Here is a 72,089-nt window from a genome sequence, read left to right as displayed (position 1 = left end):
CTTTGTGTGATCATTATGGCATACTCACCAAGTCGCTATAATTATGGCATTTTTATCAGCCTCTTGCATGTTAGATAACTCCTGTACCCCGTCATGAAGCACTGTCACTGTGATTATTCTGCATGTAGTGCCTGTTGCACTTTATTGTTGTTCAAGAAAGACATTTTCTATAATCTTTTCTAAGCTTTTTCACATCCGTCTGTTAATGCATCTAAAATGCTCAATAAACGATATCTTGATTAAAAAAAAAAAAAAAGTCCGTCGGAAATCCATCAAAAGTCAATTGAAAGTCCGCTGGAAAGTCTGTCGGACCAGTCCGGTCGAAAAGTCCGACCGTGTGTACGCGGCCTTACACACACTAATGTCGCATACGCACGATCGGAATTTCTGACCACAAATGTTCGATGTGAGCTTGTTGTCGGAAGTTCTGACCATGTTTAGGCTCCTTCGGACATTTTGTGTTGGAATTTCTGACAACAGATGTTTGAAAGCTGGATCTCAAATTTTCCAACAACAAAATCCGTTATCGTAACTTCCGAGTGTGTGTAAACAATTCTGATGCACAAAATTCTACACATGTTCTGAATCAAGTACAAGACGAAAGCGCTCAGTCTGGTAAAACTAGCGTTCGGAATGGAGATAGCACATTCGTTACTCTTTTAATGCAGTGCATTCTCTTCTTCTTTAGAATGCTAGAATAATGAAGTTGTTTTGCTGCTGATATTCACACAGAGGGGGTTATTTACTAAAGGAAAATCTACTTTGCACTGCAAGTGCACTTGAAAGTGCACTGAAAGTGCACTTGGAAGTAAAGTCACTGTAGATCCGAGGGAGACATGCAAGGAAAATAAAAAACAACATTTTAGCTTGCACATGATTGGATGATTGGATGCAGTGCAAAGTGGATTTGCCTTTCGTAAATAACCCCCAGAGTTCTGACAAGCTGCATTCTTTATTATTTCTCATGATCTGCTGAATAATCTTTTTTTTTTTTTTCGCCAGATCTCCAGAATAATGTTTCTATTTTTTTTAATCAAGATCTCCTTATTTTTTTTTCAATGTTTTTTTCTAGTGATCTCCATAATATTTTTTGTCGTTTTGTGTGTCAAGTTACCACAACACCATTATTAACTTATATTTTTTTAACCTCAAGGAAATTGGGTGGTGTTGGTGTCCCTTGTTAATTTGACATTGTATTTTTGAAATGTACCTGCCTACTCACAAACTGTCCTTTTTGAACTAAAACACACAAAACACACATTTTCACACATTTGTGAAATTAAAATAGAAATTTATTAGGGGTCATAACAAAATAAAGAGGAAGGCAACGCTGGATAAACTGTTGAGACTGGCAAAGCCTTTGTACCCCAGGGCAGACATCAATTATTTGACAGGCAAAATTGGTAGTCTGAGAAGTCCATTTAATAGGGAGCACAATATGGTCCATGACTCCGAGAGATCGGGGCAGCAGCAGATGTATGTTCTGAGGGTGTGGTCTTACAACAGCCTGTCTTTTGCCAGACCAGACCGAACCCAGGCCATCACTCTCTTGTCTTCCTACCACGCTTCCTTCCAAGCTGTGGCTGTGGTGTTGGAGTTGTGGCAGGGTGTAGAGGAGGAGTATGGTCCAACTCACGTATGTGACTTTTTTTTGTGAGTTTGACCATCACCTCCTTATTTATGGCCTGATACATGACTTTCTCACAAATGAGGCATTTGCCCACCTCCACTTCCTGCAATTTGCTGTCTGCCATGCAGGCATAGGCCTCTTGAAGATTGGGGGTGGTTCTGAGGGCCGCAATCCTGCTGAATCAAAGAAAGCGCTGACTCCTCCACATTACTCCCCTTCCTGGGCCTTTTTGTTGGTGGAAGGAAGAGTGGAAGGAAGGGTTGCGAGTGATGGCCTGATTTCAATCTGGTCTGACAAAAACCGCAGTCTGTCGTAGTACCACAGCCTGGGGACATAAATGTCATCTGCTGCTGCTCCTGATCTCATGGAATCCTGGACCTTCTTGCGCTTTCTATTATATGTTCTCCTCAGGCCCCCAATTTTGCACTTCAAATAGGGGATGGTTGCTGTGGGAATCACCGGCTTCACCAATTCCAGCAATTGATCCAGGGCTGCCTACCTCTTTATTTTATTACTATAAAAGGGTGTTTTAACTGCCACAGACAGGGTAGCTCCCTGTATTTATCAATGAAGCTAGGGAGGTAGTTATGATCGTTGAATCGATCCATTTTCTCTGCAAGACACAACACAAGACAAACCTTAATGTCAGGCTAAACTTTCCTAATCTTGTCCCAATATAGGCCTCAATCTATAAGCAGTACAGGCCACTGATGCCCCAAGTTAAAATTGTACCTTTGTTAGCACGTTTGGCGCTTGCGCTACTCTGTCCTCTGCTCACAGATCATACATACGACGCATGCGTGTTAGGCTTTATATACCCTACATATGCATGAAATTCTGCCTGCCCCTGACCTTCTTTCTAGTATATTCCCCGCCCCTTCTCTTTTGGCGCAGTGGGAGAGCACATGGCGGAGACAGAGCAGGTGCATGCAGAGGAGAGCAGCAACGTTGAAAGCCCAGAGCCACAAACATCACGATCCAGGAGATTTAAAGCCTCAAATATGTCCTTTAGTGAGATGGTGGACATCTTGAAGAGGGCTGACTATGAAGGGAAATATGGACCGTACAGAAACCCAAACTTGAGAAAGGCCAAAATCATGAGAAAAGTTGTGAAAAGTCTGCAGAAGAATTTTGGAGTACGACGATCCAAGAAGCAATTGAGGAAACAATGGTCAGACCTCAAATTGAGGGAGCAGGATCAGTACAGAAGAATCAAGAGAGTGCTGCAAAAAAGTATTTTGTTGTGTGTTCCTGTTATTATTATTACTTTAGTGCTGCTCCATGTGCTTTTCTTTACTGTTGTACAGTTTAAAATGGCATTTAAAATGGCAAATTTCAGGTTTGTGGGCACAGTAATCGTTCGTAGTAAACATCGTTCATTCACCCACTAATACAATGTTTTTTGCAGGTGCAAGTTAACTACATTTTTTCAGGCCTATTTGTATTAAAAGAAGTTTGTTGTCTAGATGGGTTTGTAACTATAATGAAATGCAAACTTGATTCAGTGTAAGGAGAGGACACTCAGGAGCACTAGTGTGGGACGCAGGAGCACTAGCGTGGGACACCAGAGCACCCTTTTTAGGGTGTCCCACACAGGTGCTCCAGTGGATACTAGGGGTGTCTCCAAGTGGGAAACTTTACCAAGAAAAAGTAAGTATTCCAGCTTGAAGAAAAGGAAAGAAGCATGTCTTCAGCTTGGAACTCTGCCAAAACAGACAATTGTATGACACGTCAAGCAATGTTTCATATTCCTATTTCTTGCCTCAAATATCTGTGTGCTAAGTATACCTTTTTTTATTCACATAGGGGAGAAAAGACTCAGGACATCAGAGGACACCAGGGACCCTCAACCTCCTAAAGAAGGGGAAGTCACCACACCACAACCTGAGGATGTGGAGGGAGGAGAGGTTACATAGTTACATAGTAGGTGAGGTTGAAAAAAGACACAAGTCCATCAAGTCCAACCTATGTGTGTGATTATGTGTCAGTATTACATTATAGATCTCTATATGTTGCGGTCATTCAGGTGCTTATCTAATAGTTTCTTGAAGCTATCAATGCTCCCTGCTGAGACCACCGCCTGTGGAAGGGAATTCCACATCCTTGCTGCTCTTACAGTAAAGAACCCTCTATGTATTTTAAGGTTAAACCTCTTTTCTTCTAATTTTAATGAGTGGCCACAAGCCTTGTTAAACTCTCTTCTGCGAAAAAGTTTTATCCCTATTGTGGGGTCACCAGTACGGTATTTGTAAATTGAAATCATATCCCCTCTCAAGCATCTCTTCTCCAGAGAGAATAAGTTCAGTGCTCGCAACCTTTCCTCATAACTAAGATCCTCCAGACCTTTTATTAGCTTTGTTGCCCTTCTTTGTACTAGCTCCATTTCCAGTACATCCTTCCTGAGGACTGGTGCCCAGAACTGGACCGCATACTCTAGGTGCGGCCTGAGCAGAGTCTTGTAGAGTGGGAGAATTATCGTTTTATCTCTGGAGTTGATCCCCCTTTTAATGCATGCCAATATTCTGTTTGCTTTCTTAGCAGCAGCTTGGCATTGCATGCCATTGCTGAGCTTATCATCTACTAGGACCCCCAGGTCCTTTTCCATCCTAGATTCCCCCAGAGGTTCTCCACCCAGTGTATAGATTTAATTCATATTTTTGCCACCCAAATGCATTATTTTACATTTTTCTACATTGAACCTCATTTGCCATGTAGTCGCCCACCCCATTAATTTGTTCAGGTCTTTTTGCAAGGTTTCCACATCCTGCGGAGAAGTTATTGCCCTGCTTAGCTTAGTATCGTCTGCAAATACAGAGATTGAACTGTTTATCCCATCCTCCAAATTGTTTATGAACAAATTAAATAGGATTGGTCCCAGCACAGAACCCTGGGGAACCCCACTGCCCACCCCTGACCATTCTGAGTACTCCCCATTTATCACCACCCTCTGAACTCGCCCTTGTAGCCAGTTTTCAATCCATGTACTCACCCTATGGTCCATGCCAACTGACCTTATTTTGTACAGTAAGCGTTTATGGGGAACTGTGTCAAATGCTTTTGCAAAATCCAGATATACCACATCTACGGGCCTTCCTTTATCTAGATGGCAACTCCCCTCCTCATAGAAGGTTAATAGACTGGTTTGGCAAGAACGATTCTTCATGAATCAATGCTGATTACTGCTAATGATACCGTTCTTATTACTAACATCTTGTATATAGTCCCTTATCATCCCCTCCAAGAGTTTACATACTATTGATGCTAGGCTAACTGGTCTGTAATTCCCAGGGATGTATTTTGGGCCCTTTTTAAATATTGGTGCTACATTGGCTTTTCTCCAATCAGCTGGTACCATTCCAGTCAGTAGACTATCTGTAAAAATTAGGAACAACGGTCTGGCAATCACTTGACTGAGTTCCCTAAGTACCCTCAGATGCAAGCCATCTGGTCCCGGTGATTTATTAATGTTAAGTTTCTCAAGTTAATTTTAATTCTGTCCTCTGTTAACCATGGAGGTGCTTCCTCTGTTGTGTCATGAGGATAAACACTGCAGTTATGGTTACTGAAGCCCCCCGATTCACTCGTGAAGACTGAGGAGAAGAATAAATTCAATACCTTCGCCATCTCCCCATTGACTCGGTTAAATTGATGATAGGCAACTCCTATCCTCATATTGATTAGTGGTTCCAAATTAATAATAACTACTGCAGTAGGGAACAGACACAAAAGATACGCTCAGTATCTTTCCAAATTACTGTTCTGCTTTATTATGACGCAATTGAAGGTTTTTATGCACATGATTATGTAGGTATCACATTAATATTACAATTGTAGGTTTATCGTAACAAGGGGCGTTACATAGGCAGGCTTATTCTAATCAGGACTCGAAAGAATGTAAACATTTACTGAAAACATTATTAGTGCTGTTGCACAGTGAGGGCAGTGTGCAATACATACAAAATACAATACAATTATATACAGAACTTACACATTTCCATTACAGTCTCCCCTCTTTTGATCAATATTTTGATCACTAACCATACCTGCTATCACCTTTAACCTGGAACCTCCACACGCTTAGGTAGAGGTAGTCCTGGCCAAAGAGGCAAAAAAAAACTCCATTGTGGAGAAAATAATAGCTGAGCAACTTTTTCATTACAAAATGACTTTTCATTGTGAAAAACAAATGATTGATAAGACATATTTACAGAGTACTGGCTGTATACTCCTGTGGCCAGAATGGCCTTCTAGCTGAATTGTGGACATGCTGACTTATCAGCATATGTAAACACAGACAATTCTACATAAAATGGAAGACGTACAAAAGACAAATATGACTTCAACATGGCTGAACTACTTTTCATATATATATATCTATATCCCTTACAATTAAAGTAATTGAATCAAAAAGTACCCTAGACTGTGATCACAAGAGGGAAACAAATCAAACACAGATTTCTTTAATTTAGTCATTTTTGCAGTGTCTGGTGTGGATCCAGGTGACTTTTCCTTCAAGTTTTGCAAAAACTGTACATGAAATAGATGCTGTATTGAGTCTCCAAACATTTCCTTATATATAGATGTCTCTTAACAATCCACAAGTCACCTGGCTTTAGTTTTAGATCCTTCCAAACTTTTAGTATCTGGAATTGGGGAGAAAACACATAAATGAGTTTGTCAAAAAACCTTAAAAGATCAGCAACATTCTCTGTGAGATCCGAATGGAAGACTTCAGCTGCTGAGACAAAATATAAGCAAGTGAGTAACACACTCCCAAACTAAATCATATAGGGAGAGAGTCCAACATCCCCCTTAGGGGCTTCATAAAATATAAGAAAACATTCAGGCAAAAGTTTTCTAGTTTCTTACTCTACTTTGTCCACTACATTGTAGACAGTGGGGGGTGTAAAAATAAAACCTCAAAACTTCTAGTAAGGACTCTCCTATAAAAAAAATGATTTCCTCTGTTACTCTCTGTACTTTCTGGCACTCTGTACTTACAAACTACTTCTGATAACACTTTTTACTGTGGCCTTTGCAGTAGCATTTGCCACTGGACATCCAAAAAAACATGTCCATACAGACAAAATGCATACTTGTAAGATCCTGACTTGGGCATCTGGATATATCTTTTTTGTGATCTTTGGAAGGGATGTTCAGCTTTTGGTAACACCTTTGGTAACAGGTAAAACAAGAAGTGGTATGTTATAAAAACAACTGTGGAGAACCCTGGCTCTATCCCACGCTCATTTACTAAGGCAGCCATAACTGCTTGTGACTGATGACACGGTCCATGTGTCAAGCTGGAGGGAAAAGAGTGGCTGGCAGACATAAATGATCACCTTTTCCAAAGTCCTGTTTCATAAGAAGTTGCCCCCTGTGGACCACTTGTTCTTCTCGTTCTGGGGTCCTTAAAGTTGATTAATCCCAGCTATACTGGGCCAGAACTAGGGTGGAATCTGTGAGTTGCACAGACCCATCAAGTGTCCGGGGCTGTAAATGCAGCATCCTTAGTCACCTGGTCTGCTTCCATGTGTGAGTTTTAAAGTTAATATGGCTACCTCAGCAAGAACCTGGAAGGCTGAAAACAGCCGATCAAATTAACTTGGCATGCTTGGTTGGTTTACCTGCCGAAGTAAAAACAAACTTCTGGCCCTTTAAATGGAACCAAAAGCTCTCTATATCTTGACTATCTATATAAATATACATTCTTTTTATAGCTCACAGGCTTTGCTAAAACATGGAGCTCTGCTTCTTGAGCTGGGGAAAAAGGATCCAATGACTTTGAATACAGAGTATCCTTCTGGGTGATAAACTGCATACTCAAATCTACAAAAAATGTAATATCTGGGTCTTCAGGGAGTGTGTCCTGCACTGGGCTCACAGTAACTGATTCCTACACCATCAATTTAACACACGTGTCTTCCTTTGTCTCCAGCCTCCTCCAATAGAGGCAATAAGGTGGCTGGATTCAAATGTACACATTTTTCATTGTTATATTTGTACATAAACAAACTCATATTTTAAACCTTTCATTAGACAGACATTTAGTTAGCTGTATATTTGCTGCACAGAATGTCGGACCATTAAAAATTAAATGTTTGACCAAAACAATATCTAACTTTGTCTAATAGCACCTTTGCATAAAAGCTGCAGCTCTGATATATCGTGGTGAACCCTTCATTACTGGGTCCAGCTTGCATAAATATATTACAATGGCTTGTTTTCTATCACGCTATTTGTGTAAGAACTCCAGTTTCATGTTTCAAAAGACAACTTTTTCCTGGCAATATTATAACAAATGATAACAATACCCTGCGGTCATGGAGAGATGCCCATAAATCCAAAATATTCTTCTGCTTATCCCACTGTACTTACAAGGAAAAGGGGCACATCATTTCACAATCCACACATTCTGCTTTGGATTTCAAAAATAAAAATAAATAAAAACAAAAGGACCAAGAATCTGTATGATGGACCAGAAAGCATCAAAAACTATAAAACAACTGTCTGCAGGTGGCATCTATCCTAACAGGGTGTGTGGACTTGATGTGATGGGTCTGTTATACTTAAATTCTATTTATTATTACTCTCACATCATGGGCCGCACATCAAGTTATCATCAAAAACCTTACAATATCATTTTTGTAGAAGAACTTCTTATGTATCCCATCCATCTTGGCTTTGTTAAATATTATGGCAGCTTTATTCAAAATAAAAACCTCATCTTAATCTTTTTTTTCTCTCAATAAGGGCTTATTGCATAAATGTAAAATTACAAAATTGTTATCTTAATCTAAACTAATCCCATTTTTACAAATTTCCCCAATAACCTGGATTTCATTTCCAACCAAAGGTTGTCTAAACCAGTTTCAATATATCTATATAATTGTTAAACTCATATTAGAAATGAATACTCATTATTACTTAATTTTACTTAATTACCCTTTTTTAAATGCACTGTTTCCACTATCAAAGGATATTCAATTTGTGCAATACACAGTTAAATGCAACCTTCATTTTACCATGTTTAGAAAACAGATTCAAAATAATTGTGATCACATTGTTTACCATTAGATTCGTTAACCCGGCACATGTTTTGTCTAAAAAACTGGAATTGGCATGGTGTCCTTCCAGCTTATCACTGACCTCTCAGGGACATTCTTTCAGGAGAGCACAAAGGAGGGGGTCACATCTGCGTACATGACACACACAAGCAATAGAACTAAAGGTCCCAGCATTCGCACACACACCAATATCTCTCTAAAATCGTTTACTTTTTCCCATTTGTACACAACACATGCATATCATTCTCTCACTTTCTTTTAACTCTCATTAATATTTTCCTGCCTAAATTCTGCATTCCTTATTTTGTTCAGATATCTTTTATATCTAGCTTCTATGATCAGATGGACAGTCAGAGTACTCATCCCATCTTCTCTCTCTGACAACATATAAAGTATTCTGTTTTAATTCTCATTTCTCTGTTTCTGACTTTTAATAGTTGTAGTGCCTGACCCCAAATTCATCCCACAACTTAACATGAAAATGTCCCTTTTCTGTCTAGTGTTAATGTCACCCTTGATCCATCCTGCTCACATAGATAGCTGTTTCTTTAGCTATTTACTCTGCATTATTCTTGGTCCCTGTGGACCTTGGTAACCCAGTTACCCATTGTGGATCCATGTCCACTCTAACCATTAATCTAGGGGCTCAGTATAGGCGGAACCGCACCTTTGGTTCATATATAGCGCTCCTCTTGCGCTGGGCATTTTTGAGGGTCTCTTACCCTTCATTCCCTTACTTAATTCAATGCCCATAATGACTGGCCAGTCTTCTCTCTTCTCTACGTGTGCCTATACCCTCTTGCCTCTAAACTACTTTATCTAGCAGATTTACTACATATACCTGTGAACAGCACTATTCTTCCCTTTCTTATCTATAACACTCCAATGGACAATAGACAGGGACAACATAACATATAACCACCAATCAATACAGTTCGATTAAGGTGAGAAAAATAGGTACCCTTTGTCCCGAAAATGCCTTACCGATCAAGGAAGTCTGATAACTCAAATGTAAGCAAAAGGCTTACCTCAGCCGGCTGATTATCAGAAATTCCCGGATCGTCTCAAGCTCCTCGTTTCGGATACTCAGGGTCACCTAGAATCCCCTCCTGGCTGGCTCGCCATGCTGACTCGGTTAAATTGATGATAGGCAACTCCTATCCTCATATTGATTAGTGGTTCCAAATTAATAATAACTACTGCAGTAGGGAACAGACACAAAAGATACGCTCAGCATCTTTCCAAATTACTGTTCTGCTTTATTATGACACAATTGAAGGTTTTTATGCACATGATTACGTAGGTATCACATTAATATTACAATTGTAGGTTTATCGTAACAAGGGGCGTTACATAGGCAGGCTTATTCTAATCAGGACTCGAAAGAATGTAAACATTTACTGAAAACATTATTAGTGCTGTTGCACAGTGAGGGCAGTGTGCAATACATACAAAATACAATACAATTATATACAGAACTTACACATTTCCATTACACCATCCTTTGTAACCAGATGTCCTTCCTCATTCTTTATGGGGCCAATATAGTCTGTCCTCCCTTTTTTACTGTTTACATAATTAAAGAATTTCTTGGGATTTTTTTTGCTCTCCTCCGCTATGTGTTTTTCATGTTCTATCTTAGCTGTCCTAATTGCACCCTTACATTTCTTGTTGCATTCTTTATAAAGTCTGAATGCTGAGGATGATCCCTCAACCTTGTATTTTTTGAAGGCCTTCTCCTTTGCTTTTATATGCATTTTTACACTGGAGTTAAGCCATCCAGGACTTTTGTTCGCTCTTTTAAATTTATTACCCAATGGGATACATTGGCTAATGCCCTTATTTAATATGCTCTTAAAGCAAACCCATCTCTCCTCCGTATTCTTTGTTCCTAATATTTTATCCCAATTTATGCCTTTTAGCAAGGTTTGTAGTTTAGGGAAGCTGGCTCTTTTGAAATTCAGTGTCTCTGTATTCCCTTTATGTTTCCTATTTGTGTGATTTATACTGAAACTAATTGACCTGTGATCACTGTTACCTAAATTGCCCCGTATTTCCACATCCGTGATCAGGTCTGTATTGTTGGTAGTCGGTAGATCCAGTAATGTTTTATTTCTAGTTGGTGCGTCTACCATCTGACCCATAAAATTGTCCTGCAAGACATTAAGGAACTGGCGAGCCTTAAATGAATGCACGGTTCCCTCCGCCCAGTCTATGTCTGGATAATTAAAATCCCCCATTATGATAACACTTCCCATCCTTGCTGCTAATCCAATTTGTGATAGGAGATCTGTCTCCACTTCCTCCCTCAGGTTAGGGGGCCTATAGCATACTCCCAGTATTATTTTCCCCTTAGCTTCATCCCTTTGGAGCTCTACCCATAAGGATTCCACCTCCTCTCTAGCTCCCTCAGTGATGTCATCTCTCACATTTACTTGTACATTATTCTTGATATATAGGCATACCCCTCCCCCTTTTTTACCCTCTCTATCCTTGCGGTATAGGGTATACCCTTGAATGTTTGCCAGCCAATCATGAGAGCTGTTGAACCAGGTCTCTGAAATTCCCACAAAATCCAAATCCTCCTCGTACAACGGTATCTCTAGTTCACCCATCTTGTCCGCCATGCTCCTGGCATTTGTGAACATGCCACATAGTTTAGACCGGTCGCATATTGTCCTCATATTGGGTGTTTCGAGATTGCAACTAGGACTTGCTACTATACTCACCTTGTGTTTTTGTACTTTGGTTAACCTACCACTAATGCCCCCAATACTACCCTCTGGAATATCTTTCGCACTGGCTATCTCTGCCTCTGGACCCTCCCCCCATCGCCTAGTTTAAAAACCCCTCTAACTTTTTGGCCATCTTCATTCCCAGCAGATCTGCACCCTCCTCATTTAGGTGCAGTCCGTCCCTTCTATAGTACCGGTTACCGACTGAGAAGTCGGCCCAGTCCTCCAGGAACCCAAACCCCTCCTTACTACACCAGCTCTTCAGCCACTTGTTTACTTCCCTAATCTCCCTCTGCCTTTCTGGTGTGGCTCGATGTACCGGTAGAATTCCTGAGAATACTACCTTGGAGGTCTTTTTTCTCAATTTAGCTCCTAAGTCCCTAAAATCATTCTTTAGGACACTCCATCTGCCTCTGACTTTGTCATTGGTGCCAACGTGCACCATGACAGCCGGGTCTTCCCCAGCCCCTCCCAGTAATCTGTCCACAAGATCCGTGATGTGCCGAACCCGAGCGCCCGGTAGACAACATACTGTTCGGCACTTCAGGTCTTGGTTACAGATTGCCCTCTCTGTCCATCTAAGAATTGAGTCCCCTACCACCAGAATCTGTCTTTCCTTTCCCTTTTGCTGCCCCCCCACTCTCACTGGAGGAGTTCTTCCCCCGTCAGCTAGGAGAGTCCCTCAGCTCCAGCAGTGCTGGTGCCTGACTGGTTTCACCAATGTCACTCAATGGAGCATACTTATTGGGATGCTCCAGTCCTGGATCGGCCTCCCTGGCACTTCCCCCTCTACCCCTCCTGACTGTCACCCATCTACTCTTTGCTAGTGCCTGCACCTCTTTGTCTCCACCCGCCTCTGTGCTGGCCCCTGCCGGCACCTGCCGTGTACGTTCCTGGCTCTCCTTTAGTATGGAGGGACTTCTCAGTGCTGACAGTTGCTTCCCCAGATTCAGAACCTGGGCTTCCAGGGAAACAATGTGCTTACATTTTGCACAGCAGTATTCGAACTCGATCGGATGATTAAGGAACGCATACATGCAGCAAGATGTACAAAGAGTCGCCTCTCCACACCCGCCGGGCATCGTACCTATTAAATTTAGTGAGGCTTGGGTATTATACCCTGTCCAAATTACCTAACAGCTAGCTTCCTGGCACTAATACTCAAGACAATACACAGGTACACAGGTACACAACAAGACAATACACAGGTACTCACAGGCCTACGTGCAATTGCAGAACAGTCGCAGACCTACGTGCTTTCGCAATACTCAAGTATACAGTACACAATACACAAGTACTAACGATCCACACACACTACTCAGACAACACTCACGTACTCACACTACACAAGTACTATGACCCCTGTTATAACCTCCTGTTTTAAACTCTGGTTTTAACTCACCACTTAGACCAGTTCCACTTGGACAGAGTTCCAACAGCCTCACAATGAGCAGGCTCAGGATGAGTCCTACACACAGTTATATAGGCCGCAAGCACCTGTGAGCAATTAACCACTCCCCTTAATTGATAGCCTGAAGGAACCAAAGAAGAGAAAAAAAAAGCTATTTAAAAAGTGACAGAAAAAGGTGATTTAAAAACTAAAAGGAAAAGCCCCAAAAATGCAACCCAGCAAACAAAAAGCAAGACTTGTTCACTCTAACTCTGGTTTTAACTCACCACTTAGACCAGTTCCACTTGGACAGAGCTCCAACAGCCTCACAATGAGCAGGCTCAGGATGAGTCCTACATACAGTTATATAGGCCGCAAGCACCTTTGAGCAATTAACCACTCCCCTTAATTGATAGCCTGAAGGAACCAAAGAAGAGAAAAAAAAAAGCTATTTAAAAAGTGACAGAAAAAGGTGATTGAAAAACTAAAAGGAAAAGCCCCAAAAATGCAACCCAGCAAACAAAAAGCAAGACTTGTTCACTCTAACTCTGGTTTTAACTCACCACTTAGACCAGTTCCACTTGGACAGAGTTCCAACAGCCTCACAATGAGCAGGCACAAAAAAAAAAAAAAATACTGCGCTACCTATAGAAAATATCCCCCAAAAAAGCAGCAGTTAAACAGTGAGATGTGCACTAAAATAACTAATAAAAAAGAAATAACCGCGCTAAATATAAGTGAAACACGTGAAGCAATCTCAAAGACTTCCGTGAGGAAGTACATATATAAATACAAAAATGTTGAAAAATATTACAAATTAAATTATGAAAAGTACATGGGTCAACACATGTATGTATGACTCAAACATGAGTGTCCATATGTAATATTTGCAAATAAAAATAAGTGTCCATATATAGTAACAGGAAATAAAAATGTGAAGTGATGATCTGAAAACAGTCCAAGAAAGATCCCTTGGGTGAATCCAACCAGAGTCAATGGTGTAAAAAATATGAGTGACAACCCATACAGTATCCGCAAATACCCAATAATTGCGCTTACCGCAAGGCAAGCGAACACCAGCCTGTATCACGTCTTGGTGTGGAGAATCCAGATGGTGCTCTTAGACTGTATACATCGTAGCTGAAAGGATGTAATGAGGACACCAAACTTCCATCTCAGGGACATGTAAATAAAAGGAAACTGGCCATAGTGTAATACTGCCAAACTAATTAAAGTTTAGAAAAGGTAGAAAACTTACACTAGTGCATAAGGATACAGCAGGAAAAAAAGGGAACTTAGAGTGAACACTAGCAAACTCAGTAGTGAAGATGAGACCCCACACTCCGTGCAAATATTGCGCTTACCACAAGGCAAGCCAACAACAGCTTGTATTCAGTATTGGTTAACCACACCACACTACGTGATCCACCACCAGGCAAATAATGCGCTTACCGCAAGGCAAGCCAACCACAGCTTATGTTCAATAGCAGTATGAGAGATCCAATGGCGTTCTGCACTGCTTGCGGCAGGAATCGGGGGATACAGCAGAGACTCCAAAATGACATCTCACAAGCATGTAAATAAAAAGGAACTGGCCATAGTGTAATACTGATAAAAACGATTTAATAGATAAAGGTAGAAAACTCACATGAGTATGTAAAAATACAGCAAACAGCCGGCCGGCATAGCGAGCACCCGTCCACACTGAAAATTGCGATGACGTCAGAGCGTCAACCTCCCGACGTACGTTTCACCACAAATGGCGTCGTCTGGGGAATGGACGACGCCATTTGGTAGCAAGGTAGCAAGCACAAGTAGTGTCCCGCTGCCACCAAGAAGAAGACAAACAGGCCCGTCATGCCCTTCCTGCTGCACTCGCCAATCCTAATTGGGAACCCACCACTTCTGCAGCGCCCGTATTTCCCCCATTCACATCCCCAACCAAATGCAGTCGGCTGCATGAGAGGCATTTTTATGTCCTCCCGAGTACCCCTACCCAACGAACCCCCCCAAAAAGATGTCGTGTCTGCAACAAGCGCGGATATAGGCGTGACACCCGCTATTATTGTCCCTCCTGTCCTGACAATCCTGGTCTTTGCATTGGTGAATATTTTGAACGCTACCATTCACTAGTTGAGTATTAGCGTAGCGTACAGCATTGCACAGACTAGGCACACTTTCACAGGGTCTCCCAAGATGCCATCGCATTTTGAGAGACCCAAACCTGGAACCGGTTACAGTTATAAAAGTTAGTTACAAAAAAAGTGTACAAAAAAAACCACAAACAAAAATATAAAATAAAAAAAAAATAGTTGTCGTTTATTGTTCTATCTCTCTCTATTCTCTCTCTATTGTTCTGCTCTTTTTTACTGTATTCTATTCTGCAATATTTTATTGTTATTATGTTTTATCATGTTTGCTTTGCAATTTTTTATACTTTACCGTTTACTGTGCTTTATTGTTAACCTTTTTTTGTCTTCAGGTACGCCATTCACGAATTTGAGTGGTTATTCCAGAATGATGCCTGCAGGTTTAGGTATCATCTTGGTATCATTCTTTTCAGCCAGCGGTCGGCTTTCATGTAAAAGCAATCCTAGTGGCTAATTAGCCTCTAGACTGCTTTTACAAGCAGTGGGAGGGAATCCCCCCTCCCCCACCGTCTTCCGTGTTTTTCTCTGGCTCTCCTGTTTCAACAGGGAACCTGAGAATGCAGCCGGTGATTCAGCCAGCTGACCATAGAGCTGATCAGAGACCAGAGTGGCTCCAAACATCTCTATGGCCTAATAAACTGGAAGCTACAAGCATTTTATGACTTAGATTTCGCCAGATGTAAACAGCGCCATTGGGAAATTGGGGAAGCATTTTATCACATCGATCTTGGTGTGGTCAGATGCTTTGAGGGCAGAGGAGAAATCTAGGGTCTAATAGACCCCAATTTTTTCAAAAAAGAGTACCTGTCACTACCTATTGCTAAAAATAAGATAAAAAAGAAAAAAAAAAAAAAAAAGCACCCCTGTCCCCCCCTGCTCTCATGCTAAGGCGAACGCAAGCGTCGGTCTGGCGTCAAATGTAAACAGCAATTGCACCATGCATGTGAGGTATCATCGCGAAGGTCAGATCGAGGGCAGTAATTTTAGCAGTAGACCTCCTCTGTAAATCTAAAGTGGTAACCTGTAAAGGCTTTTAAAGGCTTTTAAAAATGTATTCATTTTGTTGCCACTGCACGTTTGTGCACAATTTTAAAGCATGTCATGTTTGGTATCCATGTACTCAGCCTAAGATCATCTTTTTTATTTCATTAAACATTTGGGCAATATAGTGTGTTTTAGTGCATTAAAATTTAAAAAAGTGTGTTTTTTCCCCAAAAAATGCGTTTGAAAAATCGCTGCGCAAATACTGTGTGAAAAAAAAAAATGACACCCACCATTTTAATCTGTAGGGCATTTGCTTTAAAAAAATATATAATGTTTGGGGGTTCAAAGTAATTTTCTTGCAAAAAAAAAAATTTTCATGTAAACAAAAAGTGTCAGAAAGGGCTTTGTCTTCAAGTGGTTAGAAGAGTGGGTGATGTGTGACATAAGCTTCTAAATGTTGTGCATAAAATGCCAGGACAGTTCAAAACCCCCCCAAATGACCCCATTTTGGAAAGTAGACACCCCAAGCTATTTGCTGAGAGGCATGTCGAGTCCATGGAATATTTTATATTGTGACACAAGTTACCAGAAAGAGACACATTTTTTTTTTTGCACAAAGTTGTCACTAAATGATATATTGCTCAAACATGCCATGGGAATATGTGAAATTACACCCCAAAATACATTTTGTTGCTTCTCCTGAGTATGGGGATACCACATGTGTGAGACTTTTTTGGAGCCTAGCCTTGTACGGGACCCCGAAAACCAAGTGATAGGCAGTGAAGAGTGAAATCAAAAATTTACACCCTTAGAAATCCTGAAGGCGGTGATTGGTTTTTGGGGCCCCGTACGCGGCTAGGCTCCTAAAAAGTCCCACACATGTGGTATCCCCATACTCAGGAGAAGCAGCTAAATGTATTTTGGGGTGCAATTCCACATATGCCCATGGCTGTGTGAGCAATATATCATTTAGTGACAACTTTGTGCAAAAAAAAAGTGTCACTTTCCCGCATTTTGTGTCAAAATATAAAATATTCCATGGACTCAACATGCCGCAAAGCAAATAGCTTGGGGTGTCTACTTTCCAAAATGGGGTCATTTGGGGGGGTTGTATGCCATCTGGGCATTTTATGGCCTTCAAAACTGTGATAGGTAGTGAAGTGTAAAATCAAAAATTTACGCCCTTAGAAATCCTGAAGGCAGTGATTGGATTTCGGGGCCCCATACGCGGCTAGGCTCCCAAAAAGTCCCACACATGTGGTATCCTCGTACTCAGGAGAAGCAGCTGAATATATTTTGGGGTGCAATTCCACATATGCCCATGGCCTGTATGAGCAATATATCATTTAGTGACAACTTTTTGTAATTTTTTTTTTAGTCATTATTCAATCACTTGGGACAAAAAAAAAAATAATATTCAATGGGCTAAACATGCCTCTCAGCAATTTCCTTGGGGTGTCTACTTTCCAAAATGGGGTCATTTGTGGGGGTTTTGTACTGCCCTGCCATTTTAGCACCTCAAGAAATGACATAGGCAGTCATAAATTAAAGGCTGTGTAAATTCCAGAAAATGTACCCTAGTTTGTAGGCGCTATAACTTTTGCGCAAACCAATAAATATACACTTATTGACATTTTTTTTACCAAAGACATGTGGCCGAATACATTTTGGCCTAAATGTATGACTAAAATTGAGTTTATTGGATTTTTTTTATAACAAAAAATAAAAAATATCATTTTTTTTCAAAATTTTCGTTTTTTTCCGTTTATAGCGCAAAAAATAAAAACGGCAGAGGTGATCAAATACCATCAAAAGAAAGCTCTATTTGTGGGAAGAAAAGGACGCAAATTTCGTTTGGGTACAGCATTGCATGACCGCGCAATTAGCAGTTAAAGCGACGCAGTGCCAAATTGTAAAAAGTGCTCTGGTCATTAAGGGGGTAAATCCTTCCGGGGCTGAAGTGGTTAAAAAAAAAAACTTTTCTAATGCACATGTGAATGTGCTTTGAGTAAAATGTTTTATACTCAACAATGTGTGGCTTCTTCTTTCAATGCTCAATACCAGTTTTTGGAGTAAGTTGGTGTTTACAGTGACAATGGGGGTTATTTACGAAAGGCAACTCCACTTTACATTGGTGCACTTTCAGTGCACTTTCAGTGCATTTCAAGTGCAAAGTGTATTTTCTTTTAGTAAATAACCCACACAGTGCTCTAAAATTGGCCCCAATCAGGCCATTTTAGGCACTCAAAACAATTAATTCATGGTGATGAAAAGGATGATTATTTTTACAATGCATTACATACATTAACAACAGAAACAATGTGTGTGTGTGTGTAGCAGGCACACAACAGAATAGTTAGCTGAATAAGAGATTGTCACCTCATCAAATAAATTACGCTATAAATTGCACTATTTAAGAAAATGGCCAAAAAGAAAAGCCCATTGGAGAACCTAGGAGGCAGCTAAAAGAAACACAAGCAGTAAATCAAATGAAATATTATTTCAGTTTAAAATAAAAAAATATTTTAAAAATGTTTCTCAAACATTTGCTGGCATATCAGTGGCCCCCCTACCTGCAAAGTACTCCAGATATTTTTGTCTGACTTTGCGGGCGCTTTGGGGGGGGCAAGCCTGGACAGCCAGCTTCAAGTGTCATCGGGGATGGTTGATCTGGAAAGCCGGCCTCAGGCCCAACTGAGGACACAAAGTAGCATTTTTCCTTAGAAAATTGTGCATAATGCAGCAGGCAAGGACTATATGGTTGAGTTTATATTCTGCCATGTGGATTGGGAATAGGCGGAACCGGCTGGCCATTATGCCAAAAGCATTCTTCACCACTCTTCTGGCTCTGGCCAGTCAGTAGTTAAAAACCCTCTGGTCCTGGGTGAGGGTCCTCATGGGAAATGGCCTCATCAGATGTTCTAGCCCAAACGCTTCATCAGCGACGAACACGAATGGAAGACCAGCCACGTTGTCTTCCGCAGGTGGCAAGCCCAAGCCACCATTCTGGAGCCGTCTGTAAAACGCTATTTAGGCGATGACTCCACCATCTGACATCCAGCCATTCTTCCCCACGTCCACATGCAAAAACTCGTATGTCGCCGACACCACCGCCAACATCACAATACTATTAAACCCCTTGTAATTATAATAGTATGACCCCGAGTTGGGGGGTGGGGACGATGTGGACGTGTTTCCCATCGATTGCCCCTCCGCGGTTTGGAAAGTTTCACCTCTGGGCAAAGTCGGATGCCACAGTCTGCCATTCCTGTGGGGTTGAAGGAAACTGTGGAGTCAAACAAGAAAAAAAAAAATTAGTACTTTTGCACATAACATGGCAAGCAGATTAGACACAAACATTCTTGGCCAACATCAGTATAACATTTATTTTAAGGAGTATTTACAGACAAAAGTATAAGTCCACTTATCATATTCCTCACCCCCATGTCCATGGACATCGGTCATTTATAGCTTTTATCATTTCGTGTCCACTGGTGGGGATTTCCTTCCTTATTGAATGCTGCTGAGCGCCGAGGTCTGATTAAACCCTGGTGGTTTTTAACAGCTTGTCTGCCAAGCATGAGAATGCAAGGCATATTCTTCTGGTGAGTGCTATTTCACCAGGGAGTGGAACACAATCACATTTGGTGTGGTGGAAGATATTTATATATATTATTTGAGAAGATTTTTATACTTGGCATATGGACTTCATCACTATGCATGGATTTTGTACTTGATGCATTTCTGGACACTTTCACACGTGGAGATTTTTTATTATATATTTTTTTTTTATTAGATAGTTTATTTATGTATTGTTTTTCTTATTATTTTGAAGTATTATTTTCAAGTTTCATCACGGATTTATATATGCAGCGCCACTATTTTTTCTATAAAACACTTTATTGATTTATGTATTTGTATTTAAGTTGGCAGCTTTTAGGGGTTATTATTATACATTTTTTTCATGAGCGCAGTGGTGACACATTGAGTTCAGGAGCGCGGAACCTGTGTATCAGCTACAAAATACATTGTTAAGTGACTAGGCTAGGCATGTATGGGCCCAGGATAGCATGCTGGGGAGGTTAGTGAAGGCAAATATGCATGAAGGACAAAAAAGGAGCATTAAAAGCTTCCAGCATGCATGAGGACAAAGAGGACCTTCACAGCATATTACAATCATGGTAATTATGGAATGATGAAAGAAATACAATACATTAGCAAACATTAAATACATATAATGTGATGTTAAAGGAGAAAACTTACCTTAATATAGTCCTTCTGCAGGACCTGTATGATGGCAGAACAGGTCTCTGGAATAATGATCCCCAGAGCCTGGGGGGAGATGCCTGTCGAGAACTTGATGTCCTGCAGACTTCTCCCTGTCGCCAAGTACCACAAGGTGGTGACTAGCCTTTGTTTCAGAGTGATGGCTTGCCACATGCAGGTGTCCTGCTTGGTAATATAAGGGGACGGCAATGCCAACAGACGGTGAAAAACGGGGTCCATCATCCGGAGATAATTCCTGAAAACATCAGGATAATTCTCCTGGATCTCCTGCAACAAAGGCATGTGCGAGAATTGGTCAACCAATTCTTGGTCCATGAACTCCACCTCGCCCTGTTCATGGACTGGGCTTGGGTCAAAGTAAGAACCGCAACACCAAGCCCCTGCATAGCACGAACTCTATGACGAGTACGTAACCGCAACATGGCTTCAAAACGGTCGGCTGGTCAGAAACGAGCGGACAAGAACTCACTGAAAAAACAGATACGAACTGACTACATGCACTGAAAAACAGATATGAACCCTCAAGCACAAATTGAAGAGCAGTAACGAACTGAAAAGCACGAGGCTGAAAGGAGCGAATTGTCTCTCACCAAACATCTACTAACACGAGATTAGCAGAAGGAGCCCAAAGGGATGTTGCTCATCCCTTGTAGTAGCAATATAGTTGATAAAAAAATAAATAGTTAAAAAAAAATGAAAGTCCCCCATGTTTGCTTGCAAAGGCGAACACATATATAGGTTGTGCACGCATATGTAAACTGTGTGTGCACCACACATGTGAGCTATCCATGCAAATGTTATAGCAAGAGCAATAATTATAGCACCAGACCTCCTTTGTAACTCTAAACTGGTAACCTGTAAGAGCGTAAAACAGTCAGCAGTGATATTCGGATAGTCTTAAGGGGGATATTACTAGTGTATTTGTATATATTAGCGATTATTGACTCCTGAGATTGGGTGCAAGTGGTACTACATAGTATTTGTGTTCTAATTAGGGATGTACATATCTCAGTATTTTGCTTAACACTATATATTTATACCACCATGTGAGATAGGATGCAAATGTTGGAGGTTGGTGAGGTGATGGCCCAGTCTGTCCTAGTATGCTCCAGCGGTTTCGCTTAAGGATGGCGCATGGTTCTGGGGGTGTCTCTCCTCTTCTGGGAGGGGTCTTGGGCTGATGATTAAGCCTGGATAGCCACATGCATATTGGGTAAGAGAATAAAGTGGTAAAGAAGAAATAGGATGTGTATTTATATTTTTATATTCTGTTATTGTATACACTTACTGATTTTTGTTTTATAGATTATAATATAGATTTTGATATGTACTTCTCCTGATGAAGTGGCTTGGATCGTGAAACACATAGAGCTCATTGGTGACCCTCTTCTCCCTCTCTAAATAGAATTTTGATTTACAATTGTAATAAGCTTGTAGAGGGCTGGATATTTGTTTTGGGTACACCTATACCAATGATGGCAAACCTTGGTACCCCAGATGTTTTGAAACTACATTTCCCATGATGCTCAACTACACTGCTGAGTGCATGAGCATCATGGGAAATGTAGTTCCAAAACATCTGGGGTGCCAAGGTTCACAATCACTGACCTATACCAACGATTCAGAATATTTTCCCCTTCTTTTTTAATGTGTTTTATGTATAATCTTTTTATATTATGTAATAATAAAATTATGTATGTCAATATGTGGTCATTATTTGATACCTGGTGCTTTAGAAGTCCCTCGTGCTTTAGTATTTTTTTATTTTAACATGGGAACAAAGTGCTTTGCCGGAGGGGGGGGTGCCTTCAGAACCAGAATCTGTGAATAGGACAGTCTCCTTTCCTGCAGAAAAGAACAGCAGCAAGAAAAATGCAAAAAATGAATGCATAATGTATCAATATGCAACAATGTGACACTGCAACATCATAATAAAATTCAGATCAAGTCACAGCTGCACTAGTGTGAACTTAACCACTTCAGCCCCGAAAGAATTTACCCACTTCCTGATCAGTGCATTTTTTGTGATTCGGCACTGCGTCGTTTTAACTGAAAATTGGCTCCCAAACAAAATTGACGTCCTTTTTTTCCCACAAATAGAGCTTTCTTTTGGTGGTATTTGATCACCGCTGCGATTTTTATTTTTTGCACTATAAACAAAAAATAGCGACAATTTTGAAAAAAAACGTATTATTTTTTACTTTTTGCTATAATAAATATCCCCAAAAAATAATTAAAAAAACATTTTTTTTCCGCAGTTTAGGCCGATACGTATTCTTCTACATATTTTTGGTAAAAAAAAATTGCAATAAGCATTTATTGATTGGTTTGCGCAAAAGTTATAGCGTTTACAAAATAGGGGATAGTTTTATGGCATTTTTATTAATATTTTTTTACTAGTAATGGTGGCAATCAGCGATTTTTATGGTGACTGCAACATTATGGCAGACACATCGGACATTTTTGACACATTTTTGGGACCATTGTCATTTATACAGCAATCAGTGCTATAAAAATGCACTGATTCCTGTGTAAATGATACTGGCAGTGAAGGGGTTAACCACTAGGGGGCAGGGAGGGGTTAAGTCAGTACTAGGGAGTGTTTTATAACTGTAGGGGGGATGGGCTAGCAGTGACACGTCACTGATCAGTGACACTGTCACTAGGCAGAACGGGGAAATGCTGTTTACATCAGCATCTCCCCATTCGTCCTCTCTGTGAGGCGATCGCGGGTATCCCCGCGGCGATCGAGTCCACGGGACCCATGACCCGACTCAAGGAGCTCCTGTCCGGTGCGCACGCAATGGCATGGTGGGAAATTCAATGGGACTTACCTATACGCCCATTTTCCCAGCCGTGCCATTCTGCCGACGTACATCGGCGTGCGCCGGTCGGGAAGTGGTTAAAGGAGAAGTATGGGAATGCAAAAATAAGTAGTACGTGCTACCCTCATAACTGCATTGCATTTCTTTCTTTCCCCAGCCCTTTAGTTTTTGAAGAATAGTCTTTTGAGGAGTCCAGAATCAGCCTCTAATGGTTCTTTTCCAGTTCAAAAGTTTCCAGGGGGTGGACACAGCTCCTCAATCCAGTTACTCCTTCACTCCCTCATTCTGGAGGACATGTGGATGTGTTTGGTGAAGAGGTGCACACCCAGGCTGATATCTAGAACAAGCACGTTCTTCACATGCCTCTGTTTCCATGGCAGCATGTCCCCAGCTAAAACCCGGAAGCAGAAAGACAGTATGATACAAGTGAAGTCTCTTCACCTTTCTCTGGCTGTTATCTGCAAGCTCTCCTCTGCAAGACTCCCTGTGTCCTCTGAATTCCCTCCCCCCCTTCCCCTCACTCATTCAAAGTCTGTATCAGTGTCTCCTTCAGCCAATGGGGGAGGGGGAGAGGCACTGAAAACTTCTCATGTACAGAAATGAACATAGGTAATCTCTCTATATCAGAAGAGGAGACATGGTGAGGAGCATAGTAAGCTGTGCCCTGTGTCTGTTCTCTGAAATGTACATCCCATACCCTTTACTCCTTACAGTCCCATCATCCTCATCCCATGTACTCCTATACAATCCCATCATCCCCATCCCCTGTACTCCTATACAGTCCCATCATCCCCATCCCCTGTACTCCTATACAGTCCCATCATCCCCATCCCCTGTACTCCTATACAGTCCCATCATCCCCATCCCCTGTACTCCTATACAGTCCCATCATCCCCATCCCCTGTACTCCTATACAGTCCCGTTATCACCATCTCTTGTACTCTTATACAGTCCCAATCACATAGAACAATAGCCAGTAAAAATAGCCAGTAAAAAATGATTAAATCACAATATTAGCTCTAACTGTTTTACAGTGAATGCAGGCAACTCTGACAAAAGCCAGTGTTGTATTTTACTTTAAAAATGTATTATTTGCAATATAATTTAAGCAGGAAAGCAGAATATAATTCACTGTACAGAGCACTATCACTGACTTCTACACTCACTAATGCCTGCTGCTTTCCTGAATGTGTGCTGAGATTGTTCTGTCTGCAACAGGGAGGAGGGAGAGGGGAGGAGGGGGAGGAGGGAAGAGAGCAGCTCCGTGTGTTGTGTGAAGTCTCCGGAACTAGCAGAGAGCCAACATCAATCAAGCAAGATGACAGGAAGGGGGTGGATCCAGACTCCAGAGCCAGACCATTGTCGGTATTACGCTGTATGAAAGTCTGTAAACCCTACCACAGGTAATTAACTCTATTTTAACAGAAACGGGAAACTTCTGAGAGGGCTGGAAAGATTTTTAGATACTAGCATCTCATAAGGATAAGGATTAAGCAAAAAAAAGGAAACCCATACTTCTCTTTTAACTGCAAGGTAAAGTAAAAGGGTGTGTGTAGATTTTTTTTTATTTTAGTGATAAAATAATTTAGCAACATCCACTTAAAAGTGGAATGCCGGACAATCTTTTACTTTCAACAAAGAGGGTAAACCGCTGTTTGGTTATTATTACTACATTCTGATGGATAAATTTCTGTCCACTTTCTGTTGTTGTGTTACCAGGAAAGGAAATAAGGGGTAAATTATTAAGTGTTTTCATAGTGCTGACAATCTTCATACTGTAAATAAATTAAAAACAAATCTGCGAAAGAATAAAACTCAAAAAGCTGCTCATGAAACAAAAAACATAACAAATATAAATAAAACAAAAATAGTTCAGCGCTGTGATTATAGCAAAAAATGGACAATAATTGTATATAAAAGTCCCAAAATACAATGAAAATTATAGTCCCACATCTGTTGTAATAGGCAGAAGATCCTGAAGTAGACCCAGTGACACCTCTCACTCAAATCCTGCTTACCAAATCTAATGTGACCCCCTGTTAAAGTGGTCAACAAACGCCTGTGTGTATACCACCTCACCAGCCACAGTGGTAAGGGAAGATCAGCGTCAGATAAAACCAGGAAGTGCTTTCATGAAGCGCAATCAGCTGCAGAGATGTGACCCCGCATAATGCAGCCTGACCCTCAGCGTACTGTACAATCACATTCACTGCCCTCAAGGAGCTTACAATCTAAGCTCCCTATCTCACATACATACAAACTAGGGCCAATTTAGAATGGAACCAATTAACCTACAACCATGCATTTGGAGTGTTGTAGGAAACCAGAGTACTTGAAGCACCCCATGCATACAAACACCATGTGTCTTGTGTGGAATTTCAAGAACCCCAGTGCTGAAAGCAGGCATGTTAATCACTAAGCCACTGTGCTGCCTCATTGCGCTAAAGAAAAAAATGTTATATAGCATTTTATATAGAGCGAGGAGTGGCTACCTTGGGGAAAGCATTGCCTCACTACCTGACAGACAGAAATAAAGCTATCAAGATTATATGCACAATGTGTCTGTGTGTGTGTGTGTGTGTATATATATATATATATATATATATATATATATAGCAAGGTATCTGGCCTTGTCCAGTCTAATGAGAACTTTCCAGGCCAAAGATAGCTGACATCCTTCTGTACGTGGTGGGTTGTGAGGCATAGTGGGTGCAAGGTGGACAAAGTTATTGGGTGCCAGACATTCTTGGATGTAAAAGAGGTTTTATTTCTCTTTACAGTCCTTTTTATATTTTTAAGGAAAGAGGGTTAGGGCCAGTACACCCTTAAGTAGTTGTAAATTCAATTGGCAGACTCTGAGACTTCAATAGGAAGACAGCAGTGCAGGGAAAGGCCCCAGCAAGTTGCCACATTTGCACATGTATAAATGTTGTCTCCTATGGAAACAGTCTTTCACAGTTCCTAACTCAAACATAACAGTTCCCTCAGCTTCACTACAACTGCCTCTTGTAGTTCTTCAATACTGAGCTCCCGGTCTCTCACTAGACCCTCTGATTCACTGACTCTGAATACCTTGAGCTCCTCCAATCTTTGCAGTGGTCCCTCCCTCAAGCTTCACTCCTGCTGACTGGCTTGGTCTCTGGTTTGACTCACTAGGCTACTCTGCAAGTGTCATCTCTGATGGTTGGGTCCCTGACTTGATCACCACCTGAATTTTCCCAATTCTCCACCGTACCCATTCAGTGAGAATGCTGCTCCAGTACTTGCTTCAATTATTCACTGTGGCCCCTGGTAATGAGGTGGTTGGTCCCTTTGGCGACAGCTTCCCTGCTACCCCCAACCACTGACAGGTTCTCCCGCCAGCAGAACCGTCAGTTCTGGTTTGACTGCAAGCCGCAATCCCAACCCTGTGCTGCTCTCTCACTTCTGAATAGGCCCTCACACAGCCTAGCAGCCAGATGCCCCCCAAGAGATGCTCAATCTCTGGCCTATCAGCCAGGGGCACACAACACATGTCCACCCAGACAGCCATCCAGGTGGCACAGAACATAGATCACCTGACTCCATCCAAATATATAGGCTCTTCCAGCAGGCCAAGAAAGAAAACCCCTGCCCATTGGCTGAAATACCCCATATACCCGTAACCTGACCTTGAGTTGTCCTTCTCATATCTAGTACCACCAAGTGCCTGGCCACCTAATGGTAGAAGAGAAAAATACAACCAGGCCAAACTTAGGGAGAAATCAATGGATCTCTAATAATTGACCAGGATAACTACTCCTGGCAAGTAAATTTGTGAGGAGCATCCCTGACTAAACCCCAGGGTTCTCTCTCTCTCTCTCTCTCTCTCTCTCTCTCTCTCCCTCTCTCTCTCTCTCTCTCTATATATATATATATATATATATATAATTTACTAAGGTCTAAGTTGGGAGCTTCTTCGTATGAAGGTAGAAAATTTGAGGTGTTGAAGGTTCAACAGTGCAAGACATTGTGTTCATGTCTCCTACAGTAACAGTAGAGGTCTGCATTACAACTTTTTTTTCTTAGATGGCAACGGAAGTAATGCCAGACATACACACATTTATGACATCAGAGGTTTGCAGGTTGCAATTGTCCCTTCTATCCTTCTCTGAAGATATACAATATGCCACACAGACACACACTGATCTTTGCAATATCCTTAAAGAATTGAATTACGTTCTTGTCTAAGATCTTGTTACCTGAACTGAATAAATTTACCATGGAGTTCAGGGAGACTGTCTATTATTTTGTCTTAGATACTTTAGTTTTATAATGGCCAGTAACTTTTGCAACCTCCTTATACATTTTATTAATAGCAGGCTATAAAGGCTCTGTAGCTTGTTAGATAATGTCAGACTAACTTTACTACTTGTTCAAACTGGGAAGTACATGAAAAAATCAGTACAGTAACAGAGCTTAATGAATCTTTATTTACAGATCACATGAGATCCTGGTGTTCCTAGTCCTAGTCCTCAGTCTGCATTATACTAGGCAGAATTGATTTCTTTTAGGATAAATATGCCAGTTTTGTTAGTTAAGGGTACAATCCCAAATCTTGTGATTACAATTGACTAAACAAAACGTTGTCACTCAGAATCAGCTTGGCTTACACATTATATCCTTTAGATTTGCCGAATCTATGTATAAGAGGGACTACATATATAAATCATTATAATTCTATGTAGTCATGCAGGTTCATGCACTATATCGCTGTTGGTAAATAACAAGGAGGTTGCAATATGTATGGTCAGACTTAGTTTTTAAAGTTAGGGATGCTTTTCTCTTCAAAATACATACTTGTCCAATAGTTACAACATCTGCAAACAGTATGTAGATCTGGTTTTCTTAACACTACCATTGACCTATTCAATTTATTCATAAACGACCTGGAGGATGGGATAAACAGCTCAATCTCAGTATTTGCGGACAATACAAAGCTAAGTAGGGCAATAACTTCTCCGCAGGATGTAGAAACCTTGCAAAAAGATCTCTGAACAAATTAATGGGGTGGGCAACTACATGGCAAATGAGGTTCAATGTAGAAAAAAGTAAAATAATGCATTTGGGTGGCAAAAATATGAATGCAATCTACTCACTGGGGTGGGGGAACCTCTGGGGGAATCTAGAATGGGAAAGGACCTGGGGGGGCCTAGTAGAGGTCAGGCTTAGCAATGGCATGCAATACCAAGCTGCTGCAAGCAAAGCAAGCAGAATATTGGCATGCATTCAAAAGGGGATTAACTCCAGAGATAAAACAATAATTCTCCCACTCTACAAGACTCTGGTCCGCCCGCACCTAGAGTATGCCATCCAGTTCTGGGCACCAGTCCTCAGAAGGGATGTGCTGGAACTGGAGAGGGTCCAGAGAAAGGCAATAAAGCTAATAAAGGGACTGGAGGACTTTAGTTATGAGGAAATGTTACAAGCACTGAGCTTGTTCTCTCTGGGGAAGAGACACTTGAGAGCAGATATTATTTTAATGTATAAATACCGTACCGGTGACCCCACAATAGGGGTAAAACTTTTCCTTGAATGGAAAAAAAGTCATTTAAAAGTACTTGTGGCTATAATGAATTGTCGGGTCCCAGCAATACAGATAAAAGTCATTGAAAAAACGGCATGGGATCCCCCCCAGTCCATTACCAGGCCCTTTGGGTCTGGTATGAATATTAAGGGAAACCCTGCGCCAATTTTTAAAAAAAAAATGGCATAGGGGTCCACCTCAAAATCCATACCAAACCTGCTATAGATTTTAAGGGGAAACCCCCGGCCCAATTTTTTTTTAAAAATGGCGTGGGGGACCCCCAAAAATCTATACCAGACCCTTATCTGAGCACGCAACCTGGCAGGCCACAGGAAAACAGGGGGGATGAGAGAGCGCCCCCCCTCCTAAACCGTACCAGGCCACATGCCCTCAACATGGGGAGGGTGTTTTGGGGTAGCCCCCCAAAGCACCTTGTCCTCATGTTGATGGGGTCTGCGGGTGGGGGGCTTATTTAACAAGGGGACCCCCAGATCCCGGCCCCCCCTGTTTGAAATGGTAACGGGTACATTGTACACCCGTACCATTTCACAAAAAAAGTGTCAAAATGTTAAAAAAACACAAGACACACTTTGGGACAAGTCCTTTATTAAACAATTAAAAAATAAAAATGTCCCATGAAGTCCATTCATCTTCTTCTCTCGCTCCGCCAACGGACCAAAAAAAAAAAAAACCCCACAGACCACCACCAGTCCGCCTCCATGGGAGGCTCCACATGGCTTTCCCGGGGCATCAGAGGGGGGCCACCCGGTTATGTAAATGGTGGCCCGCCCCCTCTGACACCACGGGGAAGCCGTTGTGAAGTCCCCATGTGTCAGAGGGGGCGGGGTCACCCGGGTACGTCACCATGTGGCCCCGCTCTCAGTTATATAAAAACTGTCATCTGCGAGGAACCGTCAGACGGTGGGAGCCTCCCATGGAGGCGGTTTCGGTGGTGGCCTACAGGGGTTTTTTTTATTTTTCGGTCTGTTGGCAGAGAGAGAGAAGATGAATGGACTTTGTGGGATATTTTATTTCTTTATTTTTTAATAAAGGACGTGTCCCAAAGTGTGTCTTGTGGTTTTTTTTAACATTTTGACACTTTTTGGTGAAATCGTACAGGTACAATGTACCCGTTACCATTTCAAACAGGGTAGGCCTGGATCTGCGGGTCCGCTTGTTAAAGGGGTCTTCCGCCCGCACACCCCCACAACCACCGGGCAAGGGTTGTGGGGATGAAACCCTTGTCCCTATCAACATGGGGACAAGGTGCTTTGGGGGGCTACCCCAAAGCACCCTCCCCATGTTGAGGGCATGTGGCCTGGTATGGTTCAGGAGGGGGGGTGCTCTCTCATCCCCCTCTTTTCCTGTGGCCTGCCAGGTTGTGTGCTCAGATAAGGGTATGGTATGGATTGTTGGGGGGACCCCCACGTCGTTTTTTAAAAAAATTTGGTGTGGAGTTCCCCTTAAAATCCATACCAGACATAAAGGGTCTGGTATGGATTTTGAGGGGACCCCTACACCATTTAAAAAAAAAAATGGCGCATGGTTCCCCTTAATTTCCATACCAGACTTGAAGGGCCTGGTATGGAATTTGGGGGGACCCCCACGCAATTTTAAAAAAAAATTTGGTTCGGGGTTCCCCTTAATATTCATACCAGATGCAAAAGGCCTGGTAATGGACTGGGGGGATCCCATGCCATTTCTTTCAAGGACTTTTATCTGCATTGCTGGGACCGACAATTCATTATAGCCGTGAGTACTTTTAAATTACTTTTTTTTCCTTTAGAAATGTCATTTTGTGCAGGGACTGTTCTAAACACGGGAAAAATGCACCACTTTACAGACATATTATAGACACCCTTCAGGTATGAAATTTAAAGGAATATTTCACTTTTATTGTTTCACTTTAAGCATTATTAAAATCACTGCTCCCGAAAAAACGTCCATTTTTAAAACGCTTTTTTTGCATTGATACATGTCCCCTGGGGCAGGATCCAGGTCCCCAAACACTTTTTATGACAATAACTTGCATATAAGCCTTTAAAATGAACACTTTTGATTTTTCATGTTAATGTCCCATAGACTTTAACGGTGTTCCGGCGGCTTTCAAATTTGCTCCGAACACCGCACATTGTTCGGTGTTTGCAGAACATCCGAACAACCAAAGTTCGGCCTGAACTTATGCTCGGGTGGAACCATTTGCCCATCCCTAATTGTAAATACCTTATTTTTTTTCTTAGTCAGTCATGTGATTTTTTATTTTTTTATAATGGTATATTTATTCGGCAAGAATTACAAATTCAACAAGAAAAAAGGCATCACATCAGAAATATGTGACAATGAATGGAAAAGTAATATCAGGTAACGCTGAGAAAAGCAGGAAATAATCTAAGTATTTCTACCAGGATTCAAAAGGTGGCTACTTCCGCAACAGAAAGTCTAGGTCAGAATTTGGTTCTGATAAAATTACAAAATTTATTAATGCCAGTATGGGCACAAGCTACTTGGATTTAAAGTGCAACTGGTAAAAAACCCACACAACTTCATACATCATACTTTTCAAGGTTCCCTCCAATAGGAGAGATCACCCAAAAAGAAAATGATGCTTGAAGACACACAAAAAGGCAAGAAAAACACATATACACAAAAATACACACAAATAGACAAAAAAAAACCCAAAAAAACACCGAAAATCTGGACACCAGCTTATTTACATTCACAGGGAAACTGCCAAGCGAAGAAATTGCATCGTTGCAAAGGGCATATTCAAATGGTTAATACCATATTCCATTAAGGAAAAATATATTACAGATTCCCTGTGAATGGCCCCCGGGGGGGAAGGGATAGGATTTATTTTCCCTTGAAACAAAAATTAAAAATTCAGTATAAAGATTACAAAATTGATCTCACTTGCTGACTTGTGGTTAGAGACTAATGCTGATTTAATCACGAAAGGAGAGTGTCCTTGAATTGCCAAAAATTACACTCTCAGGTGATTGTCGTTGCGTTTTGACCAAGAACATTAATTGTCCCTACAAACAGACTGTTGATCATTGAAAAATGACCCTCTAAATAGTAATCAAAATGACGTGGTAAATAGGGGTGCAGCAGCTGGTTGACAAAATCACTTTATGTAGGGTATGAAAAGTAATGTCCCGTGACAGAAAATGCAACCATAATGCATCAAATATGCAGCAGACAGCTGATGATGGCTTCAATGACTTCAATATACTGATTGATAATTTCAGCACAAGATGATGTTTAAAAAGTCTAGTTGCGTTAGAGCTAGATAGTCAAGCCATGGCTTTAACACACAGTCTTTATCCAATGGATACTGTCTGGTGGTTCAAGGGAAACAGGCAATGGAGTGCGTCAATATGTTACCACCCTGTGGATTATCGTGGTTGCTGTGTCCCCTTCACATTCTTGCATGGGCTCGGTCAGTGCTGTAACAATGCCTCCATAATGGCTCTCGTGCTGAGGGACAAGCCGATCCTTACCACTTGTCGTGTGAATCACACACAGCGTGTTGTTCGGCTGGATGTAAGACAAGTGTCGCCGATCCCATCTCCAATCCCATGGTTTAGCTTGAAAGGGGCATAGCATAAGCTGGCGTCACGTGACCGCTGTGACGTCAACGCGTTTCGCTAGATTGATTAGCGTAGCTTCATCTGGTCTTAATGGGGCTGGGGGCTGTCGGTTCCTTTTATTAGTGAAGCCTTCCGACAGTGCCACCCTTTGTTTTCTAAAAGGAATATGTGCAACTCAAAATTCAACTTTCTTTTTAAGATAATCCACACCGAGACTGAGCAGATATCCCAATTGCTACTAGTATTAGTCACTGTCACTCACTTTCCATCTCTTGCTCATCCATGTCATTGAAATCATAGAGTCTCTACCACATTATCTCTCCTGATATAAAATAAATAATAACAAAGGTTATCAAAATAATGTAAATCACCCGTTTATACCCTCACACAGTCACCAAAATTCCTCAGGGCCACATCAGTTCAGACTTGGTGACATGTGTGTAGATATTAAACAGGCAAATAAACCACATAGACAGAAGAGAGACAGAGAGACTGACAATGACATAAACAAGACCTGGCAGGAGGCAGGGACAGTGGGGCTTATCAAAATTCAACTTTCGAATAAAAGATAATCCACACCGAGACTGAGCAGATATCCCAATTGCTGCTAGTATTAGTCGCTGTCACTCACTTTCCGTCTCTTGCTCATCCATGTCATTGAAATGATAGAGTCTCTACCACATTATCTCTCCTGATATAAAATAAATAATAACAAAGGTTATCAAAATAACGTAAATCACCCGTTTATACCCTCACAACTCACCAAAATTCCTCAGTGCCACATCAGTCCAGACTTGGTGACATGTGTGTAGATATTAAACAGGCAAATACACCACATAGACAGAAGAGAGACAGAGAGACTGACAATGACATAAACAAGACCTGGCAGGAGGCAGGGACAGTGGGGCTTATCTATGTACCCTACTACCTATGGTAGTAGTAGGTAAGTTAGTAATTTAGTAATACAGGAGCACAAAAGGGACCAAGGATTAGAGATTGGAATCAGAGTTGTTTACCAACTTACATAAAAGAATCAAATAGGGGAAAAGAAGGAGTGAAAGTGAATGGAGGGGTTCAGGTTTCAAGGAAGACCTGGAGATTTAACTCTGTGTTGAGTCCAAGGGGGGCAAGGGAAGCCAACTGATAGATCCACCTCTTCTCCTTCTGCAGGAGGTTAAAATCCCCTCTTCTCGAAGATAATTTAAGCACATAGATGCATCAGGCCATCAGGTTTCACTTGGTGACACAAGGCGAAATGGTTCGCCAATGGTTTTTCTTGAGATTTGTCTGGGTCTCTTTCTTTTTCCCCTTTGATCTCTCGCAAATGCTCACCAATCCGAGTCTTTAAATATCTTTTGGTTTTACCAATATAAATCTTTGGACAAGGGCAGGTGAGCATGTAGATTACTCTACTTGTGGAACAGTTAATGAGATCACGTATCTCAAAGGAGTGCTGTCCATGGGCGTCACTGAAGGTGGCCATTCTGTCCACAAAGGGGCAGATTTGGCATCTGTTGCAGGGGAACATCCCCTTACTTCTAGGATATTCAGATAACCAGTTAGAGCTGAGTTCCTTTATAAATTCAGAGTGAATCAAGATACCACCCAAAAATATATATCAAAGGGATCCGCGCTTAGGAATAAATGACAGCTGCCTCCCTCTAAAAAAGTTCCACCTGGGTGAAACCTTAATGGAAATGTATAAACATGAGAAAAGGGAATTGGCGCTGTACTAATAAAAACATATAAGTGTATATACCTGTGAATGTCTGTGTGTGACCATGTACATAAGGTATACAAACATCAAAAATCAATCAAGTGATGCCTGCCGCATGTTAAAAGTGGCATTTGCTTAAATAGTGCAAGGAATTAAAAAATAAAAAATAAGTGATGAAGGTGTATGCACCATAAACAATCAATAATTAAATCGCATCAACTAGTATGACGTCAAACCAATGCTGTGGCAAGAAAAAAACATACGCTAAATAAACTGTGCAAAAATGGTATCAAAAACCTTAAAAATAAGATATGTGCAATATCTATATAACAAAATGTCCATATGAAGTGCAAACCACTAATACCCAGAAATATTACTGGTAAGAATTAAAAATAAAAAATAAAAGCAATGTTCATTAGAATACACGGTGAAAAAAGTGTATAAGAATAAAAATACAAATAAAAAAATGTTCATATAAAGTGACTTTGTGCTTTCTTCAGTAGATGACAAATCTTCAAAACAGTGCTGGCAAAAGTGACTGTGCTCCCCTTATGTGTTTCCACTCACCAGAGCACTATCCCCCTGCAGGGGTACAAGCATGTAGAAAATTAAATGATCCCTGTCTCAGGATACGATATCCCCCTGGTCATCCATGGGCGGAGGAGAGGAGACTCCAATGTCTCACCTCTACAGCGTGACTCCCGGCCGGGTAACCGCATATGTATGTATTGGGAGAGAAGAAAGAACGATCCACATAGTGTAATTCCGTTTTGCTGTCTTTATTTAAAATGTATATAAATCCAAAGAAAGGTAAGTTTAAAAGTTAAGAGAGGGAGCCAGTAGCTCTCAATCTCTCTAGATGCAATGGGAACGTAACGCTCTCAACAGTCTGAGCTTGCGTTCCACCGATCCTGTATCGAAAACCAAAGATTCCGGATGTGACATGCGAACATGTCGAGTAAGTCCCTCCTTACGCGTTTCGTCATATGGACGTCATCTGGGTTACCATCTCGACATCCCGCACGTCTTATATGCCGGGTGCAGCTGTCATTGCGGCCAATCAGCTAGGTGAATGCCGCTGCCAAGCACTAAACAGATAATGCGAATAGTGCGTGTGTCAATTAAAACATGATGTGGTGAGGCTGGTAAAATGCCCCCTGATGGTATAAAGAGGAAACCCACTGTCATCTGTATTGTCTCCTACGAGCGCCTCCTGGAGGACATATGTTTATATAGCGGCAATGACAGAAACAGCCCGGTGCAAAACAGATATTACATGGTAAAGCTGGATGTACAAAGATAAATTAAATATACATCTAATATACAAAATTCTTGGAAGAGCAAAGAACAGGACGTGAATGTCACAAAAGAATTGTGTTAAAAACAGATCAGTATGTAAACATTTAAAATATATAAATATTAAAAAAGAGGAAATCATAGCATAAAATAAAATTAAATAAAACAAAAATTAAATTGAAAAATGCCATATATATTTTAATAAGATCTAAAAAACTGATCTAAAAAACTGATGTAAGTCATAGTATAAGGGGAGGGGGGGTGATGAATGTGTGAGAGGAAATGTACATATGTACATCTGCATCATATGTATCATGAGGGCATGGAGATAGCATATATACGTATATATACCCACATATATTAAAAGCATGTGTGTGTATTGAGGAGAGTCCTGTGCACACATAATGTACTAGGGGCTTAATACACATGGAGGGGTTCCCCGAACGGAACTCATTGTTGGGGGATGCCCACTGTGGTTAAAAATTGGATAAAAAACAATTAAGATCAATGTCCACATTCAACCCTCTGGGTACCAAACTTCCCAACCGGTATATCCACTGGGTTTCATTTTGAGACACTTTTATTCTTTTATCTCCCCCCCTCCAGTGGTCCTTGATCAAATCAATACCGTAGAAGATCAGTCCTGTGGGGTCCCTATTATGGAACTCATCAAAGTGTCTGGAGAGGTTGTGCTTTGGAAAACCCTTTCTGATGTTATTTATATGTTCTCTAATTCTGACAAATAGAGGCCTAGTGGTTCTTCCCACATATTGTAACTGGCACGGACATTCTATCACATATGTGACATGTGTACTGTCACATGTGATCAATTCCCTAATGTGGTATTCTTTCCTGGTTCTAGATTTGAAGGATATCCTTTTTTTTGGTTGTTTTTTGCACTTTTGACATCTGTAGAAACCTTTCATCTGGGGGGATAATTTAATGGTCTTAGGTGGATCAATTATATTGTGTACCAGCTGATTTTTCAAATTTGGGGCCTTTTTATAAATAAATAAATACATCTTGTAATATTTCTGGGTATTAGTGGTTTGCACTTCATACGGACATTTTGTTATATAGATATTGCACATATCTTATTTTTAAGGTTTTTGATACCATTTTTGCACAGTTTATTTAGCGTATATGTTTTTTTCTTGCCACAGTGTTGGTTTGACATCATACTAGCTGATGCGATTTAATTATTGATTGTTTATGGTGCATACACCTTCATCACTTATTTTTTATTTTTTAATTCCTTGCACTATTTAAGCATATGCCAACTTTTAACACATGACAGGCATCACTTGATTGATTTTTGATGTTTGTATACCTTATGCACATGGTCACACACAGACATTCACAGGTATATACACTTATATGTTTTTATTAGTACAGTGCCAATTCCCTTTTCTCACGTTTATACAAGATATCACCCAAATTTTTTGCCCTCCTAGCCACTAAATTGGGCGAGGTTCCCACAATCTCCGTCAACCCAGGGCCATTCAACAATATGCCCCAGTCTTTCTCCAATACTCCGCAAACGGACTCCCACTGAGCTCCATAGGAGGTGATTACTCTTACTGGGTCGGGGTCAGAATGTTTTTTGGTCTTCGACTTGTATTCCAAGGAAAAAAGACTCTTTCTATCTCGGCATGCTGCTTTGGCCCTGGCTTTCTGAATTTGTCCATGGGAATACCGCAGCTCACGGAATCTGGTATAAAGGTCAGCATTTTCCTTTTTAAGATCTTTTTTTCTAGTGCAGTTCCTTTTTATTCCTAGAAATTATCCCACTGGAATCCCGTTCTTAAGCCAGGAGGATGATGGCTATCAGTCCTTAACAAGGTATTTGCCGCTGTCTTCTTACGGTAGGTACACATGCACAATCTCCCCTCTTCCATTATCCATAATGGGAGGCTCCCGCTGTGTGACGCTTCTCATCTTCTGACACTTCTTATATAACGGAGGGCGGGGCCACCCGGTGACCCCGCCCCCTCTGATGCACGGGGACTTGACAAGGACTTCCCTATCGGTTTCCCTGTGATGTCAGAGGGGGCGGGGTCACCCGGTTACGTAACGGGTGACCCCACCCCCCTCTGATGTCATGGGGAAACCCATACTGATGTCCCCATCAAGTCCTCGTGCGTCAGAGGGGGGCGGGGTCACCGGGTGGTGGATGCGGAGCGGCCCGAGAATGAAGAAGGGAAGAAGACGCCACGGGAGGAAGATGCCAGACGAGAACACCGGAGCAAGAAGCAGAAGATGGGAGGAAGAACCAGAGGAAGAAGAAGATGGAGGAAGAAACCAAAGGAAGATAGAAGAAAGAAGAAGACTTTAAATAACTGGGATGACACTGGCCTGAACAGACACCCATCTATCTGCTTGGCATCTACCTACTACACCCCATTTAACGCCATCTACTGAGCCACTTCCAGGACCTGCCCTTCGGCCTCAGTGGAGCCTCAAGTTTCTATCCTTTTATACGCCCTTCATGGGCCTTCTCTTCTCCTTTTTTTGAAGAGAATATTATATACATACATTTTGTACTTAGATAGAAACCTCATTGCTACCTATATAGAAATCCTATTTTTGATATGCAAATAAACACTTTTTTCTCGGAATCAAGAATATACTGGGTAGACAGACCATGTCAGTGCCGCTGTTTTTAATTTAAAGTGTTATGGAATGCCAAGTCAGCTAATACAGTGTTAACAACTATCTGTAACTCAGACCCACCCTTGAGGAAGGAGGCTAATTAACTCCGAAACGCGTCGGGTGCAAGAGTATCGCTTTAAACACTGTACCAATGTAAAATTGCTTGATTCGCATTCCAAATAATCGATTTTACACTATTGTCATATTGTTATTATTTTTCTATTTAATAAACCATATTTTGTTTTTTTATATACTCTTTTATGCCTGTCACGGAACGCCCCACACTCCGCTTGAGTGCTTCCGTCATATACCGCTTCCTAAGTTCTGGAACACGAGTCCAATAGATCTGGCCATAGGAACCCCAAGAACTAGACAACACCAGTCTTGGAGTACATCAGAACTAACTTTTTATTTGAGATCTCACAGACCTTTATACAGCAGGGATGACTCAAAGCTAACCTAATTAACATGAGCTAATTTACTACAAAATGTACCCAGACCAGATGCCAGTCTTGTGGGCACTGAGCTTCACACATTAATATAAACACAATAGCTGGAGCTAATTACAATTAACAATACAAACAACAATCTCCCCCCTCCTCAGCCTAGACCATTCGTCTCCTAGCCAGTGCTGGTGGCTAATGTAATCAGCTCTCTCAATTAACATAAACACATGTTGATAACACCAGCATCTCCTCACAGGATGTGTCCCAACAGAATGAATCAGTCTTATTAGCAGGGGGCTGCTGGAGGAATCCCCCCTCCCTCTTCAGGGACACAAATCTACAGTAAGGAGTCCCCATACAATATATACATATATACACGACTGAGTCCGATTAATACAGTTCAGACTGGATTTCTCATTCACCTCACAAAGAGTATTGTTCCATTGAAAATCCAGGGCCCATAATCAAAAGGCAACAGGCTTGCATACAGTCCTCTCCAACAGCCTCTGTTCTGGCTATGTCTGTCACATTTCTCCCCTTTCGGCAGGAGACTAACACAGGAGGAGACCCCAGACGGGTTGACTCCGAAGTTAGTCCATAGTTCCAGTCCTCTACTGCCTGTACCCACACAGTACCCCAAACAAACTACCCCAAACAGTGTATCACTCACCCAGCCATCCTCTGCCTCTCTCAGAGAACATATCTGCCGCTGGGGAGAGGCCCGGACTGGCCCTTCTCCCTGGAATCCTTTCTGCCGCTGGAGAGAAGACAGGGGGACTGGGCTCACTCCATCCTGCTGTTGGGGATCTGGGCCGACTGCCCAGCATCCCTGGGGTATACAGGTGGGGACTGAAGCCCCATCAACCGACACCAGATCAAGCTGCAGTTGTGAGGTGATGACTGCATTCTCTCCTTGGATCCTGATCTGCAGCTCGCGATAGACTGCCACCTCCTCACCTTGGGCCTCCACAATTGCTGCAGGTGTGGGGCAGAGGTCTTGGACCCTCTGTCCGGTTGCCAGCACTTCTGCTGGGGGTTTGCCAGGTGGTTCCTCCTCTACAGAAACGTCTATTAAATCCCCAGTCTCTGGAATTGGTAAAAGTGTGGGACAGAGGTCTTGGACCTTCTGTTCAGTTACCAGATCTTCAGCTGGAGAAGTTTGTTTTAACTCCATAGATGCTGCTGGCAGAAAATCACATGTCCCTGTCAGTGTTGTGGGAGAAAGGCCGACTACCTCTTCTCTCAAGAAGGCCGAAGCCACTGTTGGTGCTGGGCAGAACACAGTGAACTTTGGCCCTGATAGCAGCTCTTCTGCTGGAGGCTCATCAGGTTGTTCTTCCTCAGCAGAAAAGTCTATCAAATCCCATGTCTCTGCAACTGATGTCTGGGAATAGAGGTTCACCATCTCCTGTCCATGGAACCCAGAAGATGCTATCATTTCTGGGCAGAGGTTAGCAGAGCTCTGCCCTGTTGTCAGCACTTCAGGTTTGGGGACGGCAATCTCCGGATTTTCCACTGCCGATTCTCTGGCATGCTGCTGAACTTGTTCTAGCAGTTTCCTGTATGCCCTTTCCAGATGCTGTTCCTTCCTTAGCAAATGGTCCAGATCAGGTTTGAGCTCTGAGACCCCTGCAAGACCGAGCATAGACTCTCTATAGTCTCTCAGGTCCTCAAGGTCAGGTTCCCCTTCATCGCCAAACATAAAAAGATCTGTAAGGTTCTCCCACAGCAATCCAGGGCCGCCAAAGTCATATCCCTCCGGAGAACATTCTGTTGTCTCCCCTAAATATCCCTCCTCTGCGTGCCATTGCAGAGCCCGATAACGATTGTCCAGCTCTATCTCCTGCTGGACCAACCTGTCCAACTCAGTCACCCATTGCTCCTGGGGCTGCTCTCCCAGGAATGCCATCCGCAATGCCCGTTGGTCACTGGCCCGTTGCTCTTGGGTTGGAAAGCACTTGCCCTGTTTTATACCAGCGAGATGGAGGGCTGCAATCCAGAGCTCCACCCGAATCAGCTGTCTGAGCTCCAGGTATTCATCCTCAGACACAGTCCTGGTGTACGTTGAAAGGATGATCCACAGTAGCCCCGGGAATTCTGATGCCAGGTCCATATCTCCGCTGGGGTGACCGAAGTCTGCTATCCTGATCTTGGATCCAGTTGGAGGTTTGGATGTCCCAGACTTCAGGAAGCTTTCCCGCTGCTTGCCACCAATGTCACGGAACGCCCCACACTCCGCTTGAGTGCTTCCATCATATACCGCTTCCTAAGTTCTGGAACACGAGTCCAATAGATCTGGCCATAGGAACCCCAAGAACTAGACAACACCAGTCTTGGAGTACATCAGAACTAACTTTTTATTTGAGATCTCACAGACCTTTATACAGCAGGGATGACTCAAAGCTAACCTAATTAACATGAGCTAATTTACTACAAAATGTACCCAGACCAGATGACAGTCTTGTGGGCACCGAGCTTCACACATTAATATAAACACAATAGCTGGAGCTAATTATAATTAACAATACAAACAACAATCTCCCCCCTCCTCAGCCTAGACCATTCGTCTCCTAGCCAGTGCTGGTGGCTAATGTAATCAGCTCTCTCAATTAACATAAACACATGTTGATAACACCAGCATCTCCTCACAGGATGTGTCCCAACAGAATGAATCAGTCTTATTAGCAGGGGGCTGCTGGAGGAATCCCCCCTCCCTCTTCAGGGACACAAATCTACAGTAAGGAGTCCCCATACAATATATACATATATACACGACTGAGTCCGATTAATACAGTTCAGACTGGATTTCTCATTCACCTCACAAAGAGTATTGTTCCATTGAAAATCCAGGGCCCATAATCAAAAGGCAACAGGCTTGCATACAGTCCTCTCCAACAGCCTCTGTTCTGGCTATGTCTGTCACAATGCCCTTTTATATGTGCCTGTAAAGTCAACCACTAGGGGAACCCTCTTTTTCTGTATAAGACTTTAAATAAAGGAATTGTCAAAAACTGTCTCTTGTCATTTTTAACATTATTGACACTTTTTTTGTGAAATGGTAGGGGTACTTTTGTACCCCCTTACCATTTCACACAGGGGGGCCGGGATCTGGGGGTCCCCTTGTTAAAGGGGGCTTCCAAATTCCGATAAGCCCCTGCCCACAGACCCCCACAACCACCTGGCAAGGTTTGTGGGGATGAGGCCCTTGTCCCCATGAACATGGGGACAAGGTGCTTTGGGAGGGATTTCGGTGGGACCCCAAAGCACCCTCCCAATGTTGAGGGCATGTGGCCTGGTACAGTTCAGGAGGGGGGCCGCTCTCCCATCCCCCCTCTTTTCCTGCGGCCTGCCAGGTTGCGTGCTCAGATAAGGGTCTGGTATGGATTTTGAGGGGGACCCTCACACCATTTTTTCTTTTAATTTTGGCACGGGGTTCCCCTTAATATCCATACCAGACCTGAAGGGCCTGGTATGGAATTTAGGGGGACCCCCACGCCATTTTTTTTAAAATTTTGGTTCGGGGTTCCCCTGTGGGGAAATCCCATGCCGTTTTTATCAATGAACTTTTATGTGTATTGTCGGACCGACAATTCATTAATAGCCGTGAGTTGTTTTAAATGACTTTTTTCCTTTGAAATATAATTTTGCTGTCAGACTGTTCTAAACACAGGAAACATGCGCCCCTTTACAGGCATACTATAGACACCCCCCAGGTAGGGATATTACACTTTTATTGTTTCACTTTAAGCATTAATTAAATCACTGCTCCCGAAAAAATGTCAGTTTTTAAAACTTTTTTTTGCATTGATACATGTCCCCTGGGGCAGGACCCAGGTCCCCAAACACTTTTTATGACAATACCATGCATATAAGCCTTTAAAATTAGTACTTTTGATTTCTCCCATAGACTTTTAAAGGGTGTTTCGCGGCTTTCGAATTTGCCGCGAACACCCCAAATTGTTCGCTGTTCAGCGAACTGGCGAACAGCAGATGTTCAAGTCGAACATGAGTTCGACTCAAACTCGAAGCTCATCCCTACTCAGCACGAGAGCCGCTATGGAGGCACTGTTACAGCACTGACCGAGCCCATGCAAGAATATGAAGGGGACACAGCAACCACGATAATCCACAGGGTGGAAACGCATTGACTTACTCCATTGCCTAGGAAAAATAAAGGGAAACCGAAATGTGACCCACAACCGCCCAAACATAAAGGAGTAGAGACTCACCTCCATCCCTAGGACATTATAAGAACAATAAAAAGAGCGATTATGGGACTTTAAATGAGGTGTATGTCTCTACAAATATGGAATGTCAACTTATTGGTAGTAACCAATCCCCAAAGGGTAGTCCCTGTCATGAACAAAATAATATTTCTTGTGTACAATATAGGCACGATATAAACATATTCGATGCACAATAGTCACATATTTAATGTTTATACATAAAAGGACATGATTGGTACAAACAACAATAATGAAGAATTAATGTGCAAATTTGATAATAATAAATATTTATAAACAACATAGTAAAATAATTCATAGTATTCAAGCACGCTGTAAACCTGGCACCCTTGAGTATGGACTCAACGCGTTTCATGGCGTTTAAAGCCAATCGTCAGGAGTAGGATGCTAAAAAATAAGTAAAAAATGGAAAGTAAATAAATAAATTAAATAAATTTGCCTACGTCAGAGATCTATATAGTAGGTTAGGCTCACTAGTTAGAAAGAAGATGTAATGATGGTATTAACCTGTAGCGTATCCAATGGGTATATACCCATTGCTACTGTGTTAGGATGAACACTCCATTGCCTGTTTCCCTTGAACTACCAGACAGTATTGATTGGATAAAGACTGTGTTTTAAAGCCATGGCTTGACTACCTAGCTGTAACACAACTAGACTTTTTAAACGTCATCTTGGGCAGAAATTATCAATCAGTATATTGAAATCATTGAAGCCATCATCAGCTGTCTGCTGCATATTTGATGCATTATGGTTGCATTTTCTGTCACAGGACATTACTTTTCATACCCTACATAAAGTGATTTTGTCAACCAGCTGCTGCACCCCTATTTACCACGTCATTCTGATTACTATTTAGAGGGGCATTTTTCAATGATCAAGAGTCTGTTTTTAGGGACAATTAATGTTCTTGGTCAAAACGCAACGACAATCACCTGAGAGTGTAATGTTTGGCAACTCAAGGACACTCTCCTTTTGTGATTAAATCAGCATTAGTCTCTAACCACAAGTCAGCAAGTGAGATCAATTTTGTAATCTTTATACTGAATTTTTAATTTTTGTTTCAAGGGAAAAAAAAAAAAATCCTATCCCTTCCCCCGGGGGCCATTCACAGGGAATCTGTAATATATTTTTCCTTAATGGAATATGGTATTAACCATTTTAATATGCCCTTTGCAACGATGTGATTTCTTCGCTTGGCAGTTTCCCTATGTAAATAAGCTGGTGTCTGGATTTTCTGTGTTTTTGGTGGGTTTTTTGGCTGTTTGTGTGTATTTTTGTGTATATGTGTTTTTCTTGCCTTTTTGTGTGTCTCCAAGCATCATTTTCTTTTTGGGTGATCTCTCCTATTGGAGGGAACCTTGAAAAGTGTGATGTATGAGGTTGTGTGTGTTTTTATACCAGTTGCACTTTAAATCCATGTAGCTTGTGCCCATACTGACATTAATAAATTTTGTCATTTTATCAGAACCAAATTCTGACCTAGACTTTCTGTTGCGGAAGTAGCCACCTTTTGAATCCTGGTAGAAATACTTGGATTCCTTTTTGTATGCCTAGTTTCTTTAGCTACAGCAACAGTACCACATTTAGGTATAAAATATCAAGGTGTTTACAATTTAATAACCACTGTTGGTTTTTGGTTCAGCGGGATTCGTTTTTTCTTTTTCTTTTTTTGTTGTTAAGGAAATAATGTACAGAGAGTACATAACCATCATATGGGCATACAAAAAAAAAAAAAAGGCCAGCATGTGAAATCTACATTGATGAACATGAAGTTCAAATGTATAAGCATAAGATCAAAGTTGTAGTGTCACAACAATAAGAAACACACCATGGGTCAAATATTCAAGGAGAGTTGGAAAAGGATAGCAAACTTAAAGGAACAAGAGAGATGGCTATCTAAGAGTCTGGGGTAGCAAGTTCAAATTCTGAACACATTCCATGTTTAAGCAAATCACGATAATGAGCCTTCTACTACAGTGGTAAGATGTTCCATTCTACGGATATCAGCTATGGTGGACAATAATTGTGAGTATGTAGGGGGAGTAGAAGATAACCAATAAGATGGTATAACCCACTTAGCAACTAAAAAAATCAATCTCTTAGAATGCTTGGAAATACCTAGAAAAGGCAACCCTAGTACTTATTGAACAGGATCTAATAAGATCCCTAATAAGCAATTTTACCTCTCACTTCCTTGGTGACATTATGTGTTGAATTCTGCAGAAAGGCATATAGTTTCATGTCCAGGACCTCTTTGGTTAATGTTTAATAGGTGGTGGTGGAGATGCAGCTGTAAATACACCCCCATGCAAATAGAGAAACACATATGTGAGAGTACCCGGAGCTGCACATTCCAAAAAGAGTTCCAAAAAATAGAAGGTTTCCCCAGGGTTTTTTTTAGCAGCAAAACATTAATATTAATAGGGTAGATCAAAAATGGAAGGTATGTTCAAATGTGCAATAGATTTATTAAAAAATACAGACTCTGGTTCAACATATTACATTACTTATGGCAAAGATGCCCCCAGGAGAACATAGTTTGACAATTGCATATACAACATTAATAACATTCTTATCCACATGAATACTCCAATGCATTTTGACCCATTCCGGTCTTCTTCAGGGGGATTTAGATTCTAGGGAAATGTATCAAAAAAGTATAATTGAATTTAAAACTTCAGTCAGTATACAGAACATCATTGTACCATTTCAAATTGTGCAGAAAAATGTCTCCCCATATATATGGAGGTGTATTTACCATTACGTGGATGATATGATGAAGTTGCATCGCACAAACCAGATTTGTTAAAAGCATTCGAATTCAAAGATCCCAATGACCACGCATATTCCCTCCGCGCTCTCCAGGTGGACCCACAGTCCATTGGACTTGCAAGGGGCCACACACTTGGTCCTGGAAGGGAGGACAGGGGGCAAGGCACCTGCAATTAGGTATCAGGAAAAAAAAAAAAACCTTAGTATTAAGGTATTTTATGAGTATCTAGTACATATGCGACTACCGACTGGCCCGTACTGAAACAAATATTTAATTCATATTTAATTCATATTGGTTGGACCTAATGGTTTTATTATATTATTTAACTATTGTTTAGATTGGTTTATAATTTGGTTAATTTTAATTATTAAAAGTAAGATAAATTAGATAGAAATACAATGAGATGGATTAATTGAAATACAATAGATGGGGTATTAATGCCCCATTAAGTAAGAGTGTAGAAGTGAGTGTGCTGGGTGTGTAACGTGTGATGATAAGAAGGGTGTGGAAATAAAAACCTTCTATTTTTTTAAATACACCTCCATTGGCCATAAGAGGGTCCATGGGCTCCAGCGAGTCATCCTTCATACTCAAGGCCGGGGATGCAGGCCTAAACAGGAACTGATCCAGGGTCGGGAGAGAGGAGATAAGTGCTCTTGGTGCCTGATCTTCCCCATGAAGTGCACAATGTCATCTGGGGTAAGAGCGACTGGGGTGGTAGAAGCTACAAAATGTGGAGCAGGAATCCCTGAAGGCAGATGTGGACCAGAGCCAATGGATAAAAACTTGCCTGAATCCATGGATGTTTAACATGCTGGGTCCTGAGTCTTCCTACATGATTTTGGCACCCCTTGATGCTGGCTGCAGACATAGACAATTCCTATTGGCTGTCCATCAGCTGGGTTCTCACAGGGCCTAAAGATCAGTGGAAATGTGAGGACACCACAAAGAGGTACAGCAACAAGACTAATCAGGAGCAGACTGCAGCAGTGAATCACCACAGGTTCAGGTAAGTAAAAAAATGCTTTGGAGAGATTTTTTTATCAGGCATTATACCTGGGGAAGAAAGCTAACATGTTTCCAAAGCTTGCATCTATAAAATGAAGAAATATAGAATTGAACGCCAACCAGTATTTTTGCAATTGTACTTGTGTAAAGTACAAGTACAGCAGTGCTGGATGCCATGATTAAGGCCACAGATGATGCTGAAATATTTTTACCATCAGAACGACAACACAATAATCTGTTATAGCCTGGTGGAAATACATCACAAATTAAGTCCACCTGTGTGTAATTTAATCTTAGTATAAATATATTAGTATAAATTAGTATAAATATAGCTATTCTATGAAGGCCTCAGAGGTTTGTTAGAGAACCTTAGTGAACAAACAGCATCATGAAGGCCAAGGAACACACCAGACAGGTCAAAATAAAGTTGTGGAGAAGTTTAAAACAGGGTTAGGTTATAAAAAAATATCCCAAGCTTTGAAAATCTCAAGGAGCACTGTTTGATCCATCATCCGAAAATGGAAAGAGTATGGTACAACTGCAAACCCACAAGGACATGTCCGTCCACCTAAACTGACAGGCATTAATCAGAGAAGTAGCAAAGAGGCCCATGGTAACTCTGGAGGAGCTGCAAAGATCCACAGCTCAGGTGGGAGAATATGTCAACAGGACAACTATTAGTTGTGCACTCCAAAAATCTGGCCTTTATGGAAAAATGGCAAGAAGAAAGCCATTGTTGAAAGAAAGCCATAAGAAGTCCCATTTGCAGTTTGCGAGAAGCCATGTGGGTGACACAGCAAATGTGTGGAAGAAGGTGCTCTGGTCAGATGAGACCAAACTTTAACTTTTTAGCCTAAAAGCAAAAATGTTATGTGTGGTGGAAAACTAACACTGCACATCACCTTGAATACACCATCCCCCCCATGAAACATGGTGAAGGCAGCATCATGTTGTGGGGATGCTTTCCTTCAGCGGGGACAGGGAAGCTAGTCAGAGTTGATGGGAAGATGGATGGAGCCAAATACAGGGCAATCTTAGAAGAAAACCTGTTTGAGTCTGCAAAAGACTTGAGACCGGGGCGGAGGTTTACCTTCCAGCAGGACAACAACCCTAAACATATAGCCAGAGCTACAATAGGATGGTTTCGATCAAAGCATATTTATGTGTTAGAATGGTCCAGTCAAAGTCTAGACCTAAATCCAATCCGAAATCTGTGGCAAGACTTGGAAATTATTATAGCTTGAGCTATATTGCAAAGAAGAATGGGCAAAAATGTCACTCTCTACATGTGCAAAACTGGTAGAGACATATCCAAAAAGACTTGCAGCTGTAATTGCAGTGAAAGTTGGTAGATCTGGGGAGATCTGGCAACCCTGATCTAGGATCAACAAATCACTATGTCTTTTTTTTCCTCAGACCATAGACCTAAACAACATCTGTAAAAATGTAATACTATCATTGGTGATGGAAATTACATACAGATTTGCATCACAGCTAGAAAGCCTGTTTGAACAAGTTGTAATTTCTGAGGAACTGAACAGGCATTTAGCAGAAAAAGTGTCTTTTTTGGCAACTGACAATAGATATAGCATATAGGTTTGCACCACAGCTAAAAAGCCTGATTGAACAGGCCACAATATCTGAGACATTGAACAGGCTTTTTAGCATCCTTTAAAAAAATATATATAGTTTTGGGATACTGATAAAGAAATTGTCTTACAGGTTTGCAACAGAGCTAAAAAGAAGCCCCGCTACCCAAAGCTTTTCCTCATGCCATACTTACACAGGTACTCACCGATAACCCCCCGCTGCACGTGCATCAACAGATAATTCAATAATTTTACCCCTTTACAAAACACTAATATGGCCTCATCTTAAATATGCAGTTCATGATTGGTCACTCCTCCTCAGGAAAGATGTTTAATTAGAAAGCGTTCAGCAAAGAGTAACAAAATGAATAAGGGGGTAAAGGACTACATCTATGAGGATTGATTACACTTATTCATTCTGGAGAAGTGGCGCTTAAGGGGGCATATGAATACATTGCACAGATATGTCAAAGGTGACATCAGTAGCTGTGATAAACTGTTTAATTGAAGGTTCCTGAAGAGGATATGATGTGACGATTTGCGGTTGGAAGAAAGGAGATTTAACATTAGATTGAGGAAATGGTTCTTTAATGTTAAAGCAGTTAAAATGTGGAACTCTCTCCTCCAGGAACTGGTACTAGCTGAAAATGTTGGCAACTTCAAAAAACTTTTACAAGTTTTCCTTAGTAAGCAGAGTATACAGGGCTATAGAAAATGTTAGAGAATAAAAATCACACACAAGCATACACACACACACATAGGTTGAACTGGATGGGCCTTTGTCTTTTTTCAACCTTATAAACTATGCAACTTTACATATCTGTGATCATGAGTAAGCAGGAATTTGCTTTTCACATAATTGGATAATAAAGTAGATAATCACACAAATATATGAACTCCATTAGTAAATAAGCCCAAAGGCCATTCTAAAACTTTGTAGACTTTCAGAAAGACAGAGCACACCCATGCAAGGGCATGTTTACCTGCACAGGTGTTCTGTGCAGCCCTGTGCAGGCAGTCCCATGCGTGTCAATTGGGACGCAATGGTGTTGATTTACTAACGACAAATATACTTGCTCCAGAACCTAACAAATGCGGTATAACATAATTTTCCAAAAAGTACTCAATCACATGAAAGGAAAACAAAAAACAGCATCTTTACTTGTACATGATTGGGTGATAAAAATCAGTAGAGCTTCTCCTCAGATCTAGAGCAAATGCACTTGAAGTGCACTGCACAGTATATTTGCCTTTACTAAATCAACCTTAATGGCTGTATGAAGACAGTATCCTTTTGGGGCTGTGCACTTGCACCTGCACAAATGTCAAATTGGGAGGAACAGCTGTGTCTGTGTAGCCATTTTGTCTCAATTGACTGACAAGAGTGGGACAGCCTACACAGAACACCCGTGCATCCCTGTGTCGGCAAACTCTGCCCTCACATTGGAGTATGCTGTAGCACACCCATGTGAACAAATACCCGTAGCCCACGCTCTCACATTGGGCCAACTGGCATGCGATTCAACATGTCAAATCGCATGCCAAATCAGAGCCTATTGCCGACTTTGATTCCCAAAAGTAGTTTCTGCACTACTTTTGGTGACTTTGGGGGTGATTTCAATAGACATCTGTGCATGAACCCGCACAGATGTCTGTCAAATCGCCCCCCGAAGTCAGACTGAAATTCCAGTTTGAAATTGTGCGAGATCAGCTGAACTCGTGTGACTTCAAACCCACATTCAGTGTGAACATAGGCTAAAGGCTCATTCACAGTTACTCTGAGTAAACCACTTGCTGACTGCTCTGTAACACTTTTATTGCTACAGGGGGCAGCTGAGGGCAGAATCTGTATATATACGTGATTTTGCATTTCCGCTGGCAAGGGCACACGTGTGCCACCAGCCAGCTACTACTGCTATGCTAATTCACAGCAGAAGCTGATCAGCGAGTCCTGGGGATTGTTAGTAAAACACAGAGAACTGAGATAACATTATGTAAACAAGGCATACTGTATCTCAGTTCTGACGGGGGGGGGTGATCCTGTTTTAGAATTGGTCTCTTGCCCTGCTGAATGCAGCACACTGTGTACACAAAAACACTGGCTAGGTACACATTTAAACCCTTTGATCGCCCTAGATGTTTTACCCCTTCCCAGCCAGTGTCATTAGTACAGTGACAGTGCATAATTTTAGCACTGGTCAAAACTGTCAATTAGTGTCCGATTGTCCACCACAATATTGCAGTCCCACTATAAGTCGCTTATCACTGCCATTACAAGTATAAAAAAATAAAAATTATATAAATATAGCCCTTAGTTTGTAGATGCTCTAACGTTCATGTAAACCAATGGATTTATTATTGTGATTTTTTTACCAAAAGCTTGTAGCAGAACACATGTTGGTCTAAAGAAATTTGATTACTTAGGTAGGCTGTGCAGAGAGACCAATGATTTCTAACAGAAATCCTGTCTACACATGACACCAACTATGTAGTGGAATAATGTCCTTACAGCGTATCTGCAGGCTTCATTGCACTGTTTTGATTTGGCAACTATGTGGCAAATGAGGTTTAATGTTGCTATATGTAATGTTTTGCACTTAGGAGCTAAAAACATGCATGCATCATATATACCAGGAGGAGTGCAACTGGGGAGACAATGGTGGAGAAGGATCTGAGTGTTCTGGTGGATCATAGCATAATAGCATGCAATGCCAAGCTGCAATTTCTAAAGCAAGCAAAATACGTTTGTGCATTAGAAGAAGTATAGACTCCAAAGAGACACAATTTTGCTCTTGTACAAAACATTAGTAGGACCTCATCTGGAATATGCAGTTGAGCTGTAGGAAGTGCAAACTGATAAGAGGCCATGAGGAGCTCTGTTACGGGTTAAACAAAATTGAAATTAAGTTATTCTCTCTTGAGAAAAGGTTATAAAAGGGGGATATGATCACCATATATAAATGCATAAGCGGTTAATGTAGTTGAGATGGTGTTATTCACTTTAAAGTCATTACAAAGCACATGGGGAGACTCTTTACATCTGGAGGAAAAGAGGTTTAACCTTCATATATGGAAAGGTTTATTCACAATAATGCCCCGTACACACGGTCGGACTTTGTTCGGACATTCCGACAACAAAATCCTAGGATTTTTTCCGACGGGTGTTGGCTCAAACTTGTCTTGCATACACACTGTCACACAAAGTTGTCGGAAAATCCGATCATTCTGAACGCGGTAACATAAAACACGTACATTGGGACTATAAACGGGGCAGTGGCCAATAGCTTTCATCTCTTTATTTATTCTGAGCATGCGTGGCACTTTGCCCGTCGGATTTGTGTACACACGATCGGAATTTCCGACAACGGATTTTGTTGTCGGAAAATTTTATATCCTGCTCTCAAACTTTGTGTGTCGGAAAATCCGATGGAAAATGTGTGATGGAGCCTACACATGGTCGGAATTTCCGACAACAAGGTCCTATCACACATTTTCCGTCGGAAAATCCGACCGTGTGTACGGGGCATAAGAGCTATTTCTGGCCAGCTCAGTAGATTGCTTTTAAAAGGGACTGGATGCATTTGTAAACATACAAAATATAACTGGATATTAATATTTATAGGTAATAACAACAGACAGTGTTGATTCAAGGAATATCTGACCGCCTTCTGGGGGATCAGGTAAAAATGTATTTTTCCTCTGCTGGAGCATTTTGGATCATGCTTCATAAGAATTTCTTTGCTTTCCTTTTGATCATCTGTGAGTAGAGTATTCTGTATATGTATTTTTTTATTTATTTATTCTTTTTTAAACTAGAAGGACTGGTCATTAATGGGGCCCTGCATCTAATGTGCATAGCACATTGCTTAGTATTTATCTCTGTTCTGGGGGTGCACATTTCAGTTTTTCCTCTGTTTCCATCCTGGTAGCTCACATTTGTTCTTGGTCTTCCTAAAAACTGACCCTTACTTCAGAGGTGTAACTAGAACTGTCAGGGCCCCAGTGCAAAAAACCATGAAGGCCCCCCTCTATTGGTCCCAGGGCCCTTCCCATCGGTCCTGGAGACCTTTCCTTGGGTCCTGGGTCAACTCCCTCCGAGCCTAAAGTCGTTCCCACTAATCTTGGGGCCCTTTTTTTTATGGTCCTGCAGCAGGAGCCTTTCACGGGAGCCTTTCACATTTCTGCAGCGGGCCCCCTTCATGCCATCTTGGGGCCCCCTCATGGTGGCAGAATGCCAGAGCCCAGTAGCAAGTGTGACCTTTGCGACCCTGGTAGTTCCGCCACTGCCTTACTTGTATCCAACTATGATCTTGTTTAACACCCCTCAATCATCAGTGGTTCTGGTGCAGATCAGGTACCTCCTTTTTTAAAGCCAGTTATCCTGCTGGTAGCCAGAAAATTTCTCTGGTAACCATGCTCTATTTGCACAAATCCTGTATCCAGGTGAGAGATCCTTTTGAGATCAGTGACAAAAGCAAACCAAAATTAAATCTATTTTAACATGCATTCCATGTCAAATCACTATGGGAGAGATTTACTAAACCTGGTGCACAGTGATTCTAGCGCAGCTGTGGATAATAACCAATCAGCTTCTAGGTTTATTGCCAAAGCGTAATTGAACAAGCTGAAGTTAAAAGCTGATTGGTTACTATGCTGAACCAGATTCTGTGCGTAACAGTTTTAATAGATCTCCCCCTATATATACATTTTTCACATATTCTCAAAAGGAACTATCCTACTGTTCCTGAATTTTACCAACCCCCATTACCCTCATACCGCCGAGGGAGAACTATTTATGATAGATTAGTCAGATCAGATCAATATAGCACACCTACCCCTAGTGTTACATTTTTAGGTCCACCCAACAAAGGTTAATTTCCTTGTCTATGTTGTATACAGTGTATGAGTATGTAGAGAAAGGGGGGAGGGGACACCCTAAATTCATCCAACTTAGGTTCAAGGAAGAGGGGAAAAGAATATGGGAGGGGAAAAGAATTTTTTCCACCAGCTGAGATAGCTTATTAAGTTAATGTGCCCCTAATGTTGCCCATATCATTTGTTGATGAATTCAACAGTATGTAATTAACAAACAATCAGAATGGTCGTTCAATGGACCATAAGGCATTTATAAGGAGAAAAGGAGAGGGGGCGGGAGGAAGCCCCCTAAAAAAGAAGGTCCGCTCAAGAACAACTATTGTGAACCTAAATAACTTTATTGTGTCATAATACTTGATAGAACAAATATCCACTACCATGTGTATTTAAAAATAGGGCAGAAGTCCTATTGTGTGCTGGTGGCCACCACAGACATTACACATACATCACAATTTCATGCGCTCACACTCATCTAAATAATGTCACTAAAGACCCGGGTCTGTGCAATTTCCATAGAGTTCCAAAGCTAGAGTAGCTGTATGAATAATAGACCTTCGGTCCTTCTTAAATAAAGTGCAAGTGCTAATGATAGGTGAGGGTCCCTTCAGATGTAAACCGATGGTCAATTAGACATATATATGTCAAACCGACAACGTGGAAAGCAAGGGAGTCCTGGTTGGATTAGTAAAAGAATGGCAACTCCGAAAGGGCAAGTTCACATTTTATGCATAGAAGATGGACGGAGAATGGCCATAGAAAGAGTACCTCCACTGTGTAAGGGTACAATTTAGCTCACCGTCTGACGTCTTCAATGAAGGGGTGATAGAGCCCAGGAGTATTGCCGATGGCCGCACTGGTGTGGGTTGAGGACACGTTCATGCGGCGTGTTGGTCTGTTGTGGTCATGAACTATTGCTTCCGGATCTCCTCCAGCGAGATGTAAGGTAAGTCGCAGGGTTCAGACGTTTTGGCGTTTCATACCTAGTTGGTCAGGTAATTGGAGGAGACGCTCAATGTCAGTATCCACCGCAAGGACTCAACCTAACGTCCGAGATCCAATCGGGACGATCGGGATGTTCACATCCAGTCAAGGGGGTGTCCTCATTGATGTGTGAGGGTCTGTGTGCCACCTGCACACGGGTTAGATGCTAGGCGCTTACGCGTTTCGCTTGTTTCCAAGCTTCTTCAGAGCTAGTGTGGTCCCAGTAGCAGGATGTTTAAATAGCCATACGGCTAGTATTCAATTTCCTGTCATTATGATCAGCACCTGGATACCATAGCCTAACCACGATTGCATTCACCAATATGTGCCAATCACACTCATGCATACTTCTATGTTACGAATTCAGACAAACCATTGATGGTAGTGGATACATAGAGATTCGATCTGATCGGCTTGTGTATGTGGTCAAATTCAAATATTCCACTTCCCACCATTATAGAGAGTGGTAGGAGGGACTTGTCAGACAATTGCTGTTAATGCGTGAGGCCATAATCAGAGAGTGCTACGTTGTCAATCTGATCGGTGCATGTATGGCCATATGATGGACACAGAATAAGATAATATAAAAATATAATCTCAAGATAGGAGGGGACAGTCTGTCATTTCAGTTAGATTACATCTCACACGATATATACTATCATCCAAACGAAGGATGAAAAAATCGTTGCAATTGAGCAAGCTGATCAATTAGTATATGGCCAAATGATGGACACAAAAGGAATGAAACAATTGAAATGAGGAAGGAAACCGGCTGTCATTTCAATTAAATTGAATTACAACTCACATCTTGTGTATTGTCATCCATGCATGGGACACAAACATTATTACCAATGAAGTTGCAGATAAAATCGCATATGATAGCTGCATATAGAATAATTTCAGGCGGTCTGGATATACAGTTACATTTATGTATTCCGATATCAGTGTCTCTGCATGGGATGACAGGGTGGTATGTTATACAAATTATTGTTGAGATATAAAGCCCCTACAAGAGAGCGCTGCGAATTCAGTCTGATCGGTTAGTATATGGCCAGATGGTTGGCACGGACTAAAGTAAGAAGAGCACACAGACTGCCATTTCACATAGATTACATCTCACACATTAGATATTGTCATCCATGTGAGGGGCAAGGATATTATTGTTAGGTAAATTGCATACAGTCTATTTTCATAGAAAGTACCGATCACAATCAGGAGAAGATGTGGGTCCTCAGTCGAGGTTTATTAGGCTCCGGAAAAAATGCAATTAGTTTGTTTACTATTAGATCACTGTTCCAAAAAAGGAGATAAATTGAATTCATTGTTTAATCCGGAAGGTTGCATACTATTTAAATAGAAGATCCACATCTTCTCCTTCTGGTATAGGATCCTATCGAAGTCTCCACGTCTATGGGGTAAGTTAAGTCTGTATATGCCCTTAACCTTAAGGCCATCTGGTTTACCTTCGTGTTTCTCAAGGAAGTGCAGGGATAGAGGCCGGTCGTCATCCTTGTTGAGGATACTTTGGATGTGTTCGCCAGTTCTGATTTTTAGTTCTCTTTTGGTCTTACCAACATAGATAAGACCACACGGGCAGGTCAACATATAGACTACCCGTGTGGTTGTACAGTTAATAAAACTGTTGATTTTAAACTGTCTTTTATTATCAGAACTGGCAAACACATCCGTCCTATCCACATACCTACATACGTGGCATCTGCCACAGCAGTACATACCCTTCAGTGGTGGGAGATCAGTAAGCCAATTGCGTTTTTTGGGGCGATTATACTCTGAATGTACCAGACGGTCCCTCAAATTTGTTGCTCTACGAGCAGTGAGCAAAGGTTTTTTGCTGACAAGATTTCCCAAAATGGGGGCCTCAGCCAGGATATGCCAGTGACGGCCCAGAATTTCTTTAATTTGGTCCCACTGGGTACCAAATTTGGTAATAGTTCTTAGGGGGGGATGACTTGAGGTTTTTCCCTTTTCTTTGGTATGGTTCATCAATAGGGACGATCTATTTGTTTGCAGTGCTCTTTTTTTGGCACGTCTGATACATGCATGCGAATAACCCCTATCACGAAACCTCCCATATAGGTCATACATTTCCCTGTGGAAATCCCCTTCCTCCGTGCAGTTCCTTCTTGCACGGAGGAACTGTCCTACGGGAATACCCCGTTTGAGGGATGTGGGATGGTGGCTGGATGCCAACAGCAAAGAATTTGCCGCTGTGTCTTTTCGGAAGGTTTTTGTGTGCAGCTTATCATCCTTTACAAATACCGTGAGGTCCAGAAATGACAGTTTGTTGGTATCATACGTATAAGTTAATTTGATGTTACGATCATTGTCATTAAGTTCCTCGATAAATTGTGTCAATTCAGATGGTAGGCCATCCCAAATCATGATCACGTCATCGATGTACCTCAGCCACAGACGACAGTGGCTGAGGTACATCGGCGAGGGGTACACGCATTCGGATTCCCAGAGGCCAAGGTGCAGGCATGCATATGATGGGGCCCATGGGGCACCCATCGACGTGCCTCTAATTTGTTTGTAATATATTCCAAGGAATTGGAAACAGTTGTTTTCTAACATAAATTGCAACAAATCAATAATGAATTCATTTTGCCCTGCTAGTAATGGGAATTTGTTGTCTAAGAAGAATTGTGTCGCTGCTAACCCCCATCTGTGCAGAATCGATGTATATAGCGACTCTACATCGATTCCAACAAGTAGCATGCCTTTGGGTAGTGATATATCTTCCAAATGCCCCAGAACATCCCGTGTATCCTGAACATATGATGGTAGTTCATGTACAAGTTCTTTAATCAATGAGTCCACATACTTCCCGACTCTTTCAAGGGGACCCTTCACAGCCGATACTATCGGTCTTCCCGGGGGGGTCGGTGATGGATTTATGTAGTTTGGGGATGGTATATAGGGTGGGGGTGTTGAAGTCACTAACACTAAGGTATTCACATTCTTTTTTAATTATTAGGCCTGCCTCATGGGCTAATTCAAGTTTAAAGTTTAGATCTGACACAATTTGAGGAAAGGGATTCTGATGTAACCTTAGGTACGTGGATCCATCACGAAGGAGACGCATGGTTTGTTCCTCATACAGAGTATGGGACATAAGGACCGTGTTGCCTCCCTTGTCACTTGCTTTGATGACAATATCCTTAGCGTTCTCTAGTTCCCGTAGGGCCCTCCTCTCTTCTCGACTGAGATTATCATGTCCTTTATACGCCCAGTTGACCCCCGCAAGGTCCCTTTTTACCTGTTCCAAGAAGAACTGAATATGTCTATGCTTGGACAGGGGGGGCATTTTTTGGGATTTAATCGTCAATTGGGATGGACGGGGGCAGCTCGGTGACAACTGGGTAGCTTCCCCTTCTGAGTTCCATTCTTGATTTTCATCAAGGAGGGCAATCAAGGCCTCAAGGGAGTCCCGCTCTTGTTTATCTAACTGGTCCATATCTGTATCTTGGGTGTCCCTCTTTGCGTGCCAGTACCTAAAGATTAGTTTCCTCAAAAACAAATTGATGTCCTTGAAATCTTCAAACTCACTCATTGTTGTAGTGGGAGAAAAAGTTAGACCCTTTTGTAACAGGGAGATATGATGGTGGTTTAAGGGGAAATCTGATGATTTGTCTGTTGACAACCTTCAGATCTGGTTGTGGTTTTTTTGAAGGGTCACTAGGTGGACTTTGTTGGCTATCTAGAACTTGCGTGGCCCTGACCTGAGTTCCCTTTGATTTTCTCTTCCTTCTTTTCCTTTTCCCCGGTTTCCTCTGATGGTTTGAGCCTGGGTTTTGGTTATAGATGTAGTTGTTTGGGTGCCTGTCCTGGGGATGGCATCCCCTTCCGGACCTAAAAAAGCCACAGTTTTTTCAGGTTGTTCAGGGTCACTATCAGTAGATGTATATCTGGGTCTAGATGCGCCTGATCGATTTCTCCTACCCTTACGTGACCTACTTCTCCCTCGAGGTACTGTGGGGTCAAAAACATCTCCTTTCTCCCAATCTAAAAGATTCTGTTTGAATTTCTCTTGTTTAGTGGATTTGAGGATTTTTTGAGTTTTTTCAACCTCCTTTTTGAGCGAGTCATTGTACTTTTTAAAGTCCTGATCATTTTTATATGGCTCTAGCAGTTGTGCACTGGTATCAATCTCTTTTTTGATGTCATCTAATTGTGTTTGTTCCTCATTAATAATCATATGCAAAACTGCTAGTCCACGTTCAAGACAACTTTGTTTCCATATTTCCAAAAACCTGGGTGTATGTAAGTGGGCAGCAGGTACCACCTTTTCCCTTAGTCCTCTAGGTATGACTTTATGTTCAATATGGGACTTCAATGAGGAAATATCCCATTTCCTATTGAGATATTTTATTGTTAGATTTTTATGATTCTTGAATAATTTTCTTAGGGTCTCATCATTTTCAGATACGGCTGGAGATTCACTGGAAAACGCAGACTGTATTTCCAAGTCAATCTCATCTGCCAGTAAGTAGGCCATTGTTCCAGGGGGAGAGGGGGGGAGTGGGGAGGGGGGGGGGAAGGGGAGAGGGAAGGAAAAAGGGGAGGGGGGGGGAAGGGGGAAAGGGAAGGGGGAAGGGAGGAGGGAAGGGGGAAGGGAGGAGGGAAGGGGGGGGAGGGGGAAAGGGAAGAAGAGAGGTGGGAAATGGGAAGGGGGAACAGTAATATTGTCAGGGGTTAGAGAGCAGTGGTCTGACAAGCCGAATACTTAAAAAGTAATTGTGGGGTCTGATCCTGAAAATATGCACTTGAGTGTGGTGTTAAAAAGCATGGGGTGGGTAGTGTTACTATCTGACAGGGAGACTAAGGGTCCAGAAAGGAAGCCAAATCCTATGATTATACATATGTAGAGAAAGGGGGGAGGGGACACCCTAAATTCATCCAACTTAGGTTCAAGGAAGAGGGGAAAAGAATATGGGAGGGGAAAAGAATATGGGAGGGGAAAAGAATTTTTTCCACCAGCTGAGATAGCTTATTAAGTTAATGTGCCCCTAATGTTGCCCATATCATTTGTTGATGAATTCAACAGTATGTAATTAACAAACAATCAGAATGGTTGTTCAATGGACCATAAGGCATTTATAAGGAGAAAAGGAGAGGGGGCGGGAGGAAGCCCCCTAAAAAAGAAGGTCCGCTCAAGAATATTGTGAACCTAAATAACTTTATTGTGTCATAATACTTGATAGAACAAATATCCACTACCATGTGTATTTAAAAATAGGGCAGAAGTCCTATTGTGTGCTGGTGGCCACCACAGACATTACACATACATCACAATTTCATGCGCTCACACTCATCTAAATAATGTCACTAAAGACCCGGGTCTGTGCAATTTCCATAGAGTTCCAAAGCTAGAGTAGCTGTATGAATAATAGACCTTCGGTCCTTCTTAAATAAAGTGCAAGTGCTAATGATAGGTGAGGGTCCCTTCAGATGTAAACCGATGGTCAATTAGACATATATATGTCAAACCGACAACGTGGAAAGCAAGGGAGTCCTGGTTGGATTAGTAAAAGAATGGCAACTCCGAAAGGGCAAATTCACATTTTATGCATAGAAGATGGACGGAAAATGGCCATAGAAAGAGTACCTCCTATGTGTAAGGGTACAATTTAGCTCACCGTCTGACGTCTTCAATGAAGGGGTGATAGAGCCCAGGAGTATTGCCGATGGCCGCACTGGTGTGGGTTGAGGACACGTTCATGCGGCGTGTTGGTCTGTTGTGGTCATGAACTATTGCTTCCGGATCTCCTCCAGCGAGATGTAAGGTGAGTCGCAGGGTTCAGACGTTTTGGCGTTTCATACCTAGTTGGTCAGGTAATTGGAGGAGACGCTCAATGTCAGTATCCACCGCAAGGACTCAACCTAACGTCCGAGATCCAATCGGGAGGATCGGGATGTTCACATCCAGTCAAGGGGGTGTCCTCATTGATTTGTGAGGGTCTATGTGCCACCTGCACACAGGTTAGATCCTAGGCGCTTACGCGTTTCGCTTGTTTCCAAGCTTCTTCAGAGCTAGTGTGGTCCCAGTAGCAGGATGTTTAAATAGCCATACGGCTAGTATTCAATTCCCTGTCATTATGATCAGCACCTGGATACCATAGCCTAACCACGATTGCATTCACCAATATGTGCCAATCACACTCATGCATACTTCTATGTTACGAATTCAGACAAACCATTGATGGTAGTGGATACATAGAGATTCGATCTGATCGGCTTGTGTATGTGGTCAAATTCAAATATTCCACTTCCCACCATTATAGAGAGTGGTAGGAGGGACTTGTCAGACAATTGCTGTTAATGCGTGAGGCCATAATCAGAGAGTGCTACGTTGTCAATCTGATCGGTGCGTGTATGGCCATATGATGGACACAGAATAAGATAATATAAAAATATAATCTCAAGATAGGAGGGGACAGTCTGTCATTTCACTCTCTATAATGGTGGGAAGTGGAATATTTGAATTTGACCACATACACAAGCCGATCAGATCGAATCTCTATGTATCCACTACCATCAATGGTTTGTCTGAATTCGTAACATAGAAGTATGCATGAGTGTGATTGGCACATATTGGTGAATGCAATCGTGGTTAGGCTATGGTATCCAGGTGCTGATCATAATGACAGGAAATTGAATACTAGCCATATGGCTATTTAAACATCCTGCTACTGGGATCACACTAGCTCTGAAGAAGCTTGGAAACAAGCGAAACGCGTAAGCGCCTAGCATCTAACCCGTGTGCAGGTGGCACACAGACCCTCACACATCAATGAGGACACCCCCTTGACTGGATGTGAACATCCCGATCGTCCCGATTGGATCTCGGACGTTAGGTTGAGTCCTTGTGGTGGATACTGACATTGAGCGTCTCCTCCAATTACCTGACCAACTAGGTATGAAACGCCAAAACGTCTGAACCCTGCGACTCACCTTACATCTCGCTGGAGGAGATCCGGAAGCAATAGTTCATGACCACAACAGACCAACACGCCGCATGAACGTGTCCTCAACCCACACCAGTGCGGCCATCGGCAATACTCCTGGACTCTATCACCCCTTCATTGAAGACGTCAGACGGTGAGCTAAATTGTACCCTTACACATAGGAGGTACTCTTTCTATGGCCATTCTCCGTCCATCTTCTATGCATAAAATGTGAACTTGCCCTTTCGGAGTTGCCATTCTTTTACTAATCCAACCAGGACTTCCTTGCTTTCCACGTTGTCGGTTTGACATATATATGTCTAATTGACCATCGGTTTACATCTGAAGGGACCCTCACCTATCATTAGCACTTGCACTTTATTTAAGAAGGACCAAAGGTCTATTATTCATACAGCTACTCTAGCTTTGGAACTCTATGGAAATTGCACAGACCCGGGTCTTTAGTGACATTATTTAGATGAGTGTGAGCGCATGAAATTGTGATGTATGTGTAATGTCTGTGGTGGCCACCAGCACACAATAGGACTTCTGCCCTATTTTTAAATACACATGGTAGTGGATATTTGTTCTATCAAGTATTATGACACAATAAAGTTATTTAGGTTCATAATAGTTGTTCTTGAGCGGACCTTCTTTTTTAGGGGGCTTCCTCCCGCCCCCTCTCCTTTTCTCCTTATAAATGCCTTATGGTCCATTGAACAACCATTCTGATTGTTTGTTAATTACATACTGTTGAATTCATCAACAAATGATATGGGCAACATTAGGGGCACATTAACTTAATAAGCTATCTCAGCTGGTGGAAAAAATTCTTTTCCCCTCCCATATTCTTTTCCCCTCTTCCTTGAACCTAAGTTGGATGAATTTAAGGTGTCCCCTCCCCCCTTTCTCTACATATGTATAATCATAGGATTTGACTTCCTTTCTGGACCCTTAGTCTCCCTGTCAGATAGTAACACTACCCACCCCATGCTTTTTAACACCACACTCAAGTGCATATTTTCAGGATCAGACCCCACAATTACTTTTTAAGTATTCGGCTTGTCAGACCACTGCTCTCTAACCCCTGACAATATTACTGTTCCCCCTTCCCATTTCCCACCTCTCTTCTTCCCTTTCCCCCTCCCCCCCTTCCCTCCTCCCTTCCCCCTTCCCTTTCCCCCTTTCCCCCCCCTCCCCTTTTTCCTTCCCCCTCCCCTTTCCCCTCCCCCCCTCCCCCCCCTCCCCACTCCCCCCCTCTCCCCCTGGAACAATGGCCTATTTACTGGCAGATGAGATTGACTTGGAAATACAGTCTGCGTTTTCCAGTGAATCTCCAGCCGTATCTGAAAATGATGAGACCCTAAGAAAATTATTCAAGAATCATAAAAAACTAACAATAAAATATCTCAATAGGAAATGGTATATTTCCTCATTGAAGTCCCATATTGAACATAAAGTCATACCTAGAGGACTAAGGGAAAAGGTGGTACCTGCTGCCCACTTACATACACCCAGGTTTTTGGAAATATGGAAACAAAGTTGTCTTGAACGTGGACTAGCAGTTCTGCATATGATTATTAATGAGGAACAAACACAATTAGATGACATCAAAAAAGAGATTGATACCAGTGCACAACTGCTAGAGCCATATAAAAATGATCAGGACTTTAAAAAGTACAATGACTCGCTCAAAAAGGAGGTTGAAAAAACTCAAAAAATCCTCAAATCCACTAAACAAGAGAAATTCAAACAGAATCTTTTAGATTGGGAGAAAGGAGATGTTTTTGACCCCACAGTACCTCGAGGGAGAAGTAGGTCACGTAAGGGTAGGAGAAATCGATCAGGCGCATCTAGACCCAGATATACATCTACTGATAGTGACCCTGAACAACCTGAAAAAACTGTGGCTTTTTTAGGTCCGGAAGGGGATGCCATCCCCAGGACAGGCACCCAACCAACTACATCTATAACCAAAACCCAGGCTCAAACCATCAGAGGAAACCGGGGAAAAGGAAAAGAAGGAAGAGAAAATCAAAGGGAACTCAGGTCAGGGCCACGCAAGTTCTAGATAGCCAACAAAGTCCATCTAGTGACCCTTCAAAAAAACCACAACCAGATCTGAAGGTTGTCAACCTATCAGATTTCCCCTTAAACCACCATCATATCTCCCTGTTACAAAAGGGTCTAACTTTTTCTCCCACTACAACAATGAGTGAGTTTGAAGTTTTCAAAGACATCAATTTGTTTTTGAGGAAACTAATCTTTAGGTACTGGCACGCAAAGAGGGACACCCAAGATACAGATATGGACCAGTTAGATAAACAAGAGCGGGACTCCCTTGAGGCCTTGATTGCCCTCCTTGATGAAAATCAAGAATGGAACTCAGAAGGGGAAGCTACCCAGTTGTCACCGAGCTGCCCCCGTCCATCCCAATTGACGATTAAATCCCAAAAAATGCCCCCCCTGTCCAAGCATAGACATATTCAGTTCTTCTTGGAACAGGTAAAAAGGGACCTTGCGGGGGTCAACTGGGAGTATAAAGGACATGATAATCTCAGTCGAGAAGAGAGGAGGGCCCTACGGGAACTAGAGAACGCTAAGGATATTGTCATCAAAGCAAGTGACAAGGGAGGCAACACGGTCCTTATGTTCCATACTCTGTATGAGGAACAAACCATGCATCTCCTTCGTGATGGATCCACGTACCTAAGGTTACATCAGAATCCCTTTCCTCAAATTGTGTCAGATCTAAACTTTAAACTTGAATTAGCCCATGAGGCAGGCCTAATAATTAAAAAAGAATGTGAATACCTTAGTGTTAGTGACTTCAACATCCCCACCCTATATACCATCCCCAAACTACATAAATCCATCACCGACCCCCCGGGAAGACCGATAGTATCGGCTGTGAAGGGTCCCCTTGAAAGAGTCGGGAAGTATGTGGACTCATTGATTAAAGAACTTGTACATGAACTACCATCATATGTTCAGGATACACGGGATGTTCTGGGGCATTTGGAAGATATATCACTACCCAAAGGCATGCTACTTGTTGGAATCGATGTAGAGTCGCTATACACATCGATTCCGCACAGATGGGGGTTAGCAGCGACACAATTCTTCTTAGACAACAAATTCCCATTACTAGCAGGGCAAAATGAATTCATTATTGATTTGTTGCAATTTATGTTAGAAAACAACTGTTTCCAATTCCTTGGAATATATTACAAACAAATTAGAGGCACGTCGATGGGTGCCCCATGGGCCCCATCATATGCATGCCTGCACCTTGGCCTCTGGGAATCCGAATGCGTGTACCCCTCGCCGATGTACCTCAGCCACTGTCGTCTGTGGCTGAGGTACATCGATGACGTGATCATGATTTGGGATGGCCTACCATCTGAATTGACACAATTTATCGAGGAACTTAATGACAATGATCGTAACATCAAATTAACTTATACGTATGATACCAACAAACTGTCATTTCTGGACCTCACGGTATTTGTAAAGGATGATAAGCTGCACACAAAAACCTTCCGAAAAGACACAGCGGCAAATTCTTTGCTATTGGCATCCAGCCACCATCCCACATCCCTCAAACGGGGTATTCCCGTAGGACAGTTCCTCCGTGCAAGAAGGAACTGCACGGAGGAAGGGGATTTCCACAGGGAAATGTATGACCTATATGGGAGGTTTCGTGATAGGGGTTATTCGCATGCATGTATCAGACGTGCCAAAAAAAGAGCACTGCAAACAAATAGATCGTCCCTATTGATGAACCATACCAAAGAAAAGGGAAAAACCTCAAGTCATCCCCCCCTAAGAATTATTATCAAATTTGGTACCCAGTGGGACCAAATTAAAGAAATTCTGGGCCGTCACTGGCATATCCTGGCTGAGGCCCCCATTTTGGGAAATCTTGTCAGCAAAAAACCTTTGCTCACTGCTCGTAGAGCAACAAATTTGAGGGACCGTCTGGTACATTCAGAGTATAATCGCCCCAAAAAACGCAATTGGCTTACTGATCTCCCACCACTGAAGGGTATGTACTGCTGTGGCAGATGCCACGTATGTAGGTATGTGGATAGAACGGATGTGTTCGCCAGTTCTGATAATAAAAGACAGTTTAAAATCAACAGTTTTATTAACTGTACAACCACACGGGTAGTCTATATGTTGACCTGCCCGTGTGGTCTTATCTATGTTGGTAAGACCAAAAGAGAACTAAAAATCAGAACTGGCAAACACATCCAAAGTATCCTCAACAAGGATGACGACCGGCCTCTATCCCTGCACTTCCTTGAGAAACACGAAGGTAAACCAGATGGCCTTAAGGTTAAGGGCATATACAGACTTAACTTACCCCATAGACGTGGAGACTTCGATAGGATCCTATACCAGAAGGAGAAGATGTGGATCTTCTATTTAAATAGTATGCAACCTTCCGGATTAAACAATGAATTCAATTTATCTCCTTTTTTGGAACAGTGATCTAATAGTAAACAAACTAATTGCATTTTTTCCGGAGCCTAATAAACCTCGACTGAGGACCCACATCTTCTCCTGATTGTGATCGGTACTTTCTATGAAAATAGACTGTATGCAATTTACCTGACAATAATATCCTTGCCCCTCACATGGATGACAATATCTAATGTGTGAGATGTAATCTATGTGAAATGGCAGTCTGTGTGCTCTTCTTACTTTAGTCCGTGCCAACCATCTGGCCATATACTAACCGATCAGACTGAATTCGCAGCGCTCTCTTGTAGGGGCTTTATATCTCAACAATAATTTGTATAACATACCACCCTGTCATCCCATGCAGAGACACTGATATCGGAATACATAAATGTAACTGTATATCCAGACCGCCTGAAATTATTCTATATGCAGCTATCATATGCGATTTTATCTGCAACTTCATTGGTAATAATGTTTGTGTCCCATGCATGGATGACAATACACAAGATGTGAGTTGTAATTCAATTTAATTGAAATGACAGCCGGTTTCCTTCCTCATTTCAATTGTTTCATTCCTTTTGTGTCCATCATTTGGCCATATACTAATTGATCAGCTTGCTCAATTGCAACGATTTTTTCATCCTTCGTTTGGATGATAGTATATATCGTGTGAGATGTAATCTAACTGAAATGACAGACTGTCCCCTCCTATCTTGAGATTATATTTTTATATTATCTTATTCTGTGTCCATCATATGGCCATACACGCACCGATCAGATTGACAACGTAGCACTCTCTGATTATGGCCTCACGCATTAACAGCAATTGTCTGACAAGTCCCTCCTACCACTCTCTATAATGGTGGGAAGTGGAATATTTGAATTTGACCACATACACAAGCCGATCAGATCGAATCTCTATGTATCCACTACCATCAATGGTTTGTCTGAATTCGTAACATAGAAGTATGCATGAGTGTGATTGGCACATATTGGTGAATGCAATCGTGGTTAGGCTATGGTATCCAGGTGCTGATCATAATGACAGGAAATTGAATACTAGCCGTATGGCTATTTAAACATCCTGCTACTGGGACCACACTAGCTCTGAAGAAGCTTGGAAACAAGCGAAACGCGTAAGCGCCTAGCATCTAACCCGTGTGCAGGTGGCACACAGACCCTCACACATCAATGAGGACACCCCCTTGACTGGATGTGAACATCCCAATCGTCCCGATTGGATCTCGGACGTTAGGTTGAGTCCTTGCGGTGGATACTGACATTGAGCGTCTCCTCCAATTACCTGACCAACTAGGTATGAAACGCCAAAACGTCTGAACCCTGCGACTCACCTTACATCTCGCTGGAGGAGATCCGGAAGCAATAGTTCATGACCACAACAGACCAACACGCCGCATGAACGTGTCCTCAACCCACACCAGTGCGGCCATCGGCAATACTCCTGGGCTCTATCACCCCTTCATTGAAGACGTCAGACGGTGAGCTAAATTGTACCCTTACACATAGGAGGTACTCTTTCTATGGCCATTCTCCGTCCATCTTCTATGCATAAAATGTGAACTTGCCCTTTCGGAGTTGCCATTCTTTTACTAATCCAACCAGGACTCCCTTGCTTTCCACGTTGTCGGTTTGACATATATATGTCTAATTGACCATCGGTTTACATCTGAAGGGACCCTCACCTATCATTAGCACTTGCACTTTATTTAAGAAGGACCGAAGGTCTATTATTCATACAGCTACTCTAGCTTTGGAACTCTATGGAAATTGCACAGACCCGGGTCTTTAGTGACATTATTTAGATGAGTGTGAGCGCATGAAATTGTGATGTATGTGTAATGTCTGTGGTGGCCACCAGCACACAATAGGACTTCTGCCCTATTTTTAAATACACATGGTAGTGGATATTTGTTCTATCAAGTATTATGACACAATAAAGTTATTTAGGTTCACAATAGTTGTTCTTGAGCGGACCTTCTTTTTTAGGGGGCTTCCTCCCGCCCCCTCTCCTTTTCTCCTTACCAGTGTATGAGTATGATCAAAGGTAAAAGTTTTTTCTCACCCTCATAAAGATTATAATATACCAATTAGGGACTATTTCACCTGTCAGTCATCTTATGTTATATATATTATTAAATGTCCATGTGGGCTTTTATATGTGGGTGAGACAACACAAAAAGTCAAAGAAAGGATTGCAAAACACAAGTACTCTATCAGAGATAAACTTGATAAATTACCACTAGCTAGAAAAAAATCAAAAGGTGTCACAACCGAGATATATGGTTATTGACGGTATATTTTTATGTGCAGCAATCCCATCTCTTTTTTCTATATTTTGGCCCTTGGGTAGGTCAGATTGCACATTTTGCTACAACCGTTGTGCACCTCACCCTTTGAACTTTCCTATATATACATTTATATAAATGTATATGTACTGTATACTGATATATATTGAACAGTGATCATGGGAACACATATACAAACTGTCCATTTTGCATTTAATAATCCTTACTGTGTATTGATCCTGCTTTTTATGTACATAGGCAAATATGTTTCAAAGCTGGAAGAAAAACCTGTCCTTTACATTAATGCATACAACGGATAATCTAATTTTATTTGGCAGTAACATTCAGAATTATTTAGGGGCTTCCTATGTGCATTTACATAACTGGTTTTCTGCTCTAATATCTTGTATTTTACATAAAATGTATTATATCCAGAAACTCACTTTGAGTACCTTTGAGTATTGGCAATTTTAAGTAAAATAAAGATTAAAAACACCCATTCTCATTTTGTAATCTTAAATAAATTGATTGTCATTATTGGATATACAGTATATCACAAAAGTAAGTACATCCTTCACATTTTTGTAAATATTTTATTCTATCTTTTCATGTGACAAATTTGGTGTTATCGCTCTCACTCTCTCATACTTGTCACTGGAAGTTCAACATGGCACCTCATGGCAAAGAACTCTCTGAGCATCTGAAAAAAAGTATTGTTGCTCTACATAAAGATGGCCTAGACTTTAAGAAGATTGCCAAGAAGACCCTGAAACTAAGCTGCAGCATGGTGGCCAAGACCTTAAAGCGGTTTAACAGAATAGGTTCCACTCAGAACAGGCCTTGCCATGGTAGGTAGTAGTTGAGTGCACGTGCTCAGCGTCATATCCAGAGGTTGTCTTTGGGAAATAGACATATGAGTGCTGCCAGCATTGCTGCAGAGGTTGAAGGGAGGTGGGAGTCAGCCTGGCAGTGCTCAGACCATACGCTGTACACTGCATCAAATTGGCCTGCATGGCTGTCATCCCAGAACAAAGCCTCTTCTAAAGATCATGCACATAAAAGCCCTCAAACAGTTTGATGAAGACAAGCAGACTAAGGATGGATTACTGGAACCATGTGGTCTGATGAGACCAAGATAAACTTACTTGGTTCAGATTATGTCAAGCATGTGTGGTGGCAACCAGGTGATGAGTACAAAGACAAGTGTGTCTTGCCTACAGTCAAGCGTGGTGTTGGGCGTGTCATGGTCTGGGGCTGCATAAGTGCTGGCGGCACTGGGGAACTACAGTTCATTTAGAGAACCATGAATGCCAACATGTACTGTGGCATATTGAAGCAGAGCATGATCCCCTCCCTTTGAAGACTGGGCCGCTGGGTAGTATTCCAACATGATAACGACCCCAAACACACCTCCAAGACAACCACTGCCTTGCTAAAGAAGCTGGGGGTAAAGGTGATGGACTGGCCAAGCATGTCTCCAGACCTCAACCCTATTGAGCATCTGTGGGGCATCCTCAAACGGAAGTTGGAGGAGCGCAGGGTATCTAACATCCACCAGCTGAGTGATGTCGTCATGGAGCAGTGGAGGAGGACTCCAGTGGCAACCTGTGAAGCGCTTTGAGCTCCATACCCAAGAGGGATAAGGCAATGCTGTAAAATAATGGTGGCCACACAAAATATTGACACTTTGGGCCCAATTTGGACATTTTCACTTAGGGGTGTACTCACTTTTGTTGCCAGCGGTTTAGACATTAATGGCTGTGTGCTGAGTTATTTTGAGGGGACAGCAAATTTACACTGTTATACAAGCTGCACACTCACTACTTTACATTGTAGCAAAGTGTAATTTCTTCAGTGTTGTCACATGAAAAAAATATAATAAAATATTTACAAAAATGTGAGGGGTGTACTCACTTTTGTGAGATATTATACATGTACTTTTTTCTTGTTTTGGATAGAGTGGTAAAGAATATCTTTAATGAAACAAAAGAAAGCAATAAAAGCATTTTTACTTAGCAAAGATAGGGTTTACAGCCTCTGCTAGGTTTTTATTGCTGACTGTCTCGACTAGAAAGATTTCCCCTCACTTTCTGTGTTGTCATTTGGACGGGAAGTGAGGGAAATTCTACCCATTTAGGTCAAAGACAAAAATAGAAGCAGGAATTTTACATTATGAAGTGCCGGTTCACACCAGCGTGCCTTCAAATTCACTTGACTTTGAAGTTGACATCCTTGTGCAACTTCATTGAACAGAAGTCGAAGCGACTTGAGTCACACTGATTAGAAAGATTCCATTGCTGTTAATGGGACATGACTTGTCATGCAACTTTTTCGCAGTATGAACTGGGGCTAATGAACTAGGCAGACAACGTATCAAATTTACTGCATTATACTTCACTTACCCTCTGGAAAACACTCTGATCTGATTGATAAATGTATTTATAAAGCAAAAAGATACTTCAATTCTAATTGCAACTACAAATGCTGCTTTGGCTATTGTTACAAGAATATGTGACAATGATGATGATGTTGACTTATATGGCAGCAAAACTATCCCATAGCTTTACAGTAGGGTTTAGAAGGATACACAACAGAGTTAAAAAGCATGTGGGGCCTCTCCCTAGAACTTAAAATCTAATAGGCAATGAGAGGTCATAAGCTTTAGCACTGGGGAAAACTGCCATGAACACAGTATAATGTGCAATACAGTTTTTTTTTTTCTTTAATCAAGTGATTTATCACTTGATATGTTTATCAAGCATTTGCAAATTTAGCTGTGATTTAGACTGAAAGCGTATTTGAACCCAAAACCAACATGTATTTTTGCAGTTTACCAGTCAATAAATGTACTAGTTGCATTAGTTTATTCAGGATTTGTTTTTTTTAATTTCCGCTTGGTAATCATGTGAACAACACACTTCCTGTCCCTTCTTGACTACTCTAATTTCTCTACTGTATCTATATAGCAAGCCACAGTTCTCACACAGAGATCGCTTCACACACGCCTTTGTTCATCTCAATTACATAATGGGTTGATGAGACTATTAGTTTCTACAGTGGAGTTGTCCTTTCTTTTAAGCTAACATGAAGTAAAAAGAACATCTAATTTCTGGCTACTATTTTCTGTACTTAATTGAAAATTAAAATGAATGCAGCCACCATTTTAAAAGAATAGTAAGCTGCAATATATTACATTTTAATTTTAGGTTTGAGATACTTTAAATATTTTTGAATTTTAACAAGCTAGGACTCAAAACCTGGTTCTATTAAATGTCAAAAGAGACATCTCAGCTGAATGAGCAGGCATTTGTCTAAATGTGGTTAGATTTTAGATAAGCATCAGGCTGAGACTTAAATATCCTTATTACAGATTCTGGCATGTATGCATTTAGATGAATGATTTAGAAAAAAAAAAGGAATATAATTCTTGGTTGCTAGATAAATATCCTTACATTTATTTTGTGTATTTTAAACAAATAATCTATATTGAATTTTAATTGATGGCTTAACCACGTATGTACCACCATACACCTAAAAATAGTCAAAGTGCAGCCGTAGCTCCCAATAATTGCTGTGAATCTAGCTGTATTCAGATGACTCGGTTTATAGACATAGTATACAGAGCCAATCTAAGCAGCTCTGTACCATGTGATAACTATTACAGCAATAACAAAAGTAAGAAACATAGTTTTTACATTGGAAAGCCCTCCGCGTCCTCTCACAACAAAGCAAGGGGGGATAAAAGGAACTGATAAATGAATGATTGTTTATTAACTCCAGATCGCAGTACCAATCATCATCAGCAGCAGCAGTAGCAGATTAAGGATAATTTTTAAACATTATATCCTTATTTGTCCTATACATCTGATCTCTAGCCTGTATTGGTACATGACTTGTAAATTAATCTTTCGCCTCTCTTATTCTGAACATCTGCACATTAACCCCTTCACATGAATTCTTCCATGGTATGTGCCCTATATATTAACCTCCTTCTCCTTCTGTGTAAGACCTGTATGCACTATATCCAGTGCACCATTACTGAGCTCTATGTTATACCCACCTTATTACCAGCACATTTCTTCATTTCCAAGAAAATATGTGGCAAAAAATAAGATTAATTTGCAGTTTCTACGTTCCAAAAAAGGGTAATTTTTGGCGTGTTCATACTGTCCTGGCATTTTTGATTGATGATATAAATATCATTTGGGTACAGGGTTGCATGACCGAGTAGTTTCAGTCAAACTATCGCCTATTACAGCACTAAAAAAAAATGTAATGAAGAAGTAGTAGAGGCCAGTGTTCGTGCTATTAAACTTACATGATATGAATTGATATATTTTACTGTAGAGCTGAATTATGATCAAAGGGTGGAAAAACTTGAATATAATCATCATCATTGTTTTTGTATTTTTTAAGTACAAGAGTTAAACGTAATTTATGCACAGTACATTTTCTAGATCTAAAGTCTTCATTGGTATTTTAATAGCAAACAATTTTCTTGCAGCAATTTAGAAAATCACCAGAAAACACAGAATCCACATGCCAGATAGCAGTAATT

Source organism: Aquarana catesbeiana, linkage group LG09, assembly GCF_042186555.1.
Source record: "Aquarana catesbeiana isolate 2022-GZ linkage group LG09, ASM4218655v1, whole genome shotgun sequence".
Taxonomy (NCBI): Eukaryota; Metazoa; Chordata; class Amphibia; order Anura; family Ranidae; genus Aquarana; species Aquarana catesbeiana.
The sequence above is the reverse complement of the archived record's forward strand: the minus strand, read 5'-3'. Positions refer to the sequence as shown.